At 39.7% G+C, this 72,089-nt stretch overlaps 1 protein-coding gene across 3 annotated transcripts; it reads right to left on the minus strand.

Moving 5' to 3' along the window:
* Positions 1-7,515: 7,515 nt before the first annotated feature.
* Positions 7,516-46,889, minus strand: RNASEH2B (ribonuclease H2 subunit B). 3 transcript variants are annotated; one of them, XM_027815842.2, is made up of 11 exons: positions 46,715-46,888; positions 33,687-33,758; positions 30,626-30,733; positions 28,289-28,365; positions 25,568-25,685; positions 20,278-20,342; positions 19,000-19,105; positions 15,897-15,975; positions 14,926-14,968; positions 10,166-10,243; positions 7,516-8,214 (listed from the first exon to the last, which is right to left on the minus strand). In XM_027815842.2, the coding sequence occupies exons 1-11, from the start codon at positions 46,776-46,778 to the stop codon at positions 8,107-8,109; spliced, it is 918 nt and encodes a 305-aa protein (XP_027671643.1). In that variant the 5' UTR covers positions 46,779-46,888; the 3' UTR covers positions 7,516-8,106. The 3 variants fall into 3 exon arrangements, with proteins under 3 accessions (XP_027671643.1, XP_014141655.1, XP_027671644.1); XM_014286180.3 differs by having other exon boundaries at positions 25,568-25,688; positions 46,715-46,885; XM_027815843.2 differs by lacking the exon at positions 33,687-33,758 and having other exon boundaries at positions 25,568-25,688; positions 46,715-46,889.
* Between the last annotated feature and the right edge of the window lie 25,200 nt (positions 46,890-72,089).

A 72,089-nucleotide genomic window follows, 5' to 3' on the forward strand; every position in this document is an offset into this window, starting at 1 on the left:
GCTGTGTAGAGGTGTGCAGAGACCTAACCTTCAGGTGGTTAAAAGGAGTAGGAGTGACTCCTTAACGGCTTCCTTCAAGGAAGCTGCAGTTATCCCTAACTAGCAACCTCTGTAGCCATTCATCTCAGTTTCTCTGACACAGACTACAAGATCAGAAAGTGTATCAGCTGGTTTTTAAATTTCACTCCTACTAAATCAGGTTTGAACTGTTTATGAAGAAACTGTAGCAATGCCAGCTGCACAGGGAATTCAAGAGGAAGCGGCTGGTTGCTCCATTCACGACCAGGACCGGCTTCACTTATTTTGCAGGGTTGCAAATAGCTTTGATTTTGGCTGTCTTCATGAATGTGGGTGCCCGTTCTGCAACAGTTTGCTTGGTTGGCCTGAAGTCAAGGGGAGGTGGGGCTGTACCGAGTTAGCATCTTTTGAAAAATAATCAGGCCCTCAGAGTGAAAAGACAAAGGGCAAACACAACAATAAAAATAATCCCAAATTAGAAGCCAGATTTTAAAGCACAGCTTTTAATTTTTTCTGTTAGCTTCCCTTTTTTAAAATTGATGAGCCTTACCGGGGCATTGTTTTATCTGATAACATTGCTTGCTTTGCAACTATCTCAGGGTACCAAATTAATTTTAAAAGGGAGCTTTGGACAAATTAGCACAATTTGCAGTGTGACAGACCTCAGATGTTAACAGTTGTGCACACAGAGGGTACATGAGAGCTAAGCTTAAGACACTTGAGCTGTGGCAGTTCTTTAAAGATGTAAAACAATGTGTCATTTTCTTCAGTCTTTGCATTACTTTGCGAATTGACTTTATTGAACTAAGCAGTATAAATGCTGTTTCATATTTAAATAGAAGCTGCCTTAGCGCTTTGTCCTTAGCACTATTAATTCTGCTTTTACAGAGAAATGCTGATGAGTGATGGGCTTATAAAATGGTACAAATTTTCCTGCTTTTCTTGCTTGGTTCTCATTAATACCAATAAACTTGACTGCCAAATTACAAAAAAAAAAAACCCAACCCCTTTGTTCTGCTTCTTGTTCTCTGGATTTTACAAACAAAATGGCAATAACTCTCCTAACTGCCTTGAAGCCTTATGTCACCATGTCCTGGTTTTGGCTGGGATAGTTAATTTTTTTAGTAGCTGGTACATTTTGGGTTTTGTATGAGAATAACATTGATAACACACTTATGTTTTAGTCATTGCTATGTAGTGCTTACCTTAAATCAAGGACTTCTGAAGCTTTCCATGCTATGAAAACACGAGCATGTGCATAGGAGCAGGGAGGGAGCAGAGCCAGGACAGCTGACCTAAACTAGCCAAAGGGATATTCCATATCATAGAATGTCATGCCCCGTATACAAACTGGGGGGGGGGGGGGGGGAGGTTGGTTGGGAGCTGCCGATTGCTGCCTGGGGACTGGCTGGGCATCGGTCAGCAGGTGGTGAGCAACTGTGTTGCGCATCACCTGTTTTTTTCCCCTTGGGTTTTATTCCTCTTTCCCTCTCCTCTTCATTACAATTATTATTATTGTGGTGGTTTTTGTTGTTGTGTTTTGTTTTTTTTTTACTTTATTTAATTTATTAAACTGTTCTTATGTCAACCCACAGGTTTTACCTTTATCCAACTCTCCTCCCCATCCTACAGGGGGGTGAAAGCAGGGAGTAAGCAAGCAGCCACATGGTACTTAGCTGCTGTCTGGGGTTAAACCACGACATGGCACTTAGCACAGCACTGTGGTGATACCAGGATGATGTTTGGTACAGGACCAGCTTTCCCCATGTGTTTGACCGACTGTCACTACAAAAAACATGGAAAAGAATTGTCTATCAGTTCTGTGTAAGTCTGTGATGGAGCACCTATATACTACATATGTGATGGAGAAGATTATGAAATATGTAAAAAATGACATTAATATCACATCATTCTCCTCACTTTCATTCTCCTCATCCCACTGCTGCTCAGAGATTCACTGCCATATTCATGAAACTCAAAATCCTGAGTACTCAGGTCAACAACTATACGTACACAGAAATGAGTTTTCACTAGAACATCTGTAGAGTAAGGCCTTCCAGTATTAGTCTAATTGCTTCACTGAATCTGTCTTATTGAACTTCTGGATTTCTATCGATTCCTATCGATTCCTATCAGGATTCATTACTTCCTTCAACTCAGTCTAAGAACTACTGACTACCCTGTGGAGACTAACAGTATTAGTCTGACTGCACTGCATTTTTCTTTGCATTTCTCTGTGAAATTAATGAAGTAACAATCATAGAATTATTCCAAATATATTTATTTATTTCTTGTAAATGATTAAAAATAAAATCTTTCCAAAAAATTTTTACTGAAATATATAATCTTATTCATACATCAAGGAGTTTTTTTAACATAAGCTAGAAAAATAGAAATTTCATTTTGGACATATATAATATTCTTGCAGTACTGCTTAGAAAACTATGTTAAATATTTTTTCCTTGAAAAGGGGCAGTGCACATTATTTAACCAGGAAAGTATAAAAGTAACAAAAAGAATTCAGTGCGTATTTCTAAAATACGCATTCAGATTACATTTCCTTTCATACATGATTTCTAAATAGTTAACAGTTCAGGTTTTTCATATTCTGAAACAGAGTGGACCAGAATCAGCTGAAAATAAAGTTGAATAAGCTATTGCCCTTTGTCTTGGAACTTAGTTTTCAGCAATGTCGTAATAAACTCTTCTTGGAGCTGTTCTATGACTTCAAGTTAGGCAGAATTTGCCAGAGCGGAAGCAAAATATTTTTTACTTCTTATCTAGAATTCTTCAAATAAATTCAGGCTTTATAGAACATTTTGGCCATTTGCTGTAGGCGTCTAAGAACTGGGGTTATAGTTAAAATTTACAGAAGTACACATTCACTGTGTTCAAAATCCTGTCAAGTATTACTTTTGAAAAGTTCTGTAGCACAGAGTTAGATATTAATGGTAGTTTGATAAACAGGTATTTAAATTAAAAACATCAGACAACATCTGACAGATAACTTTAAGGATCTCATTAGCATTCACCTTGTGCATATTTTATGTAGATTCTGGTTGACATTTTGGTCGAAGCTCACTCCATGGAAAGTGTCTTTACAAGAGAAAAAATTAGGTTTTGTTTTTTTTTACCTGGAGGATTACATAGCTTTTGCTTTAGTTTTGAACAAAAAATGTACATGTTATTTTCTATATGTTTCTGAGGCTTCAATCCCTTAGAATAAAAGAAGTAAAATAAAAATTCAGCTTCTCTATCTGCCCTTCTAAACACAGATCCTACCTCAAGCTTTAGCACTTCAAGAGTCAGACTGTCCACACAACCAGAGCTCAGGGACCTCTCCTGAACAATAAGTCAGGGCTGCACAAAACCATGTAAATCAGACTCAGCGAAATTATTTAAAAAAAGGTACATGTCCTAAAAAATAGAATTAACTTTTTTTATTTTGGATGATTCTGTATCTGAGCATTGGACTTCTAGTCCACAAAGGCCATCTTGCTGAATTTGGCTAGGTTTTGAAAAAGAGAAAACTGCATACAACATATTTTGCTATGCAGCTTCTAAAACTTGTAATTATGGCCACTAAAATCACCTGCTTTGTTGAAAAACGAGTACAAAAAAAGGAAATTTGTTCAAAAGCAAGTAATTATTTGAGACTTCCTAAAGGATGCTGTTGGGCTGGCCTTGCAAAATACTTAGGCAGGTGCTTAATTTTAAGCATGAAAGTCATTGTGCCAAGACAGATTTTATGGTGAACACTAATGTACAAATACTAGACTGGCTCTTCCACTTCAAGATAAGCATGGATCTAAGTGCTTTGCTGGATATGGATCAGGATGCTCAGCACCTAACAGGACTTTAGGCGTTGATCCAGCAAAGCACTTATCCACACGAACAACACTGCTGACTTTAAGATCACTGCTCATGTGCTTAACATTAGGCATGCTCGTAAGTGCTTTCCTGGAAGGGCCCGATAGACCAATAGTGTATAAGCTATAAAATCTGAAGCAGTGTATGTTTTACACACTGCATATTTAACAATGTTAATCTGCTGAGATTTGCTTTTTCTTGGAACAGGGCATGTCTAACTTCAAGCATTTATTTTCAGAAAGTGTGTAAAACAAGCCTTTAAAAGCTGCTTTGAGATTATGGCAAGTTAAAATAATGTTAGCGAGTCTCCTTATGCTCCTTTCATTTCTTCTTTGCATGTCTTTGCACAGGCATCTAAAAAGGAAAGAGAAAACCCTAGTCATAAACATTTATTTATTCAAATATGCATCAATGCATTTAGTTTCCCTCTAAAAAACAATAAAGTCAAATGCAACTAAACACCTGAAAACAAGCATCACCGAACTCTTCCAGATTTCAGACCTGAATAAAATTCTGCCAACTATGCCACCTTTTCCACTGAAAATATTGAAATCACCAATTGTCGCTTCTACAAATAGAACTAGTTTATTACTTAAGACTGAAAATGACGTGCAATTTCAACCCCTGCATATCCCTAAGTCACTGCTGGTATTTCCATATGAAGTTTTCCAGGCCCACTGATGTCAATCCATTTGCAGTGTGACGTCTAAAAAAAGTGGAAACACAACAGCTGCTTAATCCCAAAACAACAACTATAAAAGCATCACAACTCATCAGATACTTACACGAACAGGTAGAAATGGCATGTTAATCCAGAAAAAGAAATAAAGTAAGACTGCATTTCTGTAATGGTGTTGGCATATTGTTTCATACTAAGCTAACCAAGGAAGAAATAGCAAAGCAGTGCTTCATAATGACCTACTGCTACTGCTGGCCAGGCAGAGTAACTATATTTAAATCCTCGTTGTGGTAGGAAATATTGTTTTATGTATTTGGCTCTATATGCTCTTCATAACTTCTTACAGCTACACACTGAGGAAGTTTCAAAGTTACTAAATGTATTTCATTCTTTCCTAAAGGGAAAAGAGTTTTTTGTTTTCACGTGAAAGCACTAATGGCTTTTGGAAATGGCTTACTTTTTTTTGTCGTGCACAAATTCTTGCTCAACCAAAAGCACAGTCACTAATAAAATTACTATTGTTGTAACTTAATGGCATAGCTGACAGCTGAAGTCGAGATGTGACACACTAAAGCACAACACATCTATGCACAGAGGAAAAACTCTAAACTTATGTCCTTGAGTGCAGCGGCAGATGTGAAAATCATGTGGAGAGAAAGGAAAAATAAAAATTGCCACCTCGGAACAGAAGTCAGCACAAAGGCCTCCCACCTCTATCAGAATTGTCCTCCTCCTGTCCTAAATTCTGACCAGAGAAACCAGACTTTTTCTCAGAAGTAAGGTTCTTGAACTGTTCAGTCAATGAAAACACATTTTGAAAATTTGCTTCACAAAACGTTGGCACTATTAAAACCAAACCCCTAAAACTAGCAGATTTAAATATCCAGAAGAGCTTCTACCATACATCTGTCCTACTCACAGTTCCTGTTCCTAACATAACTCCCCCATTCTTGGTTTTCCACTTAAGCATCCATCTCATGCTTGTCTGTTTTCTCAAAATCTTCTAGTGCTTGGAATTAGCTTTCCATTAATAGATACACAATTCCATTCCTCTCATTTACCAAAACACTCCCTAAGATGTTGGTTACAGCACAAAACATCTCCATTAACACAATGGCATGTGTCTGTTCTTTTTTTTTTTTTTTTTTTTCATAACATTATCCTGCACTTTTGAGTGGTGGTTTTCCAAAGCTGTCATCCCTTCTCCTACTGATAAGAACTTGGGGTGCTTCTTCAACTGTAAAATAAACTGCATTTTTTTGAAATGTTTTTCAAAATCTAAACCTTCCAAGTTCATCACCACAACTGCTCATTCTGGGCTCACTAAACACTAGTTATTTCAATTACAGTGAAGACCCAACGGATAAACCAATACATGCTGCAACAGGGCTGGTCTTCACTTACAGCCCACACAAGTAAGGTAGGAAAAAGGCAAGATGGCAATTCTAAAGGTTGTGCACATAGAAATTGTCACGTACAATGTGCCTTTTTTTAACTTTTAAACTTGCCTCATGGTTAATGTCAGAAAAGAAAACTTCACCAATAGGGCTGATGAAATTCTGCTAAAGAGAGCAGAACAAGGCAGTGTGGTATAAGATGAATTGCTCTACAGCTCCATGTAGAAATCCCTGGGTTTTGTGTGTCCACTATTGCTCCCCGCCCTCTTATATCATTTCAGAAAGTTGACACTCATGACTCAAATTTTATTAAAGCACCAAATGACTTGGGAGAATTATTCTAACTGAAAAATCAATAAAGTCTCTGCATCTGAATCACACACTTCCCAACCTACAGTCAAACACTAATATTACCAGCGCATTTTCAGAGATAAGGAAGACTTACAGTAGTGATTCCTCAGAACACCTGAAAAGTATTTTTTTCTAAGGAACTTAATTCTGGGTCTAGATAATCCCTTTCAGACAAACATATTTAAGACTGGGAACATCTACTGTATGGTATTGGGAAGCCATTTGCATTTGTTAAATAAATCTCTCTGTAATCAGAGATAGCAATTCCACAGATTTTCAAATATTTCCCTCTATCTGGAATTCCAACCATACTGACTTCCCCCTTTACAATGTCTGAAAGTTTGAGAAAAACACTGGTTTAAAAGGCATACAAACCATAATTGCAAAACTGCACACAACACACAGCAAGGCTTCTCATTCTTTTCTGTTTGGAAAAGAATGCCACAGAGCTTTTTAACCTAGCAGACACCACTGTAATCCAGGGGTTGTAAATAGCAGCAAGCACAGTTACTAAAAATGAAGAAAATCCTAGTTTCTCTGAAACTCCTTACTATCAAGGGACACAGGCAGATTCTCTACTGAGCTGAAGTAGCAAAGAATGACAATTTTAAGAGTGCCTCTGTAAAACACACACTGCAGTTGATCCACAGTAACGACTCAGTGCAACAACTGACAGATGAAACTATGAGTGCTGCACAGAACTGGCTAGACCTATACAATCCAGTGACCTCATCTCTTTTTCAATTCGTGAATCAAGGACATTGCAATGTAGCAGACAGCTATCCCTCTGAATATATAGGAATACTCTCTAACGAGGTAAGAACACACGCAAGAGCAAGTAGTGTGTTTTTAGTAACAGTCCTACTTTACACAAAACTCGATAAAACTAAACCTTAACTAAGGCACTCATACTTAAGCTTTTGAATCCAGCTCCAAACAGACTTCATTAAAACCCCCAGTTTTGCCTTTAAATAAATCTTTCCCTAATTATTTCTGTAAGGACCTATTGACCTTGGAACTGAACATAAAAATATCCCAACATTGCTATGTGTTAAGAGATTTATCAGGTAAGCCCAAAGTGACACTGTAATTCTTCAGGGATTAAGAATTATACACAGAAAAATACCAAAACTCCCTTAAAGAAATGTCCTGAAGCCTATCCCAACTCTTGAAGCATACAGCAAATACAACAAGCACAAATTTCTAACAGAAAGCACTTTATTGAATTACATGCACATTGGCATTTATTGCAACTTGTTCCTAGCATATTCAAAACAAGTCAAATCCCAATATAGAAACATATCAGCATTTAGATTTGGGTCAACATAAAAATCTACTGATGCCATTCTACTCTGGTGTTATACTGTGTAAAAATCTCCAGAAAGTCTCAAAAAATAATGCTCTGTACAAATGAAAAAAATCTCCTCTTAAGATCTCAAAGGAGGGCACATTTCCAGCCCAGAATGGAGTGCAATGCAGAAAACTGTGGTGGCCTTGACTGAGCTTGCTCTAGAACAAGCAGCGGTACAGCACAGCACCATGCTAAACCTCGCTTCTCAGCTAACAGAACCATGCTAACGCAGCTAAGCTGTCTTCCCCACCCAGGCTGGAATATACACATGGTACTGCCTCGCCCCACTGCAGCCTAACAGCTCTGTGCCACACTCGCTCACAGATCTCTTCATCACACTACATCATGTACACAGCACGCTCGGCATATAGTATACTAACAAAAAAATCCAGGAGACATCTTTAGCTTAACATAAACCCAACTATTTCAAGAACAAGTCTTTATTTTGATGCTTTGGGTTTGGAGCTGAAGAAAGCAGAAATAGATTTCATTCCACTCTTATCAACTTTGGCCAGAGCCTTCTGTGCTGCAGACATCTTGCTGTTTGCCTGTTAGTGAAATGATAAACAGAAAAAGTTAAGCAGCATCTGCATAAGAGGGGAGTATAAGCTACAAACTCCTAAATACAGAAGTCAAGCAAGAAGCTGAATTGCTTTTTTTGTGTACAGCAGTAAAGATAATGTTATGCAGCCTTTAAATTGTAGGAGAAAAACCTTACAAAACAAATTTGAGATTATTCAAACAGAAAAATACTTGTCATGAATTACTTAACCTCAGACAAAGACAGAGAATCAATTACAAGGACAACGAGGTGAAACAACTTTCCTTTTTGCAGCATGAGGTATCCCAACTCAAACATTTACTTTGGGATAATCCCTAAGTGTACATTAAGAGGAATAATGCATGCAATATAACAGATGCATACTGTACCCTCTGACTCAATCTCATGATTATGCTGTCAGCAGGCTGAATTACAGCCTTGCATTACAGATGATGAATAATTCACACTGATTTATTATCAAGGATTCTACACACAGTGAAATGAAAGAAAGAGAGATGGAAGAACTAAGAATGAAGAAGGTAACTAACATTTGCAAAGCACTTTGAGGCCACTGGGACAACTTCCCAGACTTTTACACCTAAAACACATTTTATGAGCCACATTTTATACAGCTGACCTCTTTTCTTTCTTACATTTTAAAATGTTATGTTTTAAACCTCTAGCTGTTTTCCCTATTAAGAAAACTTTGCATTGACCTTTCCTTTATGATACTCCTCAGTCTGCAGGACTTCACAATTGCAATACTTGGGATCAGCTAGAAGGTTATGGATAGGACGGAGATACGCAACAACAGTATAATCGTCTGTGTTACTACACAAACAAAAACACTGCCAAAGTATTTAAAAAAGAGTAGTATACTGCACAGAGTCCAAGAGCTATCTTTTCTTTCCCAGATTCTCTCATCAACGTGCTTCATTATTTCAGAAGTAAATCATATTTAATGTTAAAATGAATTATCTCTCCTCAGTTTTTTTCTATCTTTATGCTCAGTTCAAAAGCTATAGTTACATAATGGGGGAAGCAGGGGGGAAACATGCATATTTTAAACTATTTAGCACCTTCACTTAGGGGGCAATCCTCTTCTTACTTCAAAAACAGCACGTGCCCTGAGTACAAAAATTCTGGGGTTTTGTGGGGAGGAAGGAATGCATCTGTCACCAGCTGCTTCTCTTTGCAAAGGGATAAAGAGTAGTCAGCATTAGCCTGAAGGTCACAAAACCAGCACAGAGGGCCTTTTTGGCTCCCGATGGATTGGAGAAGGATTCATTTTGTTTCAATGTTCAGAGAAATAAGCCAGTGCAAGCCTCACAACCTTGGCACACAAAGACAGAATCTATTTCTTTTCACATCTCTGTTGCTCTCCTAGGAATAGTACAGTGGCAGGCATCACTGGACTCAGATTTGAATTGGCCTCCAAACTTGCGTTGGAGCTGGCAATCAGCAAGCTCTGTGTTGATTTAACTTCATTAAGTTGACATAAGTAAGTGCACAAGCAGTATTTCTAGGTAAAAATAAAACCTGTTTTAGCATCCCTTGGAATTCAAGTGAATGCTGCCATCTTTGTGTCTTTTTCAAATAACTGAAATGTAACAGTTGCTATTATTAAGCCATAGGATTTCTCATCTAAAGATCTCAAAGAACTTTGCAAACATTAGCTGAGCACCTTAACAAATGTCAAAGTCTGTGAGGTTCACTGGAATGTTCACTGATAAAACAGCTGACCAGTAACAGTATAGAAGAGTTCAAAAAGGGATAGTAAGACTATCAAAGTCAAATTAAACCTCAATAAGAAGTTCAATGAGTTATAACTATGGGTATCTTCTGTTTTGTATTTGTTTTTCTGATGTGTTTTGGAGAGAAAAATAGGCACTCTTGTGCTGATGTTGGATATTAACCTATGCTTCAGCAAAACATGCATGAATGCAAGGCTTGCTTACCTTTTTGTTTTTCAGATTGCTGTTAAACTTAGTATAGTCTTCTTCTGCTTCCACAGGGACATCTGATAATTTCCTTTTCTGAAATGTTAAGAGTGAGAGGAAGCTGCTCTGTCAACCACTTTTATGATGTACACACATGGAAGTTAAAAACTTTGGCTTTATAATGGAACCATAGCACCAAAATAGGACTAGCAATCAACTGAAGAATCTGCAGTAACAGTGGAAGATTCCTCTTTGTAATTGTCATCTACTTACGTGAATATATACCATCTCTACAGTTTTCAGAAGAGATCACTCAGTGTCATGGGAAGCATTTTCTCCTTCCTAGCCTTCTGAAGAACGACTTCTAGAAATCACTTGAATTCCATTTTTAACTTCCATGACTGTGACTTTGGTGTCACTCTATTTAGAGAACCTTTATGGAACAGTTGTTGGAAGCTAGTGCCTAACAGCTAGGGAACCCAGGCTCTAGTCCCCATGGTCTTGTGGAACTGTGCAGCAACTTCAGTGTTATTTTATAGCTGTCTGCCAACACAAGTGGATCACTGTCTAGTCCATTATCTGTTTGTGCACAACCTTTAGAAGCAATTAGTTTCTACAGTTTGGCAACAGTGAAACACTGACATAGTTCTGCTAACTGCTTCATCACTTGAATCCAACAGTATATTAAAGAAGTTTGATGCTGCACGTGCTGGGTGCCTTCTAACTTCACAAATAATGGAAGTGAACGGTTCTCGGCACTTCACATGATCAGGCCGTAAGAATGAATATTTCTTTCCATAAACTGTGAGCATGTGTTTAGTTTAAAGGTGAAAACTTCCTGGTATGTTTCCAAAAGGGAAAAAAAGTATATAGGTTTTTACAACACTGTATTTTTATTATTATTATATATCTGATATTACTACCCTGTCCTTAATATCCTGTGAAATCTAAACTGCGGCCTTCCTAGTTTTTGTGCCAAAGAGAGTGATTTTGCAAGCAACTTGGATGGTACCACACATTTTAAGATCCTGTTTTATTCATTTTGTTTATGGTGCTTGTGATCTCTCTCGCTCCCCCCCCTCCCCCTCTCTCTCTTTGGCACAGAAGCCAGGTCTGCAGCTTAGATTTCTCAGCTCTTAGAACCAGATCCAACAGCAGCCTTTTCTTTTGATTTCAATGGGATCTGGACCAGCCTCTTTAGGAGGCTGTGATTACATTTCCAAATTACAATCTAATGAATAATTACTATTCTCCTCTTTTTGGAATCTTATAAACAAGTTTTTAAAACTTACAACAAAATGTTTGCTATTCAGCAAAACATTTGCTGTTTAGTTGTAGCAGTCTGCGTATTCTTTGTAGATGTCTCTGATCATCTGCCTATGGCCAGAGTCCCTAACGCTGACAAGCGGCTTACAATTAAGACACAGAACAAGCAATTTTGATTTAATTGTTAAATCACAGAGTCCAGACTGTACCCAGTTTAATCTTGTACTACAGGACAGAGAATTTGTTGTAGCTTTTCTGTTAACCACTGAAGTTTCTAAACCTCTCCTACTTTCAGAATTTATTCAAACATAATTTCTAAACATGCAATTACTTCTCCATAATAGGAAATAGGTTAGACCCTTTCTTTATTTGCAATAATCCTATACTATTGTCTGTCAATACATCTTGCCCTTATGAAGAGAAATGTCAATGCATGTGAATAAAAATGCTTTGATTGAAGGAGACTATAGGTTCCAGTGTAGAAGGTTGTCTTGCTCCTGTGAGACTGTGAAATAAAGGAGTGTTTTAACCTCTGAAGTTGCAAAGACTTAAATGCAGAAGCATCATACACACCCTGGTCAGTGCTCTGGAAATTAATCAGATCCTCAGCAAGATTTCACTGCCCAACAACTGAACAGTTCTAAGCCTCATTTCCTCTGTAACCAAACTGCTGAAATAAAACTATTTTTAAAAATAGATTCTCAGAACTATCCCAATGGTATAAAAGCTATTCGTATATAAATGTAATGTACATCACATGTAGTTTAATATAGTTGTTGTAATATGCTTATATGTCTAATGAATATCAGTTGGCTCCTGATCTGTGTTTAATATTTCTTACAATGCATAAAGATAATTCTTAACTGAATCAAAGGTTCTTAACAGAATCAAAGGGCCAAGTAACTGTGCAGCCAGAACAACTGTCCAACCACATGGAAATAACTTATATCCATGGATATGCATTGGAGAACAAATGCTATTAATAACAGTAGGGCCCAATTATTCCTGCATGTGCTAACTGACATACTGCTTAACAGAACAGTCACTGAACCAGCCAGAAATGAGGTTATTTTAGACTTTGTTTCCATAAGTAGCAGGGACATGGCAGGAAAGGTCAGTGTAGTAAGTGACCTAATTTCAGTAGACATGGGGTGTCTCACTTTAAATTAAATGAGAAGAATAACCAAAAATGGGGTTCTTGACTTTAAAGGGGCAAACTTTGCAAACCATATGTCTTACATCTCTAAGCCAAAGCCAAAGGACTTGATGTGTGGGGAGGACACTTGGAATGTAAAAGAAAAAAGATGGAAGAAGAGATTGTGTATCTTATTACAAACCAGGTGAAAAATCTTGAAAGTTAAGAGCTTCTAAGACTAAACTATATGAATGCTCCCCCTTGCTCACACAGATGCACACACATCCCCCCCAAATTAAAAAAAAAAAAAAAAGGATGCTAGGAGTAAACAAAATTCTACAATGAATGGGGAAAAGGCGGCTGCCAAAAAAAAAGAAAAAAGATTTGTTTTAGGGGTCAGGTAATACTGGGATATAGTGAGAACTGCCAAAACATCAAGCTGAGTTAGACCTTGGAGAGGAAATTAAAACAAATAGTGGAAGGTTGTTTAGCCACAGAAGCAAAAAGGGAATCAAAAAGAAAAAATGAAGCTGCTATACTGTAAGGATTGGCTAGATATTAAAGCTAACGTATGTGTAGCCCCAACACGGAATAAATCCTCTGCCTCAGTAAATTGTTTTCAATAAAGATGAAGAGGTTAAATACAGAGGCAGAAAACAGACTAGAAAGCAGTCTATTCAAGACCTAAGTAAAATTCAATATGCTGACACTGTTGAGAGACTGCCTCAGAAATCACAAGTCCAGAGGCAAAACCTGGCAACTGTTCTATCAGGTAGGGACGATACTGCTGTGGAATAGCCAAACACCCCTATTTATGTAAGGAGGAGGAAACAGTAGTAGGCCTCAGCAAAATGGAGGGGGGAGAAAAAGTGAAAGAAGGAAGAGTAAACAACAACTGAACATCGGTAATGCCTACCAACTTAGCTTTTTTTCTCAAAGTTAGCACATTTTCTGGTGACAGAAAATGTGAAGAATTGCCAGAGAACTTGACATGGTGCCACTTAAGCAACTGAAATTATAGAGAACAAAGACTGCTTAACAATTTTAACATAGGTAAGAAACTGAGTAAAAGGGAAACAAAGGCAAATAATGCAGAAAGGGATGGATCAGATGGAGATTATTACTTGGAGTGCCATGCACAGTATCTATTCAAAATGTTCATTAATTGTTCATTAAAGATAACAGCATGCTAACATTTGCTGAATGTACACCACTGAGTAGCATTATAAATACCTAAGGAGCTTTTAACACTGTGATGGAAAAGCCAGAGAACCTTCAAGACTGGAAACACTAAAAACGGATGAAATGTACAGAAGTACAAGGTCACGTACACAGCAGTTAACTGCATGAATTTCTTGTAAATCTGAATGCTGATCAACTAAAAATCGCAGTGGAGGAAAAAACCCCAACTGTGTGTCTTAACTGTTCACAGCATGACTGTGAGCTATCTGGTACATCGCACAATAATAGAGGTAAATGGGATTCTAAGATGTAATGAGATAACGTAATTCCAGTTAAGACATGAAGGGAAGAATGCCATCATATTGTACCAGTAAAGGTTTTATCATGAATAATTATATATGATTCTGGTCACCTGCTTTGAAACAACTGAATTCACCTTGGAATAGGTGTAAAGAAATGTTCCTGCAATGACGAGGGAACAGAGAATCCATGTTACACAACCAAGTTTGGCTTCACAAAACGAAAACAGAAAGGATCTATGTTTTCCCTTTACACATCAAGAGAATTAACGTTAGGGAAATGTAGGGAAAAGAGCCATTTCAATTAAAAAACCCAATGATAATGTTAGCACAAAAGCACACGGGAATAAACTGGCCATGAATAAATTCAAGGTGGAATTTACAGAAAGGTTTCTGAGCATCAGAGGAATGAGGCCATAGAACAGTCTTCCAAGAGAGGTAATGGAAATAAAAAATCCTAATGAGACTTAGAGTGAAGAATGGTCAGTGTACGAGAGATTAACCAACATGGTTGTCTGGGATTCCATGACCCAGGAGGTCCCTTTCAGGGTCCTCATAAATTACATATCAAAGAAAACCTATGAGGTCATATTGTCCCATCAACCTCAGTAAAACTTAAGTAAGCAAAACACTATGAGAAGACTGCTGACCAGAAACATAAAATATATCTCTTTCTTTCCCTCCCTCCCCCTTTTTAAACAGGAAAACCAACTGAAATATTCCTTATTTAAAAATATGAAGTACCAGGTAAATTTCTTGTGTTATTTCAGACTGCTTTTCAGAAGGCCAACTAACTGTATTGTACTCAGTGCTTGGCCTAGTCTAGTTTTAGTAATAATCCAGAGAAATTAGCTTACAACACAAAGTATCTGTCAGTATCTTAATGTCCTCCCTACCTTCAATGGTGGCTCTGATGCTGGGCTTTTAAGTTCTGGGAGCCTGTAGAACAAAAGATTTTAAGTTACAAAGTCAGCTGGATTGCACAACCTAAAGTTTATAATTCCTTCCTCACAAAGGCTGCTTTGGTTATCAGTTGCTCACACATGGCATGCATTTGCGAAAAAAGCAGCTCATGGACTCCCTATTTTTGACTTAGATAACTAAAACAAAGCCAGGCACCATACAGAAACACGGGCTCTTTTTAAGTTCTTAGATCTGGCAACCAAAACAGGAGAACTCCACCTTATTTTTGAAAATCTTGGCTATTAGTAAGATGATTTTAGAAAGCATGTTACATCACTCTTCAAATGAAATTGTTAAGCTGTGAGCCTTCAAGCTGCAAATTGCACATACTTCTGTAGGCCATCATAACAGAACCCTTTGAACAGAACTGAATGGAGGGGCCGGTACAGGGTCCCAGTGACGCTCCAGGCAAAGTCTGTTGCTGGCAGGGAACACCAGGGTGAGGAGCTGGTTCACCTTCCAGATTTAAATATAAACTAATGCAGGTTAGATATGTGAAGTCAAACCCCATCAGCATTGAGTGAGCAGGGTAAGAGGACTGGGGATGAGGGTCCTACTCCTGGCTCTGCTGCTCAGGCTTGACAATTCTAGACAAATTGCTTTAACTCTGGATTTCCTTCCCCACTTTGCTTTAAAATGGGACACATTACTCAGGGTTTCATGATGCAACTGTGATAAAAGACCTATCAGACTTACATCTCTCCTCCAGCGCATGGTCCTTAACATCACAGGAACAACAGAAAGACATTATGTACATTTGAAAAAATGTAAAATGTGGCAAACATAATCTCATTGTGTCATGCACTGCAACCTCGATAAACAAATCTCAGTATTCAATAGAAATGACCAAAAGGACATTAATGCATGCCATATAAAACTAGCAGCTAGCTGCAACAATACTTACCCTAAGTATTTTAACAACTCTTTACTCAGATCTTCAGGAATATATTCTGATATTAACCCATGGGCATACCGTACATAGTCTTCAGGAACAGGGCAGGGAGTGGGAAGGAGAACAAAAAGAACATTCACATTATATAGACACATTGCCTTAGCCATGTTGCATCCACTACTATAAATCATAAGGTTGAATTAATAGTAAGAGACTTCTAATTGGATACACTCTGATGGTTCTTTGTGTTTATGTTATATGACACTTGTAGGTTTATTTAAAAAGTAAAGACTTACTACACTCACTTTGTCAGCACATGTTATTAATATCTGCTGTATGTACTTTACAAAAGCTGTTCGCTTTTTGAGAATACTAGATATCATGTATTTTTCCAAAGAAATTAAATTTTAAAAACCTGCAAAAATAAAAAGCTGACTCAACAGAACACGCAATCATTAATTTTAAAGCATCTGGATCCTACAATTATTTGGCAAGTGCTTCAGTACTAAAGTACATTTTCTGGCTTCAACTGAAAACAGTTAGATAAGACAATGAGTCTATTTCAAAGTCTTGTACTTAATTTCAGTACTTTACAGAAAATGCCAAGGCCTATCTAAACATCACTGGCAAGACGAGGTAATTATCTGCGGAAATATGAACTACTAGAAGCTGTTTTCAGTATAGGGCACTTCTGCTATAGATGTTTTTTTCTGAGAGACTGGGGGAAAAAAGTGACCCTTTTATAACACAAAGTCCTAAACCAGATCTTTTCCGGTCACGTTCTATACAAGTGCTTACTGATCACAGGCTGGATCTTTTAAATCCGCTGTTGTCAGAGCTGCTAGGGAGTAACTATGACCATGCAGAGGAAGTATTTGCCAGACAGACATTAAGCTAAAATCTCGGATCTGAATTCCATCTACAACAGGCCAGCTCTATCTGTTCATATGCCTACACACTTAAAGAGTTCAGCAACACATGATAAACTAGCCTCAGGGTGGTAAAGTACTATTTCTTCTGTGCCAGAGACAGTTTCCTTTTTTTTTTTTTTAAAATCTAAAACGTCCAGTGCAAACTGGCATTGAAGCAGAAAGCATTAAACTGACACCAGCATATGCAATTCAACTATACTGACATCAAATTCTTAGTATCTCCTATCTGCACTTCTTCCTCCTCCACTGCCTAGATTCATCAAGGATTTGTCACTCCTTAAGCCCTCTTTAGGATCAGGAGAGAATAAAAATAATTTCAGTCCAAGACCATTTCACCTCAGCACTTAATATGTCCAATTTATTGCTTAAAAAAATATTCCCATCACTTCACTCTTTGCATTATGACACTGAATGGGGAGTCCAATTGCTATTATTTGTCAACTGCTATTATTCTGTACTAAATATAAAATCCATTCTCTTTGCATTTCTGCCTTGAAGTAATCTTTACCGACTTCCTTTACCAATTTAAAAATACCACTGTTTGCCTTCTAGGGAACCTCTGTTCTCACTCTACCCTTGCTTTAATATTAACCTCCTATTGAACATCAGGAATACTTGCGCATCTCCCTTTGTCTTCTGAATGAAATATTCAGGTTTCCCTTCCTTCCCTATTTGCACTCATTATATCCTCCCAGATTTTTGCCCTACAACATCTGTAGATGCTAACTACAAAGACCCATCTATTTATAAAGTACTGAAATTTCATAATACCCCTATGAAAGCAATTATCTACAGAAATAAATTGCACTGTCATGGCAGTGAAAGGATCAGACAAGAAAATTAGTCTTATTAAAAATAAGTGTTGAGTAAGGTCCATTTGACTCCTTGTCATTCACCTTGCTACACACAGTGGGAATGCCTCCAAAACTTACTTACTTTTTGTTCTAAGTATTCCCTATTACAATGCTGCTCTTTTAAATCTAAAAAAGGCTTTTAAAAAGACTGTTATATCCTTGTTACTATAAGTAAGAAGGAAGGTGGAAAAAACACTGCAGATGAGTTATTTAATTATAAATTTCAGAGATAAAGTATTTAAGCATAATCAAGATGGTTGCTGTCAGGACAATTTTCCCTTTCTTTAAAAAAATGGGGGTTGGGAAAAGGATGAAAAGCTACTGTAAAGTTAAAGTCGCTTACAAGTTTTGCAGCTTTTCCTCTTTTTAAAAAACATATATTACAATCTCTGTTCTATAAAACTGTCTAGTCGCCTCTTAAATCTCATTTATGTTGTTTCCTTTGATATCATTACTCGGTAACTCATTTTCCACTTTGTCAGCAAGTTGCTTTGTTTCTCCTTATTTTTCAACAGCATGCAGACTTCTGCATGTCTTTGTAATAAGAAACAATTTTCTTTTGTTCATATTGTTCTAAACTTTCCTTAATTTTCATTAACATTCCAGGAATTTATTCCAAGAACATTTTCAGGTTTCTCTACACAACTTCATACAACTACAGAACTTAATTCCCAGTAACATTCAGGACATTGTCCTCCCCAGGGAAAAGGCGACTAGAAGCAAACATGATTACTCCAGATTTTTTGGTACCAGGATTGTACATTTCTGGGCAATTTAATAAACATATTATTAATTTTTTTGTCTTTAATCAGCAGAAACATGTACATTCTATACATCTGTCACATAAAGTAATGTTTGGACCAGGAGCTTTTACTTTGTGACTATGACTTCCTACAATCCCTTCCCTTTTGGGAATTTTATGAAGAGCTAATAAAAATAATAAAAAAGAAGTCTGTTCTGATACTGAGACACTTATTTGGTCGATGCTTATATATATTATAAGCATATGTCCTATTGTCCAAGACAGTCTCAGTTCAGCAAAGCACTTCAGTACATATTTCACTGAGAAAAATGTCTTCCATGAACTAAGGAGAAGCTAATAGAAGGCCAGCTGAGACCTACTGCTAATTACAATGTCATCCAATGAAGACACCAAAGAACCCAGAGTAAGTCAAGGCACAGTCACAACATATATGGAATTTTCTGTACAAGGAACACATTTACTGCAAAGGCTGATTTCAGTACATTTTACATTCTAATCATGCACTTTTATCTCCACATATGCGATTTCATAAAACTTAAATTCCTTACAATGTTTTCTTTCCTTACCTTCTTTAGTATCTGTGATCTGTTTACCACTGATAAATGTAGCTGCCCGTACCCTCTCACCTACACATATATCGTTGCTTTTAAGTGCTTTCACTGTTTGATTGACCTATAGGAAACCACAAAATGAAATATCTGTATCAATGTTGTTATGCACATGTTAATACAGTGACAAAGCTCTTGTAATTTTGTTTCAAGCATATAAAACACTCAAGTTATGGACTGTGGTAAAATTTAATATACATTTGTAATGACTAGCATATGAGCTCAAAAAAACCCAAAGAAACTAGCATGTCTTTGAACATGTTGCCTTGGCAACACAGCACCAGTTTTGCAGTACCCTAAGATGAGCTGAGCTGCTCAGATGCAACAGCCACAATTACACAGGTGAGAAATACACCTGCCTGGAGAACAGAAAATGTGTGAACTCAGCTGGATTGCAAAGGCAGTCTGCATGGAAATCAAAGATAAAGGGCATTTACAAGGCATTGCAATACTGGATCTAACAGAGAGATAACTGGCAGAAGAAGATATTTCTAACACCACAAACAGGTTAACATGTTCAAATGTAAATATTCAGGTATTCATTGCAAAATACATATCCCAATACCTCATCATTGCAGAAAGCAGACCAGATTTGGTACTGACATTGACACTAATTTAAATGAGGAGGCTTCCTCGTATCATGTGATACAGACATTCTACAAAGTGGCGTAACAGTAGCGGCACATGTGTGTATGTAAAATGAGATTTATCTTCTTTACACCAAAACACAAACACATCAAGCTCAGCTATAAGACTAGTGTATTTTCTGCAAGCTGTACAGACGTCTTGAACAGCATGACTGGATCAGGACAGTAGCAACCATACCAGGACCATTCTGAGAGACTGTGCCAAAACTTCATGAGGAAACTCACTTGTAGCACAAACCCAAGGCATTTCTGTCCAGCTTTAAAGCATGGCAGAATTTAGAAGTTGCAACAATCAAAGCTCTCCTCTAGCCCATCCATGAAGTGGATGAAGCACAAGACAAGGCCTTCACCTTATGCAAAGCTTAACACAGTGATAAGCTGAACTTCAGCTTCCTTTTCTGCCTCCCTGCACTCCATGAATTCCTTTCATGCCAGCCCCATCAGAAAGAGAAACGTATGTCATTTCTCTAATACCTCACCACATTCCCAAGTGCAACTTTACATGGCTTAAATGCAGAGATGGACAAGCTAATAAGCATTTGCATTTTAAACATAAAGCAATTTCAAAAGCAAAAGAGAAACACAATACCTTTTTCTTTAACCACTTCAGTGTCTTCTCCTGGCTGTATTTGTGGAATTTCTGACTGCCAATCTCTGAGAAAAACCAAGCAAGGGGAAGAAAGCGATCACTGGTTTGGACTGCATTTTCACTACTTTTAACATATTTTAAATTGTAGATACAGCTTCAAAGTTATTTTGTGGCTTGCACATGTTTGATATCAGGGCAATAAGTTTCCATAATATTGGAAAACAGGAAAAATAAACAGACAGCTGAACTTGACAATTCTTTAATTAGGCCCTAATCCAGTAAAGCACATGTTATATTTATGTGTAATCTTGGGCTGCCTGAATTCACTAAGACGCTTCTCAAGCCCTTGTAGTTTACCAAACCTTCACTGCCCTGTGTCACCAGAATGGTCATTTTAGCTACATAGTTCACAACACAAAATGTTCGTTCCATGACTGCTTTTACTTTACGTACTGAATTCCAGCACCTAGTAAGGGGCCAAGACACAAAGCTGGTTAGTGAAGACAAACCATTCAAACTTTCAATAAACCCTTTTTCTTTCAGTTCTCCCAATTCTCTCCTCTCACTTCACAGGGTGACTAAAGCAAAAGTTTTACTTCTATCCCCCCTTTTACGTAGTTTAATACAGCATTAAAAGAAAATACAGAATCCAAAACAGTGAAACACACTCCTTGTGGGAGGAAGTACGTGATTCATTTATCATTTATTGAGCAACATAAATTAACTCAATTGTATAAGAATTTCAGAAAGTGTTCCCCCTGTGATAACTAGGGTAACACGAACACTTGCTATTCACATACGATTAGTTATCTGGAGATATGTGAATTCACAATGCTGAGGCAAAGGAGAGAGAAAATTACAAAGGCTCCTTGAAATTTCAGTATAAAAATTCAGTAGTAATTCACAGAAAGCTGTATTTTGGAAATGGAATGAAATGCCTAATGAGAATTCACAGGAGATTTTAGAGCCCAGAGTGTTTCAGTCTTTTTCTTTAACAGGTATTTCAATAAGTTTTAATCTCCTGTTTACCATTCCCATAAATACCTACATCTGTTTCATGTCATTTACTGATCCAGTATCATATTCCAACACTCAGTTCATGGAGTTTCCTTCTCCCCTTGCAAACAACAACATATTATTTATGATTCCTGCAGCATTTCCTTCTTTGGGATTTATCTTGGCTCTTTCAAATTGCATACAAATAGCTAACTATTATGTGCTCTTTGTGTATACATGGCAGGGGGTATGGAGAGGTCGAGGAAAGCTGTTTACAAGATAAAGTTTAAATCTATCTCAGCACTCGCAGAAGAGTAAAATGCCAAAATTCTTCATAGCAAAAAGGAAAAAAAACACTAATATACACTTTGCTTCATGGAGCTGATGAGTTGCAGGTAAAGTAATTAGCTGCGGCACTGCTGGCTGCAGCCTTTAGGACTTAGAAGCTTCTATATGGCTCTGAAAGAAAAGAAGAAAATGGGGGAGATGCTCTGGATACATGAACCTGCTTCTCAAAGAACTAACATGGTCTAGGTCCAAGTACAGTAAGTACGATTTGTGGATTCTTATCTTATCTAAGAAAGTTCGAGGAAGGGACATCCTCCAGCCTCCACCCTGCAACCCATGCTGAAAAGTAATTCTAGTTTGTATTCCCAGGCAGGCTCCCCCACAACAGCATGATTCAGAGTGACTCAGTTAGGGAAAGGAAACATAGAACTGTGAAGCCATTTTCATTAAAACATGAAAAATAATTACACTGAACCCTTCAGAGATCACTTTGTTTGAAAATATTTTGTGTGCTTGACAGTTTTGACTATTAAATTCTAGAAACTGACAGTATTTGAGACCTCTGAAGAATTGAAGTGAGTTATGAAAGTCACAAACTGCTGACAAAAGGATTCAATATTGGAACGTGGATTTAACATGTGATGCACATTTGATATTGGTGAGAGTTAGCAACTATGTTTGATAATATGAGTATATATTGGAAAGCCTTTTGTTCCCTAATGTGTCTGGTGCTTATAAAACTGGTCTGAGACATCTGGAAAGATTGGGTTTGAGAAATACAGATGGAATATAAGTGGTTCTACAATTAAATAATATGTTCAGTGATCGGGTAATCGCTATGTAGACTTGGAAGTTTCCCTGATGTATTGTTGAGCAAACTGCCTAAAGCACATTTTAACATCCATTTTCTCAGTGTTTTCCATAACTCTGAAACTCACATGGCCCCTTTTTTCCTACCTTCTGGGAATACAAGCTTGGCAATATTACTTTATTATTCTAATCAGGTAAGTTTTCTTGGCTCTTCATGTTAATCACATCAGACAAGATCACAGTGCAGTTTTTGCCTTGCGAAATGAAATAAAAGAGTAAAACTCTAGAACTGGAATTCATAAACCTTTCTTAAACCTTTTCTATTGTATTTCCTACCCGATGTTTGAATTCATTAGCAAACAACCTGCCTCACCCAGATTTAGCGAGCTGTTAAGACACTCTTTCCTCAACTACTAAAGCAGGTAACCAGGAATTTAATCCAGCAAAATGAATTTGCAGTGCCCTTCAATACTGAGGCCAGGGAAGGTAGACTTTCTGCTAATTCAGTAAACTGTGTAAACCGTGAGCACTCTAGGGTAAGAATTTGTTAGACAGATGTTAAATGCCTTAAGATTAAATTAAGATTGAAATAATTATGTTGTTAGGTTCTGCCAAACAGAACAGAGCTGCAGAAGACTCAACACAACAGATACTTCTTGCCCTAAAGCCCTACTCCTTAAACAAGAAAGGCTACAAAGTGGGCAACAGGTCTTAGACCTAGAAAAGAGTACTTTAGTCATAATAATTTTACAGGCAGTGAAAGACGTGAGAGTATGAAACACATAGAAGTGGACTGTACAGAAAGGTGACCTGTGCATGACAGGCCAGGAAGCACCAATGTGTTTGTTGCATAACAATATGCTTGGTGTTCTAAAAAAAGAAAGAAATCCTAAGAATAAACCCCACTGTTACATTTAACCCAAACCGGAATAAGAAAAAAAAGCTTCAGGTACATGCAGACACATACCTAAGGACATCCAAGAACATCACATAATGCTGGTGTGTGCATGTGTGTACAGCTTTAATGACAAAGGCAATTTTTACCTTACATTTCAAAACAAAACCCAGGAAGTGAACACAAATTCTTTAACAGTTAGTATCATTTGCTGGCAAAATGACAAAAAACGTATAGGTGTACATATTATGTAAAAACACAATTGCAAAAAAAACAAGCAGTAAAGCATCTTCACTACTATCTAACAGAATAATGTTTATCAGAGGATGCGCTGATGGATAACTGCAAATACAATTTAAGAATGGACACAGAGGTTAGACCAAGACACAAGACCTTGTCTATAGCAAATACTTCATTTTTTATTATTATTTTTACTTTGCTGCTAAGAAGGGAATAAATAAATACTGCCCTCAAAGGCTGCACTGCTGTTAGGAGGAAGTGCCTTTTCAGAAAAATAATCCAGACCTAGTTCTACATTCCTATACAGACTTCTCAGTTTGACAGCCAAGAGGATCTGGCATAATTTTTCACCTTCTCAGATGGGTGCACAGCAGTTTAGTACCCCTTCTCTCACCCTTAGCTCCTTAGCCAGTGTTAGACAAGTTGCAGGGCACAGTAATTGCCTAAAGGCTTAATAATGGTTCTTTCTGGAAGTATTTATCACTTCACAGGAAGGCAAAAGCAGTTTTGTATTTCAGATGCACCTGTCTTAAAGAAGCCTCAAAAGTCAGAACTCACCCAAGGAAAAAGTTTGCCGGCTCCTAATGATGCTGAATATAACTAAATGTTTTCCAAAGTTTTTTTCAGAAATGCAGGCGTATCACAACAGCACATAATTCCAACTACCCCAGTCTCAGCAAGAATGCAACAACAGTCTTGCTGCCCAGATTTCCTCATCTCTTGTTAAAGTGATCATTTTCAGTGAAAATATGTCCTGCCTTAAAATTCAAATTGATTTTCTGGGGGAAGCAACTGCCCTACATGACTGCATATGCACCATATCACACAGGAAATACTTAAGCTTAAGCATCTGAATCTTTAACGAAAAACTCACAGCCCCACCCCCACCCCCCCAATATTCTATACAGCAATACAGAGGTCTGGTGTTTTACTTCTTAGCAGGGTTTTTGTTCGTCCATCACCCTTCCTTAGCCACTTCCTAATTATTTGTATATCACCTAAATATTTCTTCTTTCATATATGTTTGTATATCAATGACAAGGGCAGAGTGCTTTGTGAAAGCAAACTCCTAATATTTCTGGCTTTTAATCTGTGTACCTCAACTGCTTGGAGGAGCTCTACGTGCATAAGGGTCAGACAGCTTAGTTGTTATGCACTTGGTGGTAGACTTATGTTCTCAGACTCCTGTACCTCCTCCTGTAGAACTCCATCTGCACGTAGCTAAGTCTCCATTCCCTATCAGGAAGTCAGCAAGCATAAGGAGAATGCTCTTTAAAGAACTGAATATAAAAACTGAGGTCTTGCATCTTCTGCAGGTCTGCCAGGCTGCCAAAATTACATAATGCTCCTTCATCTTCCCTCGAAAACATATATGGTCCTCAAACCAAAAGCCCTTATACCAAAGGGAGTTCTGTGCAAAGACTGAGAAAACTATGAACCAAATTAATACTTTGCTATTTTTTTTTCCATTTAGGTTTTCTCTCTTATACACTTATGCATCCCAATCAAGTTTTCTATTTTTAAAAAATTAAATCTTTGAACTTAAACCCACAACATGAAATTATGCAGAGCCAGAAAACCTGTGCTCTCCTTTCTCAGCAGTATATTCTCTTCTCCAGCTTCTTCCTACTTATTTGAATGCTTTGCAACAAAGGGAGAAAAAAAGCCAAATGGACAATGGTTAACTTCTTCCCCACCAGACCATCCTACACTAAATAAAGAATTTAGAGAGATATAAAACTTTCTTCAAAAGGCAAAGAAAGTTCACAACACATACAGTAATGTCAAGAAGGCAGCTCTGCTCAGTTTATCATTTTTATGAAACCTAGCAACAAGACTGCACAAGTATTTCAGAGTTACAGTAGATAATCTGAGATCCACACATCACTATTCACAATACTGCAATGACAACTTCTAAGCCTAAGCTTCTGTTTTTAAAGTACAGCTGCACGCAGCACATTAGGTGTTTGGTAAAGCAAAAACCAGTATTTAGATCTATCTTGTAATGAAGTGACATTAACAAATCCAGTCTTTTTTTGCCCCCCCAGCCCCTTTTTTCACCTTTTTCTTCTGTTATATGATGTATGTACTGTTTAACATCTGCACACTTCAGCAGCAATGGGCAGCTAGGGTACTCCGCGTCTAGCACAACTTGATCAAGTGGCTGGAACTTTCCCTGCTGCTGAAAATACATCAAAGAGATTATAAAAGCATTATTATAATGTTAATACACATATATACACTACACATATATAGAAATATATATGTGTAGAACAGTCATAGCTTTAAAATAAAGGATTTAAAGAAGATCGCATTTTGAATGGTAACACATGACATTCAGAAACTGATTACAAAGCAAGCTATAAGTATTTATTTCAAACCAGTAAATACCTGCAAAATGCCTAACTCTTCAATTACTGCACTTAAAAGACCAAATTTAAAACAACATGGGGAGAAACTAATGTAAAGTACAGTGGGATTTTTTGGAAGATGACATAAGGCACCATAGTCAGTGTGTGCCAATAGTATTTTAGACCAAAACCTGTTGGATTAAACCCAGTGTCATAACTTCCATTCAAATTTTGCTTCTCCTTCCATAAAGATAAATCTCAAAGGAGCAGGGCAGCTTCTGGAACACAATATTAACCTTTCACCTCTGCAAAGTCAATTCCAGTTTGGCCAGAGTATGTATATAAAGTGATTTTGGCATAACTTAAATAGCCCCACACATGACAGAACCATCAAACAAATTTTGCTGTTGCCAAACAATGCATAATCATTCAGCACAGTTTGGCACAACTGGCAGCCTTCCCTTTGGAAAGATCCTTTAGCGCATCAGTACAAAGACTCAGTGAGCTCTCCATCCTCAGAGTGCATGGTCTCAGGAGCCAAAGCTGAAGTCATTATACAGATCAGCATGAAAAAAACCCACTTGGGTATACTGCTTTCACTATTAATTAATCCTCTTGCTAGACAGTCAGAGGCTTAATAAAAGTAACCATCCATTGTTAAATCACAATAAAAACAGGCCAAAACTCCCTCAAAACACATTAAAAAAAACCCCAAACAAAAACCAAAACCAGAAAGGATTTTAAGTTTTTTTCTCCTGAAAAAGAAAAGGCACAATAACACTGGCAAAAAGAAGGCTGAGATGCAGAAATAAAGCTACAATGAACTGCTTCCTATAGATAACTTAACCTGCACAAACCTGCCTGTGTCTCAAAGCAAGACAGCCACGCTTACATTGTACAGGGGCCCTGGCCTAAACCAAGAAAGCCTGCTGTATAGGGGATGGCTCTGCTCAGAAGACACATCAAGCAACTCTGCATCACAGTATCAAAACCAAAGGATTGCACAAAGGATGATCCTAAGATACCCACTGGATACCCATTATTTCAAGCCAGAAGTGACTGTGCTGCATTCAAGCTGGCCTTAGACAAAGTATCTGCAACACAGTTCTCAAGACTTCCCCTTTACTGAAGAATACACTAACTTAAGCAGGGCACTGCAGGAATGCATTTGCCCTCATTTAGGACACAGAACTCTGTGCACTTATCTGGCATCATGCCTGGCCTAGAAAACCAGAAAACCTAGAAAACAACGTACCAGGAAAGTAAAGGGCAGTACAGGACTATTCCCAAGAACAGGAACATCAGCAGTAGTTGTCTTTTACTCAGGCTACCTCAAACACTCTACCACATAGAGGAGATTTACTGTGTCCCTAATTTAAGTTTGGTATAAAGCTTTCAAAGGGATGATGAATTCAAACAGAGCACAGTGCCTAGAGAATGAGCTAAATTATTCCTTGTGAAATGACGACTTCTGATGGGCTATCCTGAAGCAGAAAGAGAACAGATACACAGGATATATTTGCGCATCCTATACCATATATAATTTAAAAATTATTACAGAACAATAGGTTACTATTACAAATGTGTAGCTGGGCTTCATTTCTTCACCATACAAAAATTGTTTTCCTGCATTCTCCACTTGCAATCAAAAGCAGAGAATAGCAACCAACCTTACAGGAAATGCTCTTGGAACAAAAACTCTTTGGATGCATAAAGTGAAATTATTGCCTCCATGAAACAAAAAACAAGGATCAACATTAACGTTTTATTTTATGCCCTTTTTTCCACAGGCAGATTATAAACAATAAATCAGGAACTGCCTTTGCCTTTTGATACACTTCCAAATTTTAAATAAACTTTTGCCACACCCACGATAAATCAATTGTCATTTATTAACTATCCGACTTTTGGATACTTGATCATCCTGTTCCTGTTCTGTGATATAGCATCTATACAGACACTTCTTCTAAAGAGGCAATGCTTCCTTTCAAGTTCAAACTGCCACAGAAATGTTCCTTGCTCCTCCTCCTTAGCATCCAAATTCTTCCTTCTTCTTCTCTTCTTTCTTATAATAATTCATCTCCTGGTGCCTCAGAAAGGGCACTGATTTGTTTCACTCTGATGATATCTCATCATTTTAAATTCAACAGTCCTGGGACAGGCTCACACAAAAGGACAAAAGAGATTCTCCACTGCTCTTAAAAAGCAGGTGATTCATTTGTTGAGATTGCAAGCTGACTCCTGGAACATACTTTACCAACCAAAAAACTTGATGCAAACAAAAGTACTGCTAGGGTGGCTTTCACTGCTTTACATGCAAATTAAATTTCTATTATTATGGAAGCCCCTCTTTGTAGAATTAACGTAATTTCTCAAGTCAGAAATAACATTTTCTCCTGAGAATTCCAGTGAAAAAATAAAGCAGCCTTACCTCCTTGTCTGCCTTTATGAGGTAGTGAAGTATCAGAAATAAGGGGTCCATCGGTGTAACAAATAGCAGACGCCCATCTAAGTGACAGAAATGTAAAAGCAAGCTTAGTACTAAGAGACACAATATATTGACCTTTGGATTTTTTAGGATGTTTTTCAGGAGTGGAGGCAAGAAGAGAAGAATCTTTTTTTCTAGTAAGTATCTCAGTATTTTAATCAGATGGGCAGGAAAATAGAATTTGTGATTGTATATTAAAAATACAGAGCTAACTCAATTCTCAACCCTGCCAAACCAAAGCAGAAGCTCCGCTGCAGGTCTGCTAGCTTCAAGTACTCGTTATTTTTGCCTTTTTCTGGACTATATTAAAAACATAAAAATTGAAGCTGCCCTCTATTGGCAGATTTAGGTGTAACAGAAACTTATTTTGGGATACCAGATGTATCCAGTATACTTCACCTCAAACACTGGGCAAGGCAACACTGTGCTGGCAGAAGAGGTAGGCAGGGCAAGAAAGAATTTCAAGAGCTAGTTAAGTTAGAGCTGCCTCTCATCTATAAGGGGAGAATTTGCACGCTGTCTCCTAGTAGAAAAAAAATAATTAAATAGATCAGAAAGTATGGCTCAATATGTTGTATTCACTTGGTCTCCCATTGAAACAGACACCTCTGCCCATCTGGAGCTCATTGCGGGACAATGGCTTAGTCAGGCTTTTTGTATAATTGTAGATAATTGGAAACAATGTAACATCAAGAAAACTCACTAATGAGACCAAATAATTGACGACAATTTGACATCAATTAGCAAACCAAAAGCAAATAAATGTAAATTTTTTTGGCTTAAATCAAATGATTAAGATAATTAAAGAAAAGGAAATCCTATTGCAATGGCCCTAAAACTAACAAAAGATGAAGTGGGAAGGCAAAGCTGATACCCAATCTAACATCTGTATTACTAACATAATGCACTAAGTGAGACAAAGCAAGCACCAGGACTACTTACAAACATGAAAGCTTTGATAATAAAACTGGAGGGGAAAAAATACTAGCCACTTTCTCACTGCTTCCATTTAAATGCTTTCCACTGTACATCCAGGAAGAGGTATTTTTATTTGTTCTAAAGAATTTGGGCTCTAGATGTACAAAGACCTTCCCCCTTCTCTGCAGATAATAAGATAATTTGCTTTAACTGCAAACACACAGCTTTTTTCTGTTGTTCGTTCCCTGATTGTTTTCAGAGATGCAGCAGCCCTAACATTCAGGAACAATTTCTTCTCCTCTATCTTTTAAAGAAAACAGGCAATGATTCCTTAAGGCAACTGTTTCCCAAGGGCCAAAAGAGAGGTTAGAAAGGGAGGGGGGAGAATACAACGTGGACATAATTGGGAGCAGGGAGCAGACTCAGTCTTTTGGCTCAGCCCCAGATGGAGCAAGGAAAAGCTCACAGACATACCACTTGGATTGCTATATGCACCTGCAGAGGATGTTTAAAAGCTAACACACGCTTTGGGATATTACCATTAAAGAAGGCACATGTCCAGTGGGGTTGCTTTTATTTGCTTTTATTTATCGATATAAACGGTCTTTTTTCTAGTTAAAAAGGACAAAACAAATATACCTTCTTCTCCTGAATTAATACTTATTGTTTGGTCTGTGGATATGCTGGCAGAGAAACACTACTTCAGTGACATTGTTACTGATAAAGGCTTGTTAAAGCTGTCACAAGGAGTTACATGAGTTTCCTCCTCCTTTTCAGAAAGGCAAGCTAGGTACAGAGTATGACTGGGATGGTATAGATGAGCTCACTTCAGACAGAACAGTGAAATGGCACCTTCAGACAGCAGGCCTATCCTCAGATCCCAGCACTCACACACGGGACTACAGCTGTAATTAAAAGAAAGCAAGACCTTACATTCCAACACTTGGAGCTCTAACACAACACTCGGCTGTTCAGCTAGCTAAGGCCTTCCAGCCCTTTTTCCCTCCCGTAAGATCACACATATTTTTCTTGCGCCGAGAACTTGCTGGTGTGATTGACAAGGCAAGCTAATCACTTCAGTTTAAATACAATTGAATGACTTACACACACACCCCCAACCCCCAAAGACAAATGAACATCTGTCTAATTGAGGCTGCCAAAGGCTGCCTTTTAAAGAGAGACCACAAAGCCCCCAGCCCTGGTTAAATCCAGATGGCAAATGAGTGTGTCAGAAGCTGGGGATATGATACAGCATGCCTCAAACAACTAGGAAAAACACCTGTAAATTTACTAGAAGTGAGAGGGAAGGTCTGTGTATGCACATTAGTTACAGCTGGGAGAAGGATACATTATAGTACTCACCTTGTTGAACAGTCTGACCTATAAACCAGGAACGATATTCCTCATGAAAAGCTTTTACTTCAAACAGCTGCTGTGCACCGCTATTGAATAAGTAAAGAGTTGCTTCCCCTGTTGAAAAGAAATCTGGTTTGTGTTTGTAAGCTTTCACAAAAATCAAAAGAATACCCAATACATCTGAAGAATGTGCCTTATATACATACAGACACACAAACATACACACATTCTACATAAACTCACTACAAAGAAAGCTCAGACAAAGAAAACTATTATATACAGATGTTCATTTACCAGCTCTATAAACTAAACTGAATTTGAATCAATAAATAATATGTGTGAATAGTTCATCTTACAACACAAAGCCTTTGATCCAAACCCAAATCAAAATCACTCAAGAAATCAGCTTTTGTCTGTACTGAAGGGGGAAGGTGGAAAAACAAGAAAATACCCTCTCCTTTGATCATGTTTGTCTCCAAGATATCAGTCTCTAGGTTAGAAAAACAAAAGTCTCAAACCTCCAAGTGACAATTTGAAATATTTTTTTTTGCGTGTATCAAAATGGATTGTCGATGACTCAGTATGGGTAGACAAACAATGTGAACAAGGAAGCTAAAAGGAGTTGCTTTGAAGTGCCCATCAGAATCTTCATAGTTTGGAAAGGAAAACTTTATTTTAGGCCACCCCATAGCACAGCTCTGCCATTTCACATTAGTTCTGGGTTACAATAAAAGGGTGAGGAATACGTTGCAAGCAGGATTGGCATTTTCCATATCTAAAACAGGAAGTTGCTAGAACTACAGAAAGAGCCCCTGAAATTTGGTCAGCTGAGTCTGCTGGCTGGAGTGGTCCTGTCTTGGGTATCAATGCATCTTCAAGAGACAAGAGCAACTACAACAGGGCATTTCTGCTCAAAACACATAAATTGCAAAGCTGCACTGACTTGCAGACCATGGGCTGGCTCAAAAAAAGTTTCAAATGTAAGCACCTGCAAGCTGATGTCAGCACTGCTGTTCTAAGTTTGCAGAGATCCCTTGGTGCATAGGAAGGTCAGCAAAAATGGCCAGACACACCTCTTCTAAAAAATTACTGATAATGCATTTCCCCCCCTTTATCCAAAAGGCTGACCAGATGTTTAACCTCACCTAAGGATACAGTTTGAGTTCTCTCATGATTTTTTTTTTTTTGAGGGGGAGTGGAGAGTAGATACAAGGGAGAGCAGAGGGTTCAATCACTACCATGTGCTTCTCAGCAAGGGTCTATACCATAGTTTGCTCAGTGCCAGACATCAAACTACTCACAGAAGTGCTCACTGAACAACTTTAGACTCCTACCAGTGACAGCACAAGCCAAATACTATGGTGACCTATGAAATCTTGAGAAAGGGACCATTCCTACTGCCTACCTCCAGCTCCTTAATTTATTTGATTATGTAAAAGGACAGTCACCACAGGTTCCCAACAGTGTCATTAGACAGAAATACTAATGGATGGAGAGAGAACTTAGGCAGCTTTTCTCACAACTTTACCACTTCAATTAGTTGCTTAAGTCTTATGGTACGGTTATTTCCCTTCTTTTAGTTCAGCGCTTTAAAAATGCTTCTTTTTCAGAAGTGGTACTTCTGAATTGCAGGCTGAACCCTAACTTATAGTCTCTGTAAAGGACAGACATTTTGTCCTTTTTGCCTGTCTATAAAAAGGACCATGCATGCTTTTATTTAATAAAGTGGTTAGCATCAATTCTATAGCGTGCTGAGTCCTTCAGTGCATATTTATACAGTATCTGGCATCAACAATTCATCAGTTAGACCCAAACATAAGGAAAATACATTAATAGGGTGTTCTCAGTCCTTCCATTTTCAGACCCTATAGTTATAATAGGCTACATAACTGGAAGTTTATGCAGGTCTATAAATAAGCTCCTGTAAATTCTAAAGGAACACACCCAGGCAATCATTGTGCTTTAGGCTTTCCCCAGAAACCTTTCAGAAGATCTCTGATTCTACAAGGTAAACAGATCTCTTCTTTCACAGAATAAAGCAAATTATATCTATGCTTTTAAAAACAATAAATTAGAAAGCTAATATAATACAACAGGTGGAAAATATCCATGACTATACATTCCCACTGTAAATCTGAGCAATCAAAAAACAGGTATCATGATTAGTAAGTGATTTCACATTCTGTTTCTATTATTTTTAATTCTTTTCCTCTTTCAAGAACAAGTAGGAGTTAGTACATTGTGACATTAAAATGTACCTGAAGACTTTATTTACAAACACGTAAATATGAGCAGTGAATTTCAAAACAAAACCATACAACTTAAATCTACAGAAACCAAAGGAGCTTATGAAAAGAAAAAAAAAAGCATGAAACATGTTTTTCAAACAAAATACATTAACCCTAACAAAGGCTTACTGCAAGTTTCTGTTGCAGTATCTCATATTCCAATTATTACATTACTCATATAATAATAACAAATCGTTGACAAAAAGAACAATCTGATTATAAGAAAGTAACTGTGGGATGGTGGTGTCATGGTATCACCTGCATTTGCTGGTCTTTCCAATGTACTTTGAATTCAAAGTGCCTCATCATGAGAAAAGAGACACCACCACTTTGACAAGGGAAAGAAGAAAAATTAGATTTAAAAATGAAAAGACCCAAAAATCTTGGTAAGTATAACTGAAACACTTCTTCTAGCTCCAACTATTTATTTTATAGCATAAGATGAATGCTATGAAGTCTAAATTTGGATTAAAAAAAGCCCAGGCTCAACACCCAACACTGTAAGCTTCCCAAAACTAATGCACTTAAAAACAGAACTTAAATTACACCTCTTTTTTGTGCTGCCAATATTCCTGATGAATAAACAGTTCAACCAATTAAAATTATAAAAGAAATCCTAAATGTTTGCACAGCATTAACTATCTGGCATCACCAGCAATATCTTTGGCACATAGACTTAAACTATCATCATTATTTCAGCTTGCAAAATATGAATTTTTTGGTGGTGGAGGGAACCAACCAGAACATTAACAGGCTCATGTCACAATTCCAAAACTTGCCTGTGCTTGGATTGCGCAGTTTTGTAAACAAAGGTTCGCTGTCAGGTGTCTTAGGGGGGTCAGTAGCAGCCTCTGTAGAGGGAGAGGAAAAAGTTATGAACTTGTAAATTGAGAAGTATTTCAAGTTTTGTCATGCTTCTCCAAGACATTCGGAATTGGATTGACACTTCTTGAAAACTCACGTATTTTCCACCTAAAAGTTGTAAGTCTCAGCTCAAATTCATCCTACCTGATCAAGGCACCAAAATTATCATTCCAGACTTCCTGGCACTCTCCATCTGCTACAGGAAAGATATGTACCTAGGAATGATTTAGATTCTGAAAACCACTTCGCCCTAGAGAGCCTCAGGCAAGAGATCTCCTAAGTTTGACATTTCAGTTAAGCAAGATGAACTGATATGTCGCCCTGACTAGTCACAAAAGACAATGAGAACGCTTTGGTAAGTTAGGACAAGCACAATGTGGGCATTAAAAAGTTAAAAGTGCAAAAGGTAAAATACTTATGGGAAGAAACAGTGGTCCTCTAAAGCTTTCAGGAAGTCAGATTACGCAGGAATATGCAGCATGATTTGTCTGAGTGGCCATTGTTTTTGTGAAAAATATGCACACTTGTTTATCTCTTATGTATAATCTTGAAAAATAAAGAGTGCATTTAATTCCCCTCCCCAGGAAAAAGAAGTTGAGAGAATACAGCACCTTTGGCTTAAGCCTCTGACAGTTGTTCTCTTTTCTGTGTCCTTAAGCAAAAAAAAGACAAAAAGCAGAGCTACAAAGTACAATTTCTCTGTGAAATTATAAAAAAAAGAAATAAAGGAAACAGTTCCCACAAGGATGCTGAATCAAGTCTGAAAAAAAAACATCTATAAGGATCCCCAGTTAATAATATTCTATCCAAGCTCTCTTTGTAGCGAAAGTCTAACATATTTATGAAAACAACTTCCCACATCTGAGTGAAGAGCAACATGACAGCATCATCTTTCTTAGCTTGCATACTGCCAGTTCTGTCCCAATTCCCTTCATACAGCCATTCATCAGAGGAAGGAAAATTACTAAAGCATTTCACATACACAACCAGTATCCAGACCCCAGAGAATGGACTGACAGGGATCAGGCTGACAATTTAGTTACGGTGCTGCTGAGGAAAGCAGAGAGCAGCAGCAGAAGTGGGCCGCACAGCTATTCACAAAGGCTTGTTGGAAGGAACACAAGTGCCACATCGTCCTTCCCCTTTCAGTAGCATCCAGGAGGTTTGCAGAGTGGGAGATAGCACAGTTCTTTTCTGTGGAAAACAGGGAACTAGGAACCTCAAGCACAACCAAAAATAGCTGTCCTCCACTCTGGCTGAAATCCTATCCCCAACATATTCAGAAAGGACAGGTGGACTTCTCACAGGTTGTTCACTGGCACCTCAGTGGCAAAAAAAGCTCCAAATAACCCTCAACTTTTACATCCACTCCTGCTTATTCAGTTGTGTCACAAACAGAAATTGCCCAGATAAAGACGTAAGCAAGGCTTAAAAAGCAAGTGTGTTTTATGATAGTGTTGGAGGATAATAACTCTCAGAGCTGTTTGGAGAATTTACAGTCATTTTCCTTCCCCGAATTTTTAGCTGAGTCTTCAGGTGGCTTGAAAAACTGCTCAAAAAGTTTCAATGTAAGTTGAGGGGGTTTAATGGAAAAAGTCCATATTTGCTAACCAGACTTGCTTCACATGCGAATACATAAACACACACGGTTGTCAAGCTACATTTGCCCTGGCAAAGGCAAACTTCAAATTTCTAGAGCTGTGTATATTTCAATTCTTGACCACAGTTTAACATTAGGGTATTTTTTGTTACTTTTTAAAACACTACAGTGATTAATGACAGTGAAAGAAACACTGTGTTTACTTTGATGTTTCACATGAACATGTTAAAATATACACACTAAATGTGAGTTTCAAAATTAAAAAAAAAAGCAAAACAAAAAAAATCCCAAAGGAACTTTTAGCACTCAGTTGCTCTGCTTTCTTCTTGCATAGATTTATGAACACTGGGAATGAGTCCAGCTGAGCCCTAAGTTGCATCTTGTATAATGTGAACAATTAAGTAGACAATCCTTCCTAATGTAGCTGTTTTTAATGAAGTTCACATCTTTATTTAGTTGACACGTTCTTTTCCTAACCTTCTAGTAACACACTGAATTTATCTAGCCCTGCTAAGCCTGGGAGACACCTGCACTTAGGGAACGTTCATTGTAGCAAACCCAAGGGATACAGTGTCCCATCTCTTCCTCATCAATCTTCTGCCTTCCCAACACCCCATGCTATCCCAGGCTCAGCAGCCTTTGCTCTGCCCCTTTGTATATGCAACCTGGCCCTGCAGCTGCCTTGGCTCAGCCAATAGCTCACCATGTGAAGAGAAGCACAGCACTGCCCATTTAGTTCTTTGGTCCTCTCCAATTTCTGTGGGATTCATCACCGCACAGAGGACAGCTGTGATCAGACCCCACTGAACAGTCTGAGCTGCAGCCTTCAGTCCCAGTATCTCATGCTGATGGAATCAGAGTATACACGTCACATTCTCCACACAGCTGCCAGAGAAGATGGGACACACACACACACACACACAAGAAGAAGGGAAGGAGTGGGCAAAGGCAAAAGTTGTTTCTCTGAGTTTCTTTTATCTTCAGTTTCCTCAAAATGTAGGCAACACCACACTCCATTTCCAGGGGCATCTGAAGTATATTTTTGTTATAGATTGGTTCTACTAGATGTCAAATTGGCAGTTAAAAAGAGGCAATTGGGCGAATGCCTGCTTGGAAAACTGGATGCAGTATTAACATGGCCTTAACGGCGAAGGCGGCCTTATTTATCTGAATTTAAACACTGTATAACTAGGAAAATGCTGAGCAAGAGAATTTTGAAGTTAGGTGTCCAAAGCTAACTTGTGTGTGTTTTGGCCTTTAGCCAGGAAAGGTAACTGGATTTCTTTAATGTCATTACATTATCAGTCCTTGTATTTGTGCAAGGATCTCCTATAGCTAAATAAATACAGACTTCTTAAAAAACAGTACTGTAGAAATTTTCTAACAAAACTAAGTTAAACTAGTTTCTTTTGTTTTTAGTTTTTAGATTCACATCCACATAAGAAATAATCTTACATAAAATAAGCAGACAAAAGGGATATTACAGGAAGAGGTTTTTTTGCTAAATCCTAAAGGAAAACATCAGGTGATTGCCACTATGCTTACTACAACAGCTTCCATAGCTCAGCCCAGAGAAACTTGTTCATCTACAAGAACAAGTGAGAGATGTAAGAGTTTTCTGACTACTATACTCTCTACCAACTGTCTTGCAGCTGTAAGCTGCAGGTAACACACAGTCAGTACAGGTCAGCTTACTAACAGATGTGCCAGCACAGCATGCTATTCTCCTGGGACAACATTTACAAGGATACAAAAAACTGATACAAGGCTACAGGACACAAAAAACTGACACAAGGAGGGGCTCAATTAATCCTGTCCCAAGAAGGCATCTCAATTAGCAAGCCACTCTCTAAATTGCCAGGGAAGACAGATGACAGGCACTTCCAGGAGGCAGTTGAACCCACCTAAAGCCTAAACCCACCTGTACCATCCCCTGCAAGTATATGCCTCTGTCTCCATGAAGCTTACAGACACTTCCAGTTACACAGAGTACATCCGGTTGCAGTACTGCTACCGCTATACCAGAGGAGGGAGTTCTGAGGTAAGCACAATGCAAGACAATTAAATGCCAACACTGGACTGGTAAGTATGTCTACTTTGCTTAAGTTATAGTCTACTGTTCATTCACTATTAACAACCAAATCTCACACAAAGTCCACCTAAAAATGTGGGTGATACGTCAGTTGTACTGGAGTCTACAGACAGAACCTCTGAATCTTGAAGCTGAGCGAAAGAGACTATAAAAGTTTAAAGAAAGCTTTCCATTACAGAAAAGGAGAAAAGCCTATCGTATTTCATGGAGGTCAGACATACAACCAGGCAAATTCTATAAAACATACAAACAGAACAAAGTAAAAATGAACCAGCTGTCAAGGGATTTCTGCCAATAATTCTTCCACAATGGATAGATATGAGGCACTAATGAATCTGGCCATTTTAAAAAAAGAAGTGTTAGCTGGTACAGCAACATGTATAAATTGGAAAAGAACATAAAACTCCCACTAAGATCTATGAAACTGTTATGGATGATGCAAGGTCTACTCACCTTTTTTATAAAAAAAAAAATGCTTATAGAATACTATATATATAAGACTAATATCAAGTTATATGGAATTCCCATGCAAAAAGCTGCCAGCCAGGCAAGCAAAGAGGCTGTAAATATCTGTCAATTGCGTAAGAGGAAAAAACCCTCTGAGAGCACAGATTTCCCTACCACCATCACCCTGCAAAAAAACAGGATTATTTAAAAGTCTGGAAATATAAAGTTAAGATTTCATTTAAAAACAGATATTAAACCATACGTCACCTACACAAGTCTTTTCCATTCCCTTCTTAACTTCTAACCATGCATGAAAGGCGTGTCAGATGGAGACATTATGATGGAGCCCATTAAATGGACATTTTATGGAAGACTTTAAACTATGTAGCCTAAGGGTACAGATATGTTAGATCTAATAATCATTTTATTTATGTTATTTTTAGAATCAGTCAACTCTGAAGTAAATGGTTTTAATTCAGCGCCTGTGTCCTCTGTCCTGCAGCATGCCCTGAAAAAAGTCCAGTGAAAATTAATAAATCTAGTAGTTTGTATCACCCAAACTTCTGACATATTTTATAATTTACAAGGCAATTAACTCTTAATATAAGGAATGCATTCACATACGCACAGGCTGAGGATACAGTTTCATGAATGGTTTCAAATGACCAAAGATCATAGGCCATTCAAAAGTGTAGTCTTGAGGTCCCCACCTCTCCTCCCTCCCTGTTCCACATCTCTGATGCTTTCTTTCCATTTAAACTAGCAATCCCGTGGCCACACAGCAAGTCAGCTCATTTCACTGATCCAGCTGAGAAATAACCAGTCACAAAAAAAGTATTAATTTTCAAGCAGATCAGTAAGCTATTCTCACTTACCATATGGTTACATGATCACCGGAACAAAGGGACAGAACCCATGGCAGGAGCAGATGGCACAGAATATAACCTACCCTGTATGTGACACTGGGGTCTTTAACCACTGTAAGCTAACTGGAAAACTACACTGTATGTGACTTTACAGAGGTGAGAACAAGAGATGAGCCACAAGACTACATTGTTGCTTCCTTGGCTCCCAATACTCTCAGGGGGGTACTAAATGGCGCACAGCTCAATTTACTGCTGCAGCCCCTTTTCCAGGTGCTTATAATTAAGGTATGGCTTTGCACTTGCACACACTTGATTTTGTAAAATTTTTTAGTTGTTACTAAAGTTATGTTAACTTGATGCTACTTCACCACCTTACCCTCTCCTTTACCATACACAGTACTAGACTTCTGACATGCCTGTTGTAAAAGATAGAATGGTTTTCAGTTTGGTAATTATAGCATTTATTATTTGGTGACCTAATGAAATAACAATTAATGTGACATAACTTATACCCCTTAAAGTTTTTCTGGCTCCCACTTCACCTGCTAATCCTATGATAAAACACAATGGTATCTAAAAATGGCACTGTTTTCTATCCTGAGCAAAACTTCACATGGAAAGGCTACTAGATGGTTTGAGTGGTGTTTTGCTCCAGTACACAGCTTGCAATACAGCTAAATATTAAGACTTCTTCCTGAGAGCATCGCTGTCCTTATGCTGGCACAGTTCACTTCTTACGCCAATAAAACTTTCATGGACTCACTGGCAGCAATGGACAGTACTAATTCATCTGTTACTGAAATCTAGATGCTTGACAGAACATGCAGGGGTTTGAGCTGAATGAAGGAGAGGTCAATCTGGAGAAGTTCAAGAACAGGTTATCACTTGAAAGGATAAAAACTTCAGACTTCCCTTCTCAATATTTATAGGGTCAACACTGGTGCAGCTGTATTACTGGCTGAATCAGCCCTATTCCCATGTGCAGAGAGGCCTAAGTTGGCATAAGTTGGCCTCTTCCAAGCCAGATGGCAGAAAGCAGAAGTAGGAGATGGTGTTACACATTAAAACATCTCTTTTCAGTTATTTTATTTGCTGTGCTTCCTTCTGGCTCCTTAGCTTGCCAGTTATATCTGCTTTATACACAGCTGAGCTCACTATGCCTTTTAAGAGATGACATATAAGGAATCGTGCAAATTACCTGCAGGCAAAAGGCTTTGTTCTGGAGATGCAAATGCCAATTTAGTGGGAGGTTAAGTAAAATATGCCCAGAGAGTGCTAACTTTAAAATAAGCGTATTCACGTTCACCTTATTTAAAAGGTATATAAATATGTGCACATATTTTTATATGACCTTTCTAATGTTTTAAGTCAGCTCTTAAAAAACATACGTACTTGTTTATTGTAAACATTACTTCCAAATTCTTTATCTAAATTATTCTGGAAGTATTAATGTTCAAGTATCCTGCTCAATTCTGACATTCATTACAACTTCTGAACCAAGCTCCCTAACAGCCCAGCAGTGTGGTCTATTTTGCAGCAGATAAATTGAACTGTTTTTCAAAAGCTAAATAAAAGCATGTATCAAAGCATTGTGCAAGGTGTGAGAATGAGAAAAAAAGAAACCCCCAACTTGCCTACTTCAGATGTTAAAGCAAACTACTTCCATGCATTAAGTATACCACAGCTTCTTTTGCTATATCTTCTCTCAATATGACCCAAAATCTTCAAGTCAAATGCTTCCTCTGTTGTTGCACTGAAAGAAAAGTTCCTTAGTTTCATTTGAAAGAATGGAGGATTAAATTAATGTTTGCTGATGTCCTATGGTTTGGCATCACAGTCCATTTATTTCTGCCTCCATCTGACTTTTGGCATACATGAGACTTGTTCAAACAACTTGCCAAGTCTAACGTGAAACTGCTCCTTTTTAAAAAAAATAAGTAATTCCTAAAAATAATAGGATTGTTAAATTTCCTCCCCCCCTTGCAATCCTTCCCATGCTATTCATACAGCAGTTCCCATTAAACAACAACAACAAAGCTAATCAATTTACTGTTTTAGAAAACAACAGACTGAAAAAATGTAGTCAACTAAACTTCTAGTTCAGAAAAATAAAGGTTGAAAATAATTTTCAGCTTGCAGCTAACCCCTACTTCTTTTCCTATTACAGACAAACAGAACAAATTAAATACAGTCTAGAGAAGAGAAGCCTCCAGGGAGACCTTATAGCAGCCTTTCAGTACTTAAAGGGGGCCTACAAGAAAGATGGAGAGGAACTTTTTACAAGGGCATGTAGCAATGGGACAAGGGGTAATGGTTTTAAACTAGAAGAGGGTAGATTCAGGTTAGATATTAGGAAGAAATTCTTCACTGTGAGGGTGACAAGACACTGGCATAGGTTGCCTAGAGTAGCTGTGGATGCCCCATCCCTGGAAGTGTTCAAGGCCAGGCTGGATGGGGCTTTGAGCATCTAGTGGAAGGTGTCTCTGCCCAATGCAGGGGCTTGGCACTAGATGGTCTTTAAGGTCCCTTCAAACCCAAACCATTCTATGATTAACTTCAGGTGTAGAGCGGAACACCTAACTTTGAAAACTGCCTTGAATTTCTGACCTCTTTGCTAAAATCAGTGGATGTAAATAGTTCCAAGTTCTGATATAACACCTATCCCTGAGAAAGTGTACTCAAAAGAGACAGCCCCCTTCACACCCATTCTGTTAAGCAGCTAGTGTGATTTTGGTTGCTATCAGTAAGACCAGTTTGAAGCCATTATGTAATAATGTTTATTTGTTATACACAGCCCAGATCAGATCTGTCACCCACAGTGACTCTGCCGCAGCATTTGAGGTTTTTACAGAGCCCTGCCCTTAGAACCCTGCAATTAAGTTGGGTCTCAGTATTATTTCTGTCTAGAAATTAATTTCTAGATCTTATGATTGTCAGAGAAAACATAAAAAACAGTATTTCCAGGGGCCCAACTCACAAAGCAAGTAGAAATTTCCTATATGCACATGAAAAAAAATAAAATCTCATTGGTTCAGGTAGTAGGGATTTTTAAAAAAACTACATGAATACTCAGTAAACACAGACACAATCTCCTTTACTAAAGCACCTCATTAGCAACTTTTTAGCTGTGGGATAGCCAGGTTTCAATTCTCAGGAGCTACTTTTCCCTTGTACCTGTCTAGTTGCTACAGCTTACAACAGAAAGCCTGTACAGGAAGCTCTGCATTCTCAAGGGTAAAGGAGGGCTCAGCTACATGGGTAATATAATGTTCCTGATTATTCAACCACTATGAGAAAAGCACAATCTGGAAACTCGGCCATCCACCAATGAAGTCTGTGTGGGTCCTTCAGGACTTATTAGTGCTTTGGTATCTTGATTCCTCCAGAACTCCAGATTCAGGAGGTCTTCTTAACCATCGTCAACTACCCTGCACAAAGCAAGTTCAGATCCAGATTTCGAGCCAAGCTAATAAAATCCCCTGGAACGTGGAGCACAGCACAGAAACACCCAAGTGGGCCTGCACAGAGCCAGCTTGGGTCCATCAGGACTTACTAGTTCAGACACTGTCTGAAAGCAGCTGCACTGCAAAGCTGGTTCTGGAAATAGCAGAGATGTGTTAACATGGCACAGTACTTGAACTAATAAACAGTTAGTGCTGAGCTGAGTCTGCTCTAGGCCAAATCTGGTGCCTGTATATGCACGGCATAGTTCATCTGCAACTGGAGAAACTGCCCAAAGAGTTGACTCTATTTCGAGCCCAGCATGCACAGCTCTATCCTTACCCACACACTCAAGTTTTCTGTCCTCATCGTTTCCCTCCCTATGACAAGTGCCTCTGTCTGACTCCTCCTGTTTGTTCATCATTTTCTCTCTTGACTATAAACATCCATTTCTCAAGCTTCCTCTAAATGTCCGTGATAAGGCTGCATAACATACACCAGCAGCTTCCAGCCTTTCAGAAGTGATTAACATGGTTACTGCCCTCTCCTTATCCTACCTTCTCCACCAGACCCACACTTCCTAACTGCTCCCCCTGACTTCTGGCTTTGCCCTTTGTCTTATCCTTGGTATTTTGATCCCTAACACAGGAAAAATTATGTTTATAAAAACAAAACAAAACTACGATTGCACCAGCATATCAAACCATCCTGTCTCCATGTGAAAAAAGTAAGTATCAGCAGAAACACCATCACAAGAGCTCTCACCAGGACAAGGGCAGGCTACCATCTGTAAAGGTAAAATTTGCTACCTGACCTAGAAGTTGCTTACCAGCCAGCCCAGATATGACTGACTGAGGGTCTCCTTTTCAACTCCAACTTGGACTTCCCTTGTGTGACTCTCCCATGCCAAACAGCCTGAGTGTCTTGGTGTGGGAAAGGGCTGGTGAGAGCAAAGATTGTCATCAGGCTGCTCATAAAAACAGAAGGAAAAATAAAAGAAGGAAAGAATGCCATTGGAAAGAATGAGGGTAGGCAAAGACTGATTGAAATGAAGCACAGGGTGACTGGCCTGCTGAACATCACCGCTGCCTCTCAACTCAGGCAACTCTGCTCCCCTTCCCACCTTCACGCACCTCTATAATCCATGCAAAATACCTGCTGAGATATGTGGTTTGTAGCTCTGTACCTCTGTAGTATGATGTATAGACATGAGATGGACATCACCAATCAAAGTTTTACAGTACCAGAAATACAATGATAGAATTAACCACTTGCAAAAGGAAGTGACAAAGTCTGGCCTTCTAGAACGGTTCAAGAGGGCTGGGATAACACACATCATCAGTAAAACAACCAGTCCAACTGCATTACTCCTCCAGCCATAATCATGCCTTCAACAAAGAACATGGGCAGTTTCACCTGACCAAGGAGATTTCTTGTTTCTGAGCTGTTTCCAGAACACTGAAATCAGTATCAAAATTAAGAAATCAGAAACAAAATCGAAACTTATCTCCTTGGTCATCAAACATGCTCTGAACATCAGAGCAGCAATTTATTGCCTATGCATCAGAACATAGTGTAGCAATGTGGACTGAAACAAGATTAGTAATAATCTTACAATCTTCAATACTAAAGCAGACAAGCATACTCTGCTCACTTTCTATGGCAATAGAAAATGAAATCTGCCTGCTTTTTAGATGCTGTGTTCCAGATAATCAACCTGATGTTGTTAGTTGCTGATGTCCAAATTGGAAAGAATCTCACCTTTCTCTTACACGTGCTTTTTACAGTTAAGTGTTTCTACATGTCACATAAGCAGCAAAACCAGTCAGAGACCTATGCAAAACCAGATTCTCAGAACATCATAACAACTATGGAATCAGAGCAACACATGCACCATTTTTCAGAACTCCAGCCATATCTTTGCCTTGTTCTAGAAAGCTACTGTTGAACCTCTAACAGCCCGAATAATTGAAAAATACTGATTCTTAAGAAAGCAAGTTTCAGTTCTCACTGTTTTACTTCTATACTTCTGAAAGACTTATTCTTTTTTTGGCTAAGATATCCAGTCTCTTTGTAGAACTAGTCACCATCAACATGATCTTCCATCCATACAGGCACTTTTAAGATGTCACAAACAAAGTGAGATGAATGGCACATATGCAAGTGAGATGCTATTAGGTTGTGTAGGATAGTATACATTGTTAACCTCACAAGCTATTCTAGGAGGCAGGCTAGCTAGGTGGTTAGTTCAAACTAACTTAAGCACTTGAAACCAGACCTTAGAAAGCGCCTTTATTACAAGAAAAGTTTTGGAGCTTCTTGCATCACATTAAAACACCTTGCCCCACCCTCTCCCTATGCACAGGATAATGGCTACAGATAGCTACAGTAGCCATACAATGGCTACAAGAAGATAAATAAGCTATTTACACCTAGAAGGTGTTGGTAGATTTATTAACAGATGGTATTAAACTCTCATCCAGAAGCAGATCCTGTAACTATTTACACCAGTCATTTTTATGCATGCATGTAGCATAATGCCATGCGGGTGTTATGAAGATATGGATTGCCATGAGACCAAAATTTAACACAAAGCAGCAGCATTTTTTTGTCATAAATCCAACTGCATCTGTCTTTGTTTCTAAAAGCAATCAGGTATTCCTACTACAAATTCTGCTAAATGGCCAGTGAAGAATTTCTGAGATCCATTCAACAAACCAGTTAAGAAATGTGAAAAGTGATGTTAACTTTAAAAATCTCTTTTCTGGAAAAAAAAAAAAAAAGTTAAAACCAAACCAAAAGCATTATTTTTCAGCAGTTCTATTCATATAATTGGCAAGTCTCATCAGTTGTGAAGTTCTGAAATTATCAGCCAGACTTTTTTTAAAATCACTATGTGCTCTGAGGTTCTACTAAGGCTTTAATAAACTTTCTTACAGATCTGGAGTACTATATAAATTTTTTCAGAGCTGTGCTGGCATAATTGGTAATACAAACTGTCTGGCTTCATGAAAGTTACAAGCTCTGGCTCCAGTCCTGCAAACGCTTACTGAAGAATTTAACTTACTGCACAGAACTGACTACTCATGCATAAGTTAAGCATATTTGTAAATATTTGCACAGTATGGACATCTGTTGGCATAGCCAGTCATCTGATACAAGATGCAGCTTTAAATCCTAGTCTGTAAAGAGTCAATATTAAAAAAAAAACCAAAAAACTCCTCCTCACTTATAAATTCCTTTCTAAGGCATCAAGCATGTCAGATACCAAAAGGTAGAATCAAAAAGGTAGAACCAGAGGAAGAGAGGAATCAGTGAAATCATAACAGTTGGTTCTGTTTCTCATGTAACTACAGAAGCCTGGTCTCTTACAGATGCACGTGTGACTGAGCTCTTGCCTTGTTTTCAACCTTTGCTGGACTAAGCTCTTGCTATACCCTTCCTTCAGCAGTCCCACTTACAGCACTTCTCACATCATCACAGTCATTTTCACAAAGCTCATAAAATTACTCCAAAGAGCTCCTCCTTTTTATCAGGTTTAGTCGAAGTTAATGCTCTAAAGTTTTGGGTGGGGTAAGAAACAGGCACAGTACAAAGCTGACCCACAGATAATTGTGGAAGCTGCATTTCCTTAAGCAATTAAAAAGCACTTACAAGACGCCTCCTTCCTCTTGTTGTCCTGGAGCATCCTGTTTTGCTCACTCTAACACAAAACCCTTTTGTGATCTGTGAATTTAAAATTTTAAAACCTGATAGTAGCCGGAAATAAAAGGGGGAAAGGCATCTTCACATTTATTCAGCACGAAGTGAGAGAAACTAAGCCTATAGAGTGTTTAAGGCCTTGTGTATATGGCACTTGCAGAGCTGCGCACATGGAGGTCTGCTTCTTCAACCTATTGAGAGGAAGAGCCGAAGACATTTCACTGCAGCTTCGGACTTACGGCTTCCAAGGAGTTTGTTTTAAAGCTGAGGCTTAGGGCACTAAACTGTTTCCTTCAAAAAACACAGGAATGGACTCTGGGAATGGAGGCAAGGTGGGCTGCCAGCAGCAGAGAGGCAACGGTGAGGCTCTATCTGGGACCTTGGTGACAAGACCTCTCTCTTCTACAGCTCCTCTCCCCAGGCCTCAACACGCTGTTTGCAAACCAGAGGCGAGCTTACCTTTGGAAAAACCTAATGACACACAAAAATGAAACGCAGAGATGCAGTGAGGCAAACAGGACCTTGGAGAGGAGAACACGGGTACTCTGCAGGGCCTTGTGTAAAGGCTGTGTCTCAAACCGTCCTTACCACACCAGGCCTGGGGCTGGCTGCACACAGCAGCCCAGAGACCTGCTCCGTCCGATGGAGAAAGGCACCCGCCTCCTGCCCGAGCGACGGCCCAGCCCCGCCGCGATGCGGGCAGGCACCGCCAGGGCCAGTCAGCGGGGCGCGGTGGAGAACCAGCGGTCGGCGCTGCGGCAGAACCTGTCCCACCTCGGAGCCCCGCTGGGTTACCTGGTGCAATGAGCACCCACTGGCCAGGGTGCGCGTCCCCGGGACGCTGCTTCGCGCCGCCCATGCTCCGTACAGCCCGGCCGCCGCCCGCGCTCCCGCCGCCGCTCCCGCCGCCACCGCAACATGGCGGCCGGGGCGTGGCCGCACAGCAGGGCAGGAGAGGCGGGAAGAGGCGCCGCGCCCTATTGCCCGCCCGGCGGCCGCGCGCTCCTCAGCCCCGTGCGTGGCGGCAGGACGGCTCCACTCCGCGGGCGGCAGGGGGGGAGCGGGCGGCCCCTGGGCACTGAGGTGGCTAGAGCTGCGCTGCCGCTTCCCCTCTTCCCCCCCTCCCTGGGGAGAGAATGGTACAAGCCATTGCGGGCGGGACAGAGCGTGGCAAAGCCTCCCCTCTCCCCACGTCCTGTCAGATGCAGCTCTGCGGGCAGTTGGCCGTGTGGGAGGCGGGCAGCGCTACGGAGCCCCTCTCCCTGCTCTTGGCCCAGGAGCGGACAGGCTGTAGCGCTGCTTTCCCGTACATGCCTCCCCCCTCGTACCCTGAGGGCTGGCAGGCAACGTCTTCCTTTTCACCCAGTCCCGCCGCAGGCTGGGAGGTGATCGTTTTGTAGCGGTCTGTGGCAGACGCTGGGGCGGCCGTAGCTGAGCAGCGTCCGCCCCTGCCCCATCGCCGCCAGCCCCTGGCAGGAGGCAGCAGCACGGCCGAAAGCTTTGTCCTGAGGGGGGCACAGCTTCGATTAGGTGTGATGAGTTTGGACCTGTAAACAGAAATGCAGGGCCACGGCGGTGATTAGCGGATTTGAACATCCGACCTGAGGAAAGGCCAAAAGCTGGGGCTGTTCAGCTGGGAGAAAGGCAGGCTCGGGGTGGGGATCTTAATCCATGTACATAAACAAATACCTCACAAAGGCAGTAACGAGGATGGAGCCAGGCTTTTCTCAATGGTGCCAACTGGCTCGAGGCAAAGAGCACAAACTTGAAATGTAGGAAATTCAATTTAAACATAAGTAAAAATGCCTTGAGTGTGCAGGTGGTTGAACACTGGAGCAGGTTGTCCTGAATGACTGCAGAGTCTCCATCCGTGGAGATGTTAAAAACCTGACTGGATGTTGCCCTGAGCACCTGCTGTAGCTGGCCCAGCCCTGAGCAGGGACTAGACCCTCGCCAGAGGTGCCTGCCAGCTTCTGCTGTGCTGTGGAGCTTTGGTTCTCCAATGCTGGGCATGGGCAGAACCAGAGTTCTCATAAGAGTCATCCTCCCTGGTGTATAATATGATCCTGTTAAATAGGGCCTATACCTCCAGGTCACACCAAGGAGCTATAGTCGCAAAATAAGATCCATGCTTATGCAATTTTCATTCACATGTACATATGTACATAAACTCAGCTTCACCAACACAAGGATGGGTTGATGGCCACCATCCCAGAGATTTAGGAGGCAAAAATTATATATTATCAAAAGTATTAAAGAACACATATCGACTGTAAATCTCAGAGATTTGAAACAAATATTAAAAACATATTAATATCTATGCCCCAAACCAGAGCACAACTAACCAAGGCCAACATATGCAAAACAGCTGAGTTGATATAAGGCTGAAAAAATAGTTTCCTGAAGTCTGAGCATATACATTCGTAATTCTGAGATTACATTAATCTAAATTTATTTTAATTTTCCTGATTTTTTTCCTCTTCTTGAAGTAGGGCAAGATCTAACTGCCAAAGACCACACCACACCATGTGTTTTGAAGAAGTCCCCACTGAAATCACTTGCTTTCAAAGCGATTGCAACTTGCCACAGCATATGCCTGGATTGCAACATTCACTGATGGGTCTTGTAAACCCCCCCTCAAGATTTGTGTTAGTGAAGAGAGAAAGAGGCTCCTGACCCACTGTAATTTGTGCAAGGGCACTGGAAGAGCAGAACAGAGCTGGTTGCTGTGTTTGAAACCTTCTTAGAAGGTAAGCCTTCCATAAGGAGAAAAGGTTCTCCATAAGTAACAACACAGATTTGGCCTCCAGTTCTGAAAATGACAAGCAGTTACAGGCTGTTGTACAGTGCTGAGCTTAAGAAAGCTCTGGAAAAGCCAGGAATCCAACCCTGCAAGCCTCCAGATGCAGTGTGTGTCAGGGTCAAGTCTACAGGCATAACCTGCAGTTGTTCCAGGCATCCGTTTTCCTCCCTGACTGTGGCGTGTGGTGGAAATGTTATAGCAAACATTGCTGTACGTTTACAAAACTGACTAAGTTCACATTTTTCAAAGCACCAATCCATCCTTATTTAGGTACCTGGTAAGCAAGCTAATTTTCAGAGGTGCTGAGTTCAATAACATCAATTGAACTGAATGGAATTTCAGCTGTTTGTTTCTTTTGATTTATGAGCATCTCTTTTGATATCTGAGTAACAGATGCATATTGGCCCTGGGATCTATAATGTCCTTTTCCAGGAACATTCAGGTAGAAATGTTTTTCCCAGATACTTTAAAATGCCCCAAACAGAAGTTCTCAAATAGGCCTGAATAAGGCTGTAGAATTACATCGGTTTTGGAATAAAAAATAATGCAGTAATTTGTACATATTAAATATTATAAACTTTCTGTTGTTACTAATGCACATCTGAGATATACTGTCTGTCTTTATAAACAGAAAATATACTGTATCATTATAAACAAAAGGTATGCTAATTAGGGGTTTCTGTCAGAGGCTGATGATACTGAAATCTTATTTGCTTAAGAATTGAATACTTTCTCTCCAGGCTTGCCAACACTTTTAAACCTTAGTGATAACTCCCAGAAAGAAAATGCTAAAGTTTAAAACACTAGGCTGATCTGAACTGCTGTGGTGATGTCATTTTAAGTACTCAAATCTTAATTTTACACACATGGGCATTCTCATTTGGGTCCGTATGACTCATCATGTCCAGAAACTAAATGCATGCAATATGGGACTGCATCCTATCTGAGGACAACCATTTTACACATTTCAGAGCCGTTTGATGTGCATTCAGACTTCACCTGCATGCTGTCCATTCATTCATTTCTGCTAGGGCTGCTTCTCATAATCCAAATGTCTGTGCAAAAGCAAGCATCCCTTTTTGCCAAACAAAATTACTTACTTTCTGCTGCCAAAGAAACACTACTATTATCCACCTTCAGCTGCGGAATTTACCCCCCTCCTCCCCTGCTATATGAGCTTTAAGTGAAGCAACTTTTAAACCTGGCTTGGAGTAAGAAACAAAACAATGTTTAGAAAGAAGTGCGATTCATTGTTAAGTCAAAGTTGTAATTTAAAAGATAAAAATGTTTCCACTTAAGATTGTGTTCTATTTTACACCATTTCAACAAACAAATTATATTTATGGGCCAAGTTTATTTGTTTTATGCTTCAGTGGTTCAAACATTTACCTGCATAACTTTAAATCCATTGATCTGCACGTTTAAGTGTCAGATGTATATATGCAATTGTTACGTTTCATCTCAGTAAAAGGCCTATTGACACATGTAACTTTAGCTGATGTATCAGGATAATTATGATTCATTTTAAGTTGCCTAGTTTGAAATACTGTTCTCTGCTCATCACAGGTCAAATGATTGTTTTGTTTGGTTTTATTCAAAACCAAATATGTGTGGCATTGAAACAAACTGAAAATATTTTATTCTGTCCTTTTTCCCCTTATTTTTCTTCCTATTAGATAAAAATCACATCCCTTTATCCTCACAACTAATGATGGATACAGGCAAAAAAGAAAAACAACAGATAAATATGAAAACTGAAAAGCCTACTACAACTGTATAAGGCAACATGAATCATGCTTCTTTATACATTAAAATAAGCCTATTTAAATGACAAATGGTATATTCTTAGCATACTTTAACAGAACATAAACTGGTGATGAAGTAAGTATCTGTGCTCTGACCTACCAAAGCAAACCATAATGCTTCCTCATCATATGACCAAAAATACTCCCTGATTTGACTGAAATGTGACATCCGACTTTCTCAGTTCAAGTAATGGGATCATCTTGTCACATGTGCCTCGGCACAGTCTGATTCTGTGGCAGGAAAAATTGCCATGTGGGTCAGATGAAACACACACATGCTGGCTCATGGTGGGTCCAGGTGTGCAGCCTTCTTGTCCTTCAGAATAGGTTTGCTTGCCTCACAAAATGGTTTCCCAATCTCAGTTTATTTAACTCAAAAATACTTAAGAGCTGGTTAATCCTTATATTTAAGTCCTAGTAACCTTAGAAGGTTCTGCTGTGACTCAAAAGAATGTATGGAGTCCTAATGTAGAGATGGCACTGACCAGAAAGAACACATACAGGCATTACAAATCTATAAAACAACTCTCAAAATCATGTTTGAATTTCTAACTGAAATTCTAAGTCAATTTTTCAATCTGAAAAATAATTATTTTAAATAGTTCTTCATGACATAAGAAAGTACTTCTCTTATTGAAAATAGTCCATTTTAAGGAAAATAACAGTATCCATTTAAAAGTATTCTGGCAATGATGAAATGGATTCTATAACCAGTTATAAGCAGAAATTGTTTTGTCCTTTGCACTAAACAAGGTTGTACCACACCTAAAGGTAACAATTAGTGATTTTTGCCTTAACAGAAATAGCCTGCTGGGTTCTAAAGTTTGCCCATATGTGAGGTCGAATAGGAGTAAGAGAGCAAAAAGGAAAGAAATCAGAATTAAATGGGGAAATATAGGCACACCCACAGAAACCATGGGATTCATATTGTATGAATCTCATTTTATACTGTAAACATCTAGCTTCAAGCCGATTATGTGGTGTCTTTTTATCATCAAACATAAACAGGGAGCAACATTCATCGGACCTACTTTGTAACTTTATCTCAGAGGTAGCCCATCTATCTAGGGGTAGATAACCAAATTGCAGATACTTCAGATGAACAGGTAAAAACCTTTCTGCCTTACCTTTTTTCTGTACTGGGACAGGCCTCAGTTTACATACAGTTGTTATCATTAACTCTTCTTCCCCCTGTCATTTCTGCATCCATCACACCCTAAGGATGGGTGAGGACCTTACTGTGGGGTTAGCACAAGCAGATATTTATTGACCCAAGTATGCTGGATCTCTCAATTTTCTTTTGGAGAACCTAAGAAATATTATTTTTCCTCTTTTTAATCAAATTCACTTATTGGAGGTGTGTTGCTATAGGAAGCAGAACTTGGTAGCTTGGTCTGTTTATAGAAGCTGCTCAGAATGATGTAAACTGTTTGGAGATAAAAGTTGAAAGAGTATACAGATTTTGAGCTGGTTTAAAGTGAACAGTAGCAAGACTTGTTTAATGTGCATGATACATTTATCCACAACAGTAAGTTACTGCAAAATATCCTCCAGATTATGACTCAGACACTGGCCAAAAAAAAGAACAAAAACCAAAAACAGACAGACAACACTACATTTTTTTTAAAAAAAAACAACAAACATATGGAGACATTTCTGAACACTTTCAGATTAAAATTTGTTGCATCAAAAGTGTTATAGTGGCCATATTAACCCTGCCTTCCTGTACTGTAGATTTCAATGAATTTCTCAGCCCCATCAGGACAGTCTCAGAAAACAAGTGTTCTCTTGAAAAGTAGAGCATGAAAAAAATCAACTATGCAAATACAATGTCCAGACTGGCAAGAAAGAAGGCAATTCTTGAGTTTGAATCACAGAATGGTTGGAGCTAGAAGGGAACTCTGGAGATCATCTAGTCAAACCTCACTGCTAAAGCAGGTTCACCTAGTGCAGGTTGCACAGGATCACATCCAGGTGGGTTTTGAATGTCTCCAGAGAAGGAGGCTCCACAACCTCTCTGGGCAGCCTCTTCCAGTGCTCTGCCACCCTCAAAGTAAAGAAGTTTCTCCTCATGTTCAGAGGGAACTTCCCTTGTTGCAGTTTGTGCCCATTGCCCCTTGTCCCTGTCACTGGGCTCCACTGAAAGAGCCTGGCCCATCCCCCTGACACCCGCCCTTAAGGTGTTTGTGTGCATTGAGAAGATCCCCTCCCAGTGTTCTCCAGGCTACACAGGCCCAGCTCTCTCAGCCTGTCCTCGTAAGTGGGATGTTCTAGTCTCCTCATCACCTTTGTAGCCCTCCTCTGGGCCCTCTCCAGTAGCTCCCTGTCTCTCTTGAACTGGGGAGCCCAGAACTGGACACAGCACTCCAGGTGTGGCCTCACCAGGGCAGAGCAGAGGGGCAGGAGAATCTCCCTCCACCTACTGGCCACACTCCTCCTAACGCACCCCAGGGTCCCACTGGCCTTCCTGGCCACCAGGGCACACCGCTGGCTCACGGGCAACTTGCTGTCCACCAGAACTGCCAGGTCCTTCTTTGCAGAGCTTCTTTCCAGCAGGTCATTCCCCACCTTGTGCTGGTGCATGGGGCTGTCCCTCCCCAGGTGCAGGACCCTGCACTTGCCTTTGTTGAACTTCCATGAGGTTCCTCTCTGCCCAGCTCTCCAGCCTGTCCAGGTCTCACTGAATGGCAGCGCAGCCTTCTGGTGTATCAGCCACTCTTCCCAGTTTTGTAGCATCAGCAACTTGCTGAGGGTACGCTCCGTGCCTTCATCCAGGTCACTGATGAATAAGCTGAACAGGATGAGACCCAGTGCTGACCCCTGGGGAACATCACTGGCTACAGGCCTACAGCTAGACTTTGCACCACTGATCACAACCCTCTGAGCTCTGCATTCAGCAATTCTCAATGTCTACTCGTCTAGTCTACACTTCCTGAGTTTATATATAAGGACGTTAGAGCAGACTGCGTCAAAAGCCTTGCTGAGATCAAGGTAGACAACATCCACCACTCTCTCCTCATTTACCCAGCCAGCCATTCCATCAGAGAAGGCTATCAGGTTGGTCAGGTATGATTTGCCCTCGGTGAACCCATGTTCACCATGTCCAGACTGTTCCTGGTGACCTTCTTTTCCCCCACATGTTACAGTGAATCTCATAAGTGCCATGTGACGGGGTTATTATAAACTGACAGCACCTTGGCAGTCTCGGTGCTGGACTTTCCTTCCACAGTATCAGTGGTTAGAAATTTAGTATCTGTAAGATAAAAAACACAGAAACTATACCATTCTACCAGAATTCACACAAATGGATACATATACATGAAAATATCTGTGTACACAGACACAACCATTTAAAATACATATAGATATTTTCCATGTAAGATATTCATATGTATATGTTTATCTGTGTGTTGTTCGGTTCACCAAAATGTTTCAGAAGTCGATGTACCAGTCTATTGGACCTGAGGCTTTGTCTATTTGATATTGAGGAATAGAAGCCTAGATTTCTCAGGCAAATCAATGCTATGTATCCTAGAATGCTATCTATATAGTCCAGAAAATGTCTGGGTTTTTCTCCTCATCCATCTTTAAACAGCTATAATTCCCTTTCATCTTCTGTGCTCCCATTTTTCCTCTTTGAGGGATTCTCTCTGAACAACCACTGTGTTTTTAATTTCTGCCAATTTTTTTCCCTCCCTGCTTTTTACTAACAGCAATTCTGTTACTAAAGCAACACATTCATAATTCTAATATCCAGCAATTACTAAGACATCATTCCATCCTCAGAAATCATTACAGAGGTCCATGATGGTTAATTGTGAAACTTGAATAGCTAGCTTCTGCTTTCAGTCATACAAGCATAAACCAACAGACTTACCCTTCTGCAGAAAACCCTCCAGGTGGGACCTCAAAGAACAAACCTGTTTATATTGCTGCCTTCAGAGAAGTCCTTTCACACAGGCTCAGTTTCTTTCCTAGCAAATACTGCAGGCCAATCTGCTAATCACAACTGTCACCAAGGGTGGTCTTTCACATGCTTCAAACCCAGATGTAGTCCCCCAGCAGACCGACTGAATTTCTGTCACTGGGGATGGCTTAATAGTCCTCCTCTAGATCAGGTAGAAGGTCTCTGTCCTCTACAATGGATAGAATGGGATAGGGAACTAACAGCAACAGAAAATAATTATGGAAGCTCTGAGTGGTGCTTACATCCCAGTCTCCTAAGGAAGGAGGGCTTAGGGGAAGCATACTGTGTGGACATATGCATGTCTGAATCCTCCTTCAGTAAGTAGTCACTGACTTCAGCCACCCCCAATGCAGGTTCATATTTTATGAGAACACACAGCTAGGCTGAGGAGCGAAACACCCTTCAGGTGATATTCTAAAACAGATGCCCACCTTTGAACAGCCCAAATGGTCTCTAAAATCCATGGCACGTATTGACTGCAGGCTTAATTTAGTTGCAGAGTGGGAACACCTGGCCACCCACTTCTGGTCCATGGGGGCACTGGTCTCCTGTAGGTCTTTTGTCATATCTTCTAGCTCCATATGCATGTGTCAGATACCTTAAGGTATCTTAGATGGCATTAGTGACTTTTCTGAGGGAGAAGATAATTTTAAGATGAAGAAACATGAATCCTAAATGCCGTAGCCATGAGTATTTTGATGTTCAGGCCCCAGAAGGCAGTGAAGTATCAACATCATAGCCAAGATTTCTCTCTTGTAAGAATTCTTTAACATCACACTAGGTGTGAATATTCCTGCAGGCTTCCCAGCTATGAATGACAACATTAATAAAATGGCTAGTATCTGCATGGATTATCTGATGTCTAATAAGAACTTGAGCTCATGCCACAGTTCAAAGGAAAGTTAAATCAGCCATGGGACACACATTCATCAGAAACCAGGCTTCACTGGTGAATTTAGAGCTATTGTTTTGTGTTACTCTGAAAGCCAAATATATTAGAAGGGGTGATCTGCCTGCTCTGTACTTGTATCCCATCTGTGGTTATGCACAAAAATACGTCCACAAGGCCAGAAATGTGGGTTGTGTAGTGGCTGTGGGAGAGCTGAACATTGCTTACAGGTGGAAGCAGGGAGATCTGTAAGCAGAGGGCACTTGTATGAGCAGGTTTTGAAAGAACAATCATGTCTATAGCAGTTTGAGACACCTGAATTTCAAATTCAAGGAGGCTAATGTAAAGTGGAACACAAACACTGCCCTCGCAGACAAAGAAATGTATTTATAACAGTGGCCCAAGTCCCCTAGGACACAGACTGTTTTGCCTGCCTCTTTTGTAATTCCTGGTTGTGGCTTCTTTACTGTAACTGTGAGTGACATCAGAAGAAGTAAAATAACAGGGTTAGAGCATGGCCTCAAACACTGTCTGGAAGCTATCTGTATTGTCTAATTGATAGCAACTGCTGTCATAGCCCTGTGCCTACCCGTAAGCTCCCAGACACTGCCCCAGCACAATGTAAGGCACAACGTGACTGTTCCCAATAAGCAGTATGGTTAGGGACACCCTGTTTTGGGGAATGAATGCAGCATCAGCATCCTGCTTCTTCCCTTGGGGCCGTGGAAGGCACCCTGGCCTGATTTATTCACTAGTATAGAGACAGCCATGCTTCAGTATGGCTCACAATGTGGCTAGTGAGAATCTTTGCCAAACAGGTCTACTGCAAGCAGGCACAAGAAGTCAGTATTCAAATGAATTTTATGAGGCTCATCTGTTTCTAGGAGTTGAGGTTGAAGATTGTGTAGAGATGGCCAGTTCATGCACTGTGAACCTGGCATTTGTGGAAGTATGGGGCTTATTGCACAAGCAGAAAACATACTGTACATACACATCTATAATTTGGGCAAAAAGACTTTATAAGAAGTGCAGGTACCAGTGCATACATGGTGGCCATTTGCCCAGAACTGACAGCCCTGGCAAAGCTATTGCCATGGCTCCAAATGGAACAGCCAGACATGCAGGAATCCTTCACAAATGATCATGTTTTTTGTTTTATGACAATACAAAATTTTGAGGTGGAAAAAGGGGTCTTTTCTGTGGAAATATGCAGAAATACCTAAGGTGGGTTTTTTATATATATATGCCTAAGAATTTGAGATTTTCAATTGCTTCTGAGTTAATGGTTTCAGCTGCCATACTATAAAAAATATTTTATTTCACAACAGTTTTTCATTTATGTTTTAAAAGTCTTCTGAATTCATGTGCAAAATTAATCTCACTGGTAATTAGATATTTGGTGAATTATTAGCTTGCTGCATGTGTTAATCATGTTGAAACTAGCTATTTTCCAAGGTTACTTTTATATCAGACTGAAAATCAGAACTCTCAGTTGAATTATGCATTGGCTTATGAAGTGTTGTGTCTTCACTAATGCAAGTAAGTCTATTATTTTGTGAGCACTGCAAAGAGATTATTAATATACATAAAAATTGATTTCAGCCAAGTATGTTCTCAAGGGGAATTCTAGAAGGCAAAGGGTGCTTGTTATTTGGAACATCATTAACAGTATTTTGTGACCTTCAAAGCCGATCGGTAGAAAAATTACTTGTTAAGATATATGTACCATCCATGGCTTTATTGAAACAAAGGGCCTGTGTGAGATGCTATATCAAAGATTCTGTACAGATCAAGAAGTGTTGTCTTTGACATAACCCTTATCAAGAACATCATACCAGAAATGAAAAATTGGCAATAAAACATCCCTCGTACTGGATTTGGGAAGTAACCAAACTGATTACATAGAAAGATTGTAAATTGATTTAAAATGTGAAAGGGTAGTATTAAACCTAAAGACTGCTGTACTTGTTCCATATCTTTAGAAGTGACTGGCTGAAGACTGACTTGCCTATAGTCTGAAACAGACATTTTATCATCTGTCTGCTGGATGGAACAATAGAGGCATGTTTCATTTATTTAGAAAATGGCCAGGGGCCAAAAAAAGATTAAAAATGTAAGAAAGAGTCAGTGCAATGCTTGTTCCTGTAAGAGTCAGGCATTTGAACTGCAATATCAGCAAATCCTCCCAAAAAGATATATTCCCGCAATGCAGGACTTGAATTTGATGTCCTGGAAAAGCAACTGGTATGGTAGGCTTACTTGTTACTCCAGCAGCTGAATTTCGAATGCATTTGGCATTTACAAGAGTAAACAAAAGCAACTCACGTACTTGAGTAAGTTGTTTTGTTAGCAGCAGAACTAATGAATGCAAACAAATTCTAAAGGACTGAATTGTTTCTTAGGGATTTCTACCTTTGCTGTGCAGCCCCCCCCCATCATAACCCCAGCTCCCCTGTGCAGGTCCTTTGCACCACTTCAGCCAGCTGAGATTCATCCTATGCTGCAGCTTACCCAGAGCTGTGGGTGTACTGGTTAGCCCCCTGGCCACGGGCAGGCAGACCATGCAACAGCTGAGCTCAGCACGTTTGTCTCAGGGAGGGCAAGTTGTCTGAGGACCGCTATCCTCCAGAAGATCTTAATTGACCTATAGATGCTTAAGATGGGATCAAGCCTGCCTAACAGAGGGACCTAACTTGAGTTTAAATTCAAGAACGCTAGGGAGCCAGCCTTCCTTCAGTGTTTTTGCCTCTACCACAAGCAACAGATCATCGCTGCCTTTCTGAGCCTAGGCATCTAAATTGCTCAGGCAAAGGTCTGCCTTCAGGGACATCCAAAGGCATTTACCGGTCTCCACTGACTGTAGACGGAAACTTGGCTCTAGGAGGGCTTCTTGTCCAGTTCCCTGAAATGTCTGTTCAAGTTAAGAACCCAAGGTAAGATTCCAGTTTGAGGCTTACTCTTTTTAATTTGATTGAAACTGCCCATGGAGGTCAGGAGAGGAGGACAGACAGATTGCCCTGATGCAGGAATTATGGGAAATGAGGCTAAAAGTAATAGCAATTAGGGAACATGTGTATTTAATATAGTGATTTATCAGCTTTAATATTGCTATAGATAATGTAGAAAAATATGGCAAAGAATATAATAAATTTTCATTTAGTTCCATTAAAACTTTTTATGAATAGGTGAATATTGGTCCAAAACTTGTGTCTACCTGGAACAATCTAGTGCAAGAAACACAGAAGAGTTCAGTCCAGGATTTCATTTTGGGTAAGGGAACTGGTTCTGCTACATACATCATAAGTGAGTTGAACAGGAGACTAAAACATTTTCAACACAAACTTGTGCAGAAAAGCCATACATTACTGGTTGAACTCAGGTTTATTAACATTCCTGAGTCTTCTGAATGTACCCAGATTGGTGGCTGATGTGATTCCTTAACCTCTCTCCAAAAGATGTTTTTAATTTTTCCTTGACACTCAGGTTCAGCAGAGATCCATTTTTTTATGATTTAACTTCACTCAACTGTTTTGGAACACATACAGCTCATTACACAAAGAGAGCAGGAGAACAGCTAGTTCAAAAAGACAGTAACAGAACTTGAAATCAGTCAGTTTGAATAAAATAAGAAACAGGCTGAGCCTGAATCCAAAAATCTGACTGATTTCAAGCTGAAATCTTTTCCACATTTGTATGAACAAAGAATACACTATGAAATAAAGTTTTGTGCCTTCTTGCTCTGTTGGGGTGAAGCTGGAATGAGGACATACTCTGACAGCACTTCCACTGCTGTGCTAGCTCGACTGCAAATGCAACTGAGAAGTGGATGAAGTCTCACGGAAGTCCATTTCAAGCTCAGTTGCACAGACAGCAGCAGCGAGCTGTTTGGGAATGAGTGTACCTAGTTTTCTTCAGTGAATGTCTGAAGACTTTACTGTAAGACCCTGAAATTCACAGTACTGTCTGTTTTTCCACCCATGCTTTTTTTTTGTTTTTTTTTTAAATTGAGTGCCAGTTTGGCTGGATATGCATTGATGGAAAATGCTAATGAATCTCTAATCACCTGGGCTTGTTTTGTCTCAGAGCATCCACAGCAGTGCTGAATTCTCTTCTATGAGCAGTGACTTTGGCAGAACAAGGAGTAGTTCTCCCTGCTACCAATAACCAGCCTCCCTTCAGAGGGTAAGTGGGTGATTTCCTTTGGGTTCTTCCATTCACATGCGGTAAGGCCTTGCTTCTTCCCTTCCCTGATGTGCAAATACACTTGAAGTCTGCCATGGTCTGGCTTTAGACCCATCTGCAGTCACATTTCTCTTCACAGAGATGAAATAAAACTTTCCAAGTCAGTTTTGCTTAAGCAGAAGAATGCTTGGAGAACCGTCTGAACTCAAGACTGAGGTATTTCTACTGAGGTACTGAAGATACTAAAGTACTAAAACCATTATTGGATTGTTTCTGAAAAAGAAGGAAACCTAAATAGTATGGAAAACATCCCAAAAGTATTTCTTTAATATATAATTTGTGAATTATATAGAACACATCTAGAACAGTATCAGTCTTTAGGAGGATGCCTTAGTTCTGCCTCACAGGATTTCCACGTTCAATGCACCTAGAAGTAGAGCAGTAAACAAAAGCTGACACCTTTTTGTTGGTTAAACTAAGACTTTTATGCTCTACTTTTAAGTGATTTAATGTGGAAATCCTGAGGCCAAAAAGCAAAAGAGGGAAAAAACAACTGGAAATAAAACCACAAGAAACAAGGAGGACTTTGGCAAAGACAGATGAAAAGATACAGAAAGAAAATCAGAAGTGAAATATGTCTAGTGAGAGAGAAAGAAAAAGTAACTGCAGGGAACACTAGAAATTTCCTACCCTCGGAACCATAGCAGTGGCTCAGAAGGAAGCAGCTGTACCCAGCAGAAACCCAGACTTCTCAGAGACCCTGGGGCTCTCTTGCCAGAAACCGGACCCAACTTCTAAATGCCAAGGAAAACAGGAGTAGAGAAGAAGAGAGCTTTTTGCCTTAAATATAAAGCTTTGCCTTAAAAAAAAAAAACACTTTCAAAGGACTGTCCCCCTTTGGCCTTTACTGTATGAAAAATAGCAAACTTTAGCAATGGCTGTTGGGCTCCGTTCTCAAAGACTTGGTTAAAATGCAGCTTGGACAGCACGATGGATGAGGCCAAAGGGTGATACAAATGGAATCACTTCTTTCTGTTGTGTTTTGGGTTTTAGTTATTAGATTAATGCTCTTTAGTTTAGGTCTCTACCTAGGTGTTGTTTTTTTTTTTTAACCTAGATATAAAACAGTTTGGCTCCATCCTAACTGGCCAGCCAAACTGTGTTATAAGGTCAGGCCATAAACAAATTTAACAACTGTTGTTAATTAAATAGTTATTGTAGTATAGATGGGGTCAAACAAAGGGTATGTGTGGGAGGGAGGGGAAGGGGAGGGAAGAGAGGGGCTAAGTGGTAAAAGGTGGGGGGAATCTTGGCTCCTGATTTAGAAGGCGTGAACAAGCAAGAACTCTGTGGAAAAGGCCTTTGGGACATAACAATAATAATTAACATTTCTAATTTTGCTGCCAATATTAAGCGATTAATAGCAAAGGACAGCTCACGTTCCCTCATTCACACTTTCCTATGCTCTGAAACTATCTTGATAAATAAAACTTGGCTTTCCTCAAGCAGAAATCCTGTATCTACCTCTATCAGTGACACCACTTTAACAGCAGCACTTCATTGACATATTAATGCCTTCACATGCCAGGATGTTGCCTAAGTTCCAGCTGGTTAAAAGAGTTGTTATGGAATGGAAATTCCAGTTGGAGATTTATAGAAAAGCAACAAGGGGGGGGGGGGGGGGGGGAGGGGAAAAAAACCCCCAGAACTATTATATTTACTTCAATGCTCAGAAATGTGCTTTCCTTATCATGGAGGCAGAACCTTGCCTGTGTGTCTGCAGCCTACCTTGCCTACTGCTTTTGTGTGTGCCTAGCTAAAACCACTGCCTGTGATATGATCTGATTTTGACTCTACAGAGGAAGGCAGGAGGAGCAAAATTTATGTTTCAGGTCTGTAAGGCATTTTAAAGTTAATCGAGTCCTTTGGGCCTGATATAATTTGCGTATGATTGCTGTTCATGATTAGAATAGCTATTTAAGATTTTTGTTAATAGTCTGTTACATGGACCCAGTGGAAAGATTCCAATAGCAGTCTGTTAGTTTTTCACTGTCACATTCAGGTTACAGACCCTTCACAGATGTTGTAAATAGACATCAATACTAGAAGGGAATATTACACAAATTAAAATCATAAGTGTGCTCAAACTGCCAACACAGACATTTTGTTAAAAACATCTGTCACATAAAAGCAAACATTTAAGGCCATTATATTTATAACAATTGTTTTCATTTTTAATATGTATTACATATTTTTCTTTTCTTCTGTTATTATTGACTTGAATATTTTTTCTTAGACTTTAATACCTATTTTTCCCAACATTACTTATGCTTTTGACCATATAAATAAAAATCTAGACTTCTAATGAAAAGAAATAAATCTCAGTGGTTGGAAATATAATAGATACTTGCACAATGAATGAGTCAATGGAGAATCCAACACTGTGTTCTCCAAAAAATATATAGTTATCAGATATTATAAAGACAAATATTAAGCTGGATGTCTGTTCAATTACATCCAGTTACTTCAGTCTGTTCTGAAATTAATTTCTCAGATGAAAAGGATAAATTACATATAAATGTCCTATTCTGGGACTTTTTGTTGCATTACTGCTGATGCAGCTGTTCTGGTTATACCAGTATTCACCATGAATTCACCATGACACCGTGCAAGAGAGCCCCCTGAAGCTGGACACCCCTGGGGTGCTTGCTTTCTAGCACACTTACTGCATTGGCATTGTCCATCCCTTCCTTCTCCTCTTCCACTGCTGCTAGCAGTGTCTGGGTAAGCCTCTGTGATATCTCTTAGCCCAAGGAGCTCTAGGCTTCTCTCACCAGTGTTGACCTCTCAAGCTGTTTCTAGTACAAAGTAGAAGAGGGTTAGGAACTGTCAGTGCCCCCATTTACTCTGCTTACAGCTCTTCTCTCTCACAGCTTTGCTTTGGGGAGAGCTATTTGGAGCTAAAGCAGGAAAGGAGGCAGCAGTGAAGGAGTGGGGACAACAGAAACCTTGCACTCAAGCTCACATCCTTGTCTCCTTCCATTAGTAGCAGGCCACCTTCACACTTCCTAACAGCACAAACATGTCATAAGTTTATATAAATTCAATAAATTGTCACAATAAGGAAGGCTTTGCTGCTCATAGAACAACACGTTTGGTCTGGTTAAAATTGATACTTGCTCTTTATTATCTGTGTTCTGAAAACTGCTTAAATATATGATCAGCTTTAAGTTCATGCTTGGCTTTTCCTTAAGTCAGTGAGATATATCTTGATATAAGGCCTCCATATAATTACGCACAATTTAAGAACAGTTGCAGTCTCTTGAGATACTGGGTTTTGCCTGGTACAGAGGGTGTGCTGGAGCCTTTACAAACATAAATAAGAGACACAGCTCATGGCCTGGGGAATCACTGAACCAATTCAAACTCACACAGAAAAGCCATGAAAAACATAAATACTGGCTTCTGGTTCAACTCAAGAATGGAGCAGACCTCATGAAGAGATTAGAAAGATGCTCTGTTGTGTAGAACTGAATGAGACAGGCCCATAGCATCATGGAAAGTTAGTTGGAAGAGAAGTCTGGAGGTCGCCTGGCCATGCAGTCCGACCTCCCTCTCAAAGCAGGATCATCACCAGTGCTAGAGCAGACTTTACTGTGAAGGAATGTTGTGGATTTTTTTTTTACTGCTGTACATCACAGAGTATCTTTACTCTTTAAAATCTTATGATCAGCTTGTCCAGAATTATCCTGCACCTAAGGATCAGGTGCAGATGACTCAATAAAAGGCACTATATGTTAAAAAGTGTAATTATTAAGATCAGACTAAAACCAAACCCAGAACTCACTGGGATTCATTGAGTTGCTGAAACACAGTCAAGAGTTATTTTAGATAGTAAAGGGTACCCCTGCAGCATCCCGCTGCTGCTGCAGCTGGGTACTGATTTGCCGTAAGCCCCATCATAACTGTCTTATCTGGCAAACCCTGTATAGGTGCCTCCTTACGGTACTAGGGAATCTCAACTTGACATCTATGTTTAGGCACCTGAATGAGCTCCATTGACTGTACGAAACAGATTTCAGCTGACTACAACAAGAGCTTACGCAACATGCTTACAGATAAACACCTGCATATAGACACCTAAAGGATCCAAATCCTACCTTGAGTGGCAAGGTGGGACGTTTCTGGAAGAAAAAGAATTTTGAACACTGTTTTAAAGAACAATACATTCATCACCCATCTTTATTGTAGAGATACATACCCCATACCCTTAATGTTTTAAAGAAAATGATTCGGAGGCCATGCTGTATGAGCCTGGACTCTCAGTCTATGCAAACTCATCCTAAAGCATCAGAATTTAAACTTTTCTCACTTATTCTTCAGGGCTTCTGTGCTGTCTAACTAACGCTTAACTGAATAGTCATTGTATTTTTATGTTGGAGTATTTAATAACAGTTGTTCAATTGTCTTCCATGGTTGTTTTTCATTTAACAGAAGATACCTGAGAGAAACAATAAGAAAAGATAGTGGACGTGCATAAAATGGATGAGCTATTACAATTTTCCCCAGAAAAATGACATAATGTGTTTTAGGCTTTTTTGGTGGGAAAATGGGAACACAATGGGTCACATATAAAATGTTGCTTTCAGCATTACTGCTTTTATGAACTGCAAACCAGAACCATCAGGCGTTCCAGCAGTGTGCAGATAAGAACCATCAGCATCAAGGCACTAAACTGACAGATTCCTGTAAAGCACGTAGCCCTTAGGTACGTGATCTGCTTGAGATCCTGCACTGGAAAATATACAATTCCTGCAACATGTCAGTTCCTCTGCTTTCTGCTCATCTTAATTTTCATGTGTATCTTACTTCAAGATGCCTTATTTGCTGTGCTCTGCATTAGTTTAGGCAATCATTTTCAGTCTGTAAGTGTGTCTAGTTCCCTTATTTCCATTATTTTGCTCTGTGAGCATAGTTACTGCTGTTTGTGGCACGAGTTCTGGCAGCATTGTTCATCCCTGTTCTTTATGAGCTTAAAAGTGCATGAATTCAGGCATTTCTCTACCTGTCTTTCTAATGTAATGCCAAATTAAGCTATTCTCCAGAATTTACTGGGCATGTCAGTAGAGATTTCAGAGAACTGGTTTAGGGTGCAGGTAAATCCAAAATACTTATTTACAGCTAAAGCAAAGGAGTTTTTCTTTCCTGGGGTAAATGAGTTGGGAAGTTTAGTAGGAAACAACATGTGAGTATCGAACTGCTAGGCTATTTTGTTTCAGAAGGAATGAAGCAGTAGTCTAAGTTGAGAGGTAGCTGAGGGACAGCATAATATGTGTAGGGATTTGGGAGGGATCTTTCCACTAGGTGATTTTATGTTTAATTGCATTGCAGCTTTGCATTGCAACTGGACTCTGCTGAGACAGAGGTAAACTACCATGGAGAAGAGCCAGCATTCAAATGTTAGCTGCAAATCATCTCTGGGTAACTCCATGTGCTTTCTTGCCTTGCAGAAAAATAGTTGTTTGAAATCTCTTGTCTCATGGTCAAAGACAGGTTGACAGGTCAACAGTCCTTTGGTACCAGATGGGAAAGCCCGGGCTGGGACAGCAGACTGGCAAACTGCATGTGTTTTTTGTAGCATGTGCACTGTCTGTGTGTGAGACCTGACAGGTTGGGAAAACATCACCTCTGGTCTTTGGGGCTTGTTCTAGGTCCTTCCAAAGCTCAGCTTATTGCTTTTTCTGAGTGCTGGCTGAGATCATCTGTGCATTGATTTTTACATTACGCAGTTCAGATCCTACTTCATGCACTCCTTGATGAACATGGTTTTGTAAACACTTTGTAGCATGCTGCCTTTGTGCTTAATTGTTGCATCTATGGCTGGTCTCTTCCTTTCACCATGCAGCTGCACACAGACCTGTATTTATCCTCTTATTCATTGTGCTTTCAACCGTGTTCAGCTCTTAGAAGTGTCTTCTATTTATTATTTTTCTGTTGAAGCCTTTGTTCACCTAAATCTTTGATCTCATGTGTCCAAACACAAATATTCTCTCAAACACTGTACTCAGATGGCCCGAGGAAGGAATAGTCTTTGCAAATACGCATTGTGTCGGTATCTCGAAGATCAGGGAAAGTCACATTCATAAGGCTGAGCTTTATCCTCTGTTTATAAGACACTAAGAAGTAGGGAAGCTTCTTATCACTGCACAGAGCAACACTGCAGGGGAGGGGAGAGGCCTCAGAGGGGGTTAGTCTGTGCTGGTGCGGTATGTGGTGATACGGTGGGGATGAACAGATGTGTGGGAGGGCAAAAAAGTCATGTAATCTTTTTCTTTTCCAGTCTCTTTCCCAGCAGAAGGCTGAGGTCCGTTATAATTCCCATACTGTGGCCTTGGGGTGAGAGTGGAGGGTGAGCTAAGGCCAGTCAGGTGTGGCTGGGGAGTGCTGCGTCTTCTAGGTACCCTTCATGGTTTCTACAAGGGAGGCTCCTTCCTAGAGCCAGCAGGGTCTTTGGTGTTCCCCACAGGACAGCTTCCATGTGGAGCAGGAAGGTAGACATGTGGCTGATGCCACTTACTTTTATGCTGTAAACTCTCTTGAGCGAGAGGCAGACTTACAACTCGTCTTAAAAAAATCTGGACAGCCTGGGAGCTATGTAGATGGTATGACTGAGCTGTCATTTCATAGGGGAGACTGAGAGGACAGGCTATTCCAGCCTCATGTATTCTGCTGTGACACATTTATGCTTTCCCAGCAGAGTGTCTCCTACAAAGATGACCTCCCAGTTTCTTTGGAATAAAGGGAACATCAAATGTGACTAAAAGCTCACCCCCACAATGTGTCACCTGATTACTTCTGATACAATAATAAATTCAATGTTTAAAAAAATGAATATTTGAAGTTTCTTCTGTGTGGCTTTTCATACCCAGAAGCATAAGCTAGGATATGTTTTGTTAAGGATCTCCTTAAAACATCTTAAATTCTAGACCCAGTCCCTCCTCCAGCATGAATCCCCACAGCTGTTTATGCAAGCATGTCTGCTTCCATAAATTGTGGATCTGGCCCCGGTGTTTTAAAAGAAAAGTTTTAATTGTGGAGCAATTAGAATACTTGTCCTCTCTGGGGAGATCCTAAGTCCCTCAGCTTTATGTTTCTAACACCTACAGATTCTTTGTTATCAGTGCCCAGGCAAAAGGGGCAGGGGCTCAGCGGCTGTGGTCAGAAGGCAGCGTTTGCAATAAGGAGATTCTAGTGATTTTATTTTAGTAAAAAATTATGCTAAAATATGATTATAACTTGGATGGCAATGACAGTGCCAAAAGGCCTTAGAGAAAAAGGAATCTGGCAACCTTCAAGACTTATAGTTCTAGAGGGCATTCACAAGTCTGCATGCTTTTCTCTCAGGAGGATATAGCCCCTGCATAGGGGACCTGCTTTCTCATGCAGCGTCTTCCCCAGCCATGACCCAGCATGCATGGCATACTGGGCAGTACTATGCACCAGCCATGAGGAAACCAGTTGTTAAAGTGAAGGTGAGCTGTGTTTTGTTTACCCGTATACAAATTTTCTAAGTATGACTGCTACAAAAACAACTAACTGTCTTTCAGCTACCTCAGAAGTTTGTCATGCAGAGTGGGAAAGAAGTTCAATCTTTATTTTGTGTCACTACCCTGAATGAACTGTCTTTCTGCCATTACGTATTGGATCCATAGGCGAGTATGTTAGAAATTTGCATTGCCTGCCCATGGTGCCTCAGCTCCCCTAGAGAATAATTTAATCTCTGTTCTGCCCTTATTCAGATGCTGCCATTCAGGCTTTCCCTGAGTACTTCATCAATGGAGAGTAAGTGCAGTGCAGGATTTGGTCCTTTCACTTCAATTTTTACGGTTTGTTCTTATATAAACATATTTGAAGGAGTTTTACAAAAGCTGCATAATTCAAGACAGCATTTGGCACCATGAAAAGAAATGAAAAGGGAGCAAAAAAGATCCTTTCAGTCCGATTTCAAAATGAAGGAGCAAAAAGTGTCCCAGACATCTGAGATGGGAAGGTCCAGAAAAGACTTCTTAGCAGCCCCCTATCTACATAAACAGTGAGACAAATGAGCCAGTATGAAACGCTGTGAAAAGACACAGTAGCTCCAGCCTGTACTTTTCAGGGTCTCAGAAGTTGAAAAAAATCACATTACTTTTTAAACCTAGAGCTCGTTGGGAATTTTCTGTTTGGGCTAACATTCCAGACAAGAAAAGGTACTCTGCAAAACCAACACTGGAAAACACTGTAGTTTTGTTGGTTTGTTTTTGTTTTGTTTTTTTAAATAAGGCATTTTCTCATTGGGAAATTCTAATTAAATATTTCATTTGAGGTTGTTTATTTAGCCAGTTAAGAGTTGTTTAAACTCACTTGGAAAATTTAATTACAAGTCACCGTAAGAAAATAGTAAGGAGTTCACGTCATTGCTTAAATGTAACCATGCGACGTTGCCTGAGATGTTCTGCTGTATCTCACCTGGTTTCAGCTGCTGCCCCAGACAGACACTGGTCTGCCATAGCCCTGTGTCTCATCTGTCAGCCCTGTATGGATGTCTTTGGATACTTTACAGCACTCCATCCTCCTTGGAGGCTGCATTTGACCAAGGCCATTTCTTCCTTGCCACCTTTTTGGGGCCCAAAACTGAAATTCATTCACAAATGTATGTTCCGTGGAAGTCAAAGGTGAAGTCAGAGAAATCTGGCATCTGTCTGGCTATTCTGTCTGGTTTCCCATTTACCTGCTGAGCTAACTGCCCGGTCTGGTTTGGGAGCCCTGTGTAACTAGCTCTAGCTCTGCCATAAGTATGACCTACAGAATTAACTTTACATATATTTCACAAGCTCTGGATGGAAAATTCAGAGCAAAAGCAGACAGATACCTGGACAAAGTCCCAGATCTTTGGGAGGGGGTAGGGGGGAAGATTTCTGCAAGTTTTTTCTACTTGGGAAGAGATAGACTGGCTATTGTATCCAGTGCACATGTCTTTTTTACGAATGTTCTTGCATTAAGTAAGTATAACCATCCATAATATAAACTCTAAATAACCCACCACATGGTATGAATCTATAGGTAAGTAAAATTAGAAATGTTTCTAATGAAGCCTGCCAGAACCTAAAGTTTCCTTTTTTTTTTTTTTTTTTCTTTTTTTTTTCCTGTAATGGAAAGTAGAAAATTACACCCCTGGACTTTCTACTTCTTCCAACTAAATTTTAGTTTGACCATGGGGCATTCAGGTGCGTGAAGATACAGAGGATTCATTGTAAAAGATCCAATAGCCCATTACATCTTCAGACATGGGTGAATGAAGATCTACACAGGAAAATTAACCACTTTCTCCAACTATTTAAGAAAATGATAACAACTTGCTTATACAAACAGGACCCAAACATGCATGTGTGTTTTACAGCCCTGTTACCACATCTAACAGAACCTGATTCTTTCTGGGCACATTGCCTTAATAGAATCACAGAGCTGTAGTACAGTAATGAGACATTGTATTTTGTCTCAATTTCCGCACCAAGGAACTCAGTGCTCTTTGGTCAGGGTCATATCTTAATTGTGGTAGTTTAGTTGAATTATGTGTTTTAAATGCTTACTGCCCAAAATATATTACATTAAATTAACAGAGCAGCAAAAAGAAAATTAAATTTGGGTTAATATTCATATTATGGTAATAGGATGTTAATTTATAATGACATTAAAAAGCAAATCACCTGCAGCAAGCACCAGGAAGTTGTCAGTAACTGAGATTTTTTTTTTCTCCATTTCAAGGACTGCATTGTCAGGTACTTTCAGGGTCAGATATAGCTCTGATCTGGGTGGGGGCCAGCAATGTAGCTACACAAATACTTCCATGTCATGCTGATCCTCTGGCTAGTGTTAATGACAGCAGGACAGCTATATCATTTTTACCCTTTCTTGTAAGCACATGCTTGACTTCTGCCATCAAACAGCTGAACAGTTTGGGGGTTATCTTTTTGTATTCGCCTTCTCCAATTTGTCTGTAGATATGGCACATTTGATTGTCACACATTTGATTAAAAAACAGTATGTGAAAACAGGTAATGCTAGATTTGGGGAAGATTTTGCATGCACTTCCATGGATCTAGGCCAAATCCTGCAACCTGGAGGCTCTTCCTTAAGACCCAAGGCCACACTGAACTTACCAGAAGTCCTTGACAATGTTTGCAAGGTAAGACCATGCACTGCACAGGCCTCTCTTTCTAGAGAAATTAACCTTGTATTTATGGCCTTTGCAAAAGAGCTGTGGTCTTCATTTTTACCTTTGAAAGAAAAAACAAAAACAAAACCTGAATTTCAATACTTAGAGCCAATCTCCAAGGAAACTCCTGTCTAAATTACGCAAACCATCAAGTTTATGGCCCTGGCTGTTAAACTCACTTGCTGTCTAATTGTATTCATGCTTCAGCTTGAGCTCTAGGAAGGGGACTCAGCCATATTATAATTGGATTAAAAATATAGTGTGCCCCATGTAAAGACCCTGGTTCTCTCCCAAGACTAGATGACAGAGGGATTTGGATGGAAGTGAACAGGCTGTCATCGCTTCTTTCTATACTGAAAAACTAACTGCAAATATAAGACTTCTCCCAGGCTGACCCTATTTTTGCCTCGCATCCTGATCCTGGATTCTTCAAGCCATTTGTAAAAGATACAGCCTTCCTTCTTCTCTGATTAGGCAACCATGAGACCCTGGAGTTCAGGGACCATCTTTTCTGGAGCTTTCCCAGCGGGGGCTGGCCGACCTCCATGACCCTATGCAGTAGCCACCAGCATTTCCCCAGCTGTAGGGTCTGCGATACACTCCCAGCAGTGACAACAACCACAACTCCAAGAAAATCTGGGGTTCACTTGAAAAACACCCTAGGCTAAAGGGAAGTCAAGCCATCATCTGAAAGTTGGAACAGATATCATCTTTTCCAGTTTCTGTCAATCTGAACCCTGGTACAAGGTCTAACTAGATTAATAGTGCCCATTTAGCAGGCACCACATGGCTTTCATTTACACTGCATGGGACAAGGCTCCTCCTGAGCAAACTGCATCCATACCACCTCGTCTCAACATCTCCTGCAGGCCTCATGTGGTACACCTTGCCCTCAGGTGTCATCATTATTCTGTGTAACCTTTTCAAGCTCAAAGTTTCTAAAATTGTGCAGGCCAAGGCTGCAGCCCACCAGAATTATGTTTTTACATCAAGACTGTGAGGTCCATGTTTCATGCCCTGGGCCATGATGTAAAAGCATGTGGGGGAGTTTGTGGATGAAAAACCTGCTGGAATAGAATTAGGGAATAACGTAAGATAGAGAGAAGCAAAGCTGGCACAGGCTTGACTAAAACTATGCTTGGGCACTGTCTTGGCCAGAGCTATCTGGAGAGGTCCAAAGTAGGGCTAGGGAGAAAAAGAAAAAGTGAACCAGTAAGCAGCGTGGGTAACAGAGGGTCCAGTACTGGAGCTCAGCCCTGGCCCTCCTTTCCTTAGCACCACAGAAATACTCAGAGATGGCGTTGCACAGCTTTGTCTGCTGCCCGCAGTTAGCATCTGCAGGCAAGGACAGTTTGTGTGTAAGCCAAACCGGGCCAAACATTCCATGTCACTGCTCAATCTAAGCTGTGCTGCTTGTGCAGAGGTATGAAGGGAGTGTATGCTGCCTGCCGAGCGCCCTGTGCTGTTCTCCCAGCTCAGAGCAGTTCTCCAGCAGCAGGAGCAGCAGTGGAGGGGGACACAGTGATTCAGTGTTTCCCTCTGCCTGAAACTTCGATTGCAAGTAGGGGCAGTTAGTTATCCACCAGAATCCCACTGGTCCACGTTCCCCATGGCCAGTTCAGGCTTGTGCCCACCTTCTTGCGGGTGAGGCTCCTGCTTCCCGAGGATGCGCCTGCTGTGAGTCCGGATCACGCCTTGCTGGCAGGAGGGCTCTCGGAGCAAGTGTGACACAACCCACTGGTATTTGGCCGAGCACCTGATTAGCTGTTGGTGGTTTTGGTTTTCACCTCTGAAGAGGGCAGCACTAGGGTCAGGGGGACGGACATGACAGGACTCAGGAGATGAATGTGTACATATACAGAGCTATAATCTTCCTTGAACCCATTTCTGTGGGTTCAGACAAACACAGCACTTGTGCGCTCACTGCCAACAGCATCACTTCTCTACTGCCTTCTGTTTCTTTCACACATGGCTTTCTGAAAGGACTGAATAAAATGAATTATATTATAGTTTTATTAAATAACTTTCTTTTATGTCAGTATATGCCTCAAGATTGGCAGCATATGTCCCATTTCTTGGTATTTTTAAGCTGGAGTGGACAAGGCCCTATAAAATACACATGGGAAACTACCAGAGTTGGCAGAAGAAATGTCTTCCTGTGAAAAACAGTGACACTGAGTGCTATCAAAACCAACCTAAAACCACCTTCAAAAGGGCCAGGATTTTACCTCAATGATTTGAAGAAACCTTTCCCATTTAAATGTTCTCT

The sequence above is a fragment of the Falco cherrug genome, chromosome 2 (genome assembly GCF_023634085.1).
Source record: "Falco cherrug isolate bFalChe1 chromosome 2, bFalChe1.pri, whole genome shotgun sequence".
In the NCBI taxonomy this organism is placed as follows: domain Eukaryota; kingdom Metazoa; phylum Chordata; class Aves; order Falconiformes; family Falconidae; genus Falco; species Falco cherrug.

What these genes read in the sequence shown, in the direction of transcription:
- RNASEH2B (XM_014286180.3), bottom strand. Translation starts at nt 46,778, where the DNA reads ATGGGCGGCGCGAAGCAGCGTCCCGGGGACGCGCACCCTGGCCAGTGG. An exon ending in TCATAAAGGCAGACAAGGAG is followed by an intron (nt 25,689 to 28,288) that starts GTAAGGCTGCTT and finishes ATGTATTTTCAG; the next exon opens with CAGCAGGGAAAGTTCCAGCC. An exon ending in TCATATAACAGAAGAAAAAG is followed by an intron (nt 20,343 to 25,567) that starts GTGAAAAAAGGG and finishes GGTTTTTCTCAG; the next exon opens with AGATTGGCAGTCAGAAATTC.